Source organism: Euphorbia lathyris, chromosome 2 (assembly GCF_963576675.1).
Source record: "Euphorbia lathyris chromosome 2, ddEupLath1.1, whole genome shotgun sequence".
In the NCBI taxonomy this organism is placed as follows: domain Eukaryota; kingdom Viridiplantae; phylum Streptophyta; class Magnoliopsida; order Malpighiales; family Euphorbiaceae; genus Euphorbia; species Euphorbia lathyris.
Genome location: NC_088911.1, coordinates 99,260,872 through 99,332,960, shown reverse-complemented (window position 1 = coordinate 99,332,960; position 72,089 = coordinate 99,260,872). Strand labels below are relative to the sequence as shown.

The 72,089-nt window shown below is 36.3% G+C and overlaps 3 protein-coding genes and 2 long non-coding RNA genes across 6 annotated transcripts; 4 read left to right on the top strand and 1 right to left on the bottom strand.

Annotated features, from left to right (window-relative positions):
• The first annotated feature begins 19,861 nt into the window (after nucleotides 1-19,861).
• On the top strand, nucleotides 19,862-21,919 carry LOC136219114 (uncharacterized). Its single transcript, XR_010684050.1, has 3 exons — nucleotides 19,862-20,118; nucleotides 20,225-20,368; nucleotides 21,317-21,919. It is a non-coding gene; the product is annotated as an uncharacterized lncRNA (long non-coding RNA).
• A 9,523-nt stretch (nucleotides 21,920-31,442) lies between these two features.
• On the top strand, nucleotides 31,443-37,743 carry LOC136219113 (uncharacterized). 2 transcript variants are annotated; one of them, XR_010684049.1, is made up of 6 exons: nucleotides 31,443-31,792; nucleotides 32,595-32,751; nucleotides 33,210-33,260; nucleotides 36,418-36,510; nucleotides 37,062-37,232; nucleotides 37,565-37,743. XR_010684049.1 is itself a non-coding variant. In XM_066006367.1 (5 exons), exons 1-5 carry the CDS (start codon nucleotides 31,659-31,661, stop codon nucleotides 37,116-37,118), a joined length of 492 nt encoding a protein of 163 aa, XP_065862439.1. In that variant the 5' UTR covers nucleotides 31,443-31,658; the 3' UTR covers nucleotides 37,119-37,439. The 2 variants fall into 2 exon arrangements, 1 of the variants encoding a protein (XP_065862439.1); XM_066006367.1 differs by lacking the exon at nucleotides 37,565-37,743 and having other exon boundaries at nucleotides 37,062-37,439.
• A 7,015-nt stretch (nucleotides 37,744-44,758) lies between these two features.
• On the top strand, nucleotides 44,759-46,666 carry LOC136216581 (uncharacterized). Its single transcript, XR_010683342.1, has 3 exons — nucleotides 44,759-44,940; nucleotides 45,742-45,825; nucleotides 46,507-46,666. It is a non-coding gene; the product is annotated as an uncharacterized lncRNA (long non-coding RNA).
• A 967-nt stretch (nucleotides 46,667-47,633) lies between these two features.
• On the top strand, nucleotides 47,634-55,731 carry LOC136220771 (condensin complex subunit 2-like). Its single transcript, XM_066008554.1, has 14 exons — nucleotides 47,634-47,857; nucleotides 48,018-48,119; nucleotides 48,206-48,323; nucleotides 50,302-50,375; nucleotides 50,447-50,507; nucleotides 50,591-50,791; nucleotides 50,891-51,159; nucleotides 51,295-51,439; nucleotides 51,518-51,774; nucleotides 52,609-52,639; nucleotides 53,243-53,385; nucleotides 53,788-53,898; nucleotides 54,689-54,928; nucleotides 55,335-55,731. The coding sequence occupies exons 1-13, from the start codon at nucleotides 47,747-47,749 to the stop codon at nucleotides 54,914-54,916; spliced, it is 1,851 nt and encodes a 616-aa protein (XP_065864626.1). The 5' UTR covers nucleotides 47,634-47,746; the 3' UTR covers nucleotides 54,917-54,928; nucleotides 55,335-55,731.
• A 7,152-nt stretch (nucleotides 55,732-62,883) lies between these two features.
• Nucleotides 62,884-65,526, bottom strand: LOC136219112 (ribonuclease 3-like protein 2). Its single transcript, XM_066006366.1, has 4 exons — nucleotides 65,108-65,526; nucleotides 64,872-65,024; nucleotides 64,440-64,786; nucleotides 62,884-63,340 (listed from the first exon to the last, which is right to left on the bottom strand). Exons 1-4 carry the CDS (start codon nucleotides 65,417-65,419, stop codon nucleotides 63,175-63,177), a joined length of 978 nt encoding a protein of 325 aa, XP_065862438.1. The 5' UTR covers nucleotides 65,420-65,526; the 3' UTR covers nucleotides 62,884-63,174.
• Between the last annotated feature and the right edge of the window lie 6,563 nt (nucleotides 65,527-72,089).

The following is a 72,089-nucleotide window of genomic DNA, read 5'->3' as shown; positions in this document are numbered from 1 at the left end:
TGCGAGGTGGAGATGGCGGTGTGCGAGGTGGAGGATAGGCGGTGTGCGACGACGTGGTGGCGGCGATAAAGTTGAGTGTGGAGAGATAGAACCCTAGAATAGAAAGGAAGCGAAGAAGAGAAGAATGGAGTGGACTCCCACTTGCGTCTGTGAATCTTATTTTATCAAAAATTCTAATATTTCAATATTATAATATATTTTACATAATTAGTGAATGGTTAACAAAAAGTGAAATGTGTCCGGATGGTAAAGATGTTTGATGGTGATTCAATTGATTAGAGGTTCGATCCCACATATTTACATTTTAAATAAATGTTTTTGTATTTCATTTATAAACGGGGATAATCGGGGATCCCCGGTGGGGCTTCACGGGTACGGGTACGGGGATCCCCACGAGACGGGGATACCATTTTCCGGCCTCGCCCCATTTGTTAACGGGGATGGGGCGGGGCCCCGATGGGTACGGGTATTTCCCGCCCCAGTTACATCCCTAGAATGGGTCATAAGAGCATAAGGGAAGATTGTCATTGTGCAGTTCTACTAGATTGTCGTAGATGAATCTTATTTCGCCACAATGCATTAGAGTGCCAATGAATTTTTTTCGAATGTTCTAGCTTCCGAATGTCTATTGGGAGTTTTACCACTATTTGTGATAATAGAGACTAGCTGTATTTTGTAAGAGTTATAACATTCACAAATAACCATTTAACTACGCAATATATCATAGTTAACAATGAACGTAGTTGTTAGACGAGGTGCCGCGGCCTAATCTCCCGGGCGGACCGGGGGGTGGACAACCTCATGGCGACGTAAGCGGTGATTGGCGCCGAAAGCAACCAATCGTGGAATCAAGCTGCTCGGCAGGACCGGAGCTCGGAGATATGGAAGAGTCGCCACCCACGAATGGGAAAATGAACACCGATCCCTTGCGGGAGACCGGTGTGGGTTCGGGAAACTTAGGTACGAGCCGAGAAGGCTAGCTCCTTTCCGGAGAAAGGCTACTAGGCATCCCGACATCGCCCGGTTATGAACCACCGGCCTCCTACTCAGCATGTTAGGCGATAACGGACTAATCGTATACTTCTTTAAGTTTAAAATTCATTTAAAACCCTTTTCTTTCTCTTTTTTTGAAACCGTTTTGAGCATATATTATTGAAAAGCTATATTAGTAAAGAATCACCCATTTATGTTATACATACACAGAGAGGGGGGGAGAAAGAAGTGGTTTATTTACAACCGTATTTAAAAGTCATGTCGTGTGTTTATTCTACACTAACTTGTTCCCCCAAAACGAGTTTATTTACATGGTTCGCACCTTAATCGCCGTTGGAACGATTTAGGTGCGTTTTAAAACCCCGTTTGATGAAGTTTACCCGAATCGCCGTTGGAACGACTCGAGGGTTTGAAAACATCGAGATAAAAAAACCTTTGATGAGAAAACGTGGTTAAACATACAAGTCAATTTTATTTTATACAAATCATTTAAGAAAACGATTCAAAACTCTATTATTTACAATGAAAACGATTTTAATTACAAGGCTCGCTTAATCCGTCGTTTGGAACGGACTAAGGTTTTAAAGCGTGATGTTTTAAGAAACGATTTGAAATGTCAAGAAAACACTATTTATTTACATTAAGAATTTCTAAAAAAACCTTTAGTTTAAATAATTAAATTGAAAACTCTTTTTGTGATTTATTTTCCCCCTTTTTCTTTAATGGATTCTCTACTTATTATAATTACAATAATAAACCCCTTTAAACTAATATTCACACTCAAATAATACTTATTTGGAACATGGACCCATGAATGGGCCAAAAGAATAAAGAAAATAATTTAGACATATATATATACATTTAAATCAAAAAAGAAGATATGAAAGTAAGAGTTAACACAAAAGAAACTATATGTATATGAAAATAATAGGTACAACACATTTATACAAAAAAAAATGTGAAAATAATAAGTAAATCTTATGAATAAGAAAATAACATTTACCCAAAAATAATTTCATTCAATAATCAACAAAATAACCCAAATATCCCAACACTATATATATATACATAACTAATATAGTTTTAAATACCAAAAATAACATATACTAATGTCTATCAATTATTTCTCAAAATATCAAATAACTATCATTTAAAACATAGCCTAAATTAATAAAAAGGAAATACATATACATAATTATACTTATATTTAGAAAATAGTATAAAAAATGGTATACAAATATTATCAAATAATTATATATGCTAAAGGTCCAAAATAATTTGAAAAACATATATTACATAATTATACATATATATATTAAAGATTAAAAGCTTAAAAGTTAGGAAAAAGGGACTAAAATGATATTTTTTACGTTTTGGCAGATTTACCGACGGAAAATCCGTCGGTAAACAGCCTTTAGTGACAGAATAGGTAAATTATAGCAGCACTCCTAAATGTTTCCAGATTTATTCAAAAGCTTTAAATTAAATCTAATTCAATCGTTTTGGATTTCCGAACTACCTAAGATGGATCATAGTCGAAAACGGAAGTTCCTAAACGACGTTTTTTTTTATTTCAAAACATTATTTAGAAATTTCTTTTAAATTAAAAACTTATAATTACAACGTTTTCGATACCCGAACTACCTTTTTATCGGATCACGGTTCGTATTGGGATATCAAAACGAGGTTTTTTATTTTAAAACAAAACCGAATTTTATTCAACACGAGATGAAAATCAAATAAATACGCTAATTAAATAAAATGTGACAACATAAATAAATAACTAAATAAATAAAAACTATAACATAAAAATAAATAGGAGAGGAAGATAAATAAAATAAAATAAAAGAGAGTCTAGTCCTCGGATAATACCTTAAATTCGGTATCTGACAGTCGAAGCCGATTGATTCCACGAACCACGATCTTCCGTTTTTAATGAAAATTTAGTAAAAATTGAACTTTAGGAAATTTGGAATTTTTTGAGAAAAAAAAATATTTTTCTCAAAAAAATTCACTCTCTCTCTCTAAAAATGTTTAGAGTGAGAAAGGTCTCTCCCCAAAAATCCCTCTCCCTTTTTTGCATGGGAATCCGTGCCTTTTATAGGCAAACGGGTCCCCGGACCAATGGGCGACGTCCAAAGGAAATTGGGCGTCGCCCAACCTTGTCGGGGCGGCCGCCCAACATTTGTTGGGCGATCGCCCAACGGCGTTGGGCGAGCACCCAACGCAAGGTTGGGTGCCCGCGCCCAACCTTCGTCGGGCGTTCGCCCAACGGTCGTTGGACGTTCGCCCGACGTGGTTGGGCGCCCGCCCGACGACCCTCGGGGCGTGCCTCGCGCCGTCGGGCGTGCGCACCCCGCGGCCGCCGAGCGCGCGTTCCGCGCCGTCGGACGCTCACACGTCGCGGCCGCCGAACGCGTGCTTCGCGCTACCGGGCGCGTGCGCTCAGCGGCCCACGAGAGCGCGCACTGTGCCACCGGACCCGGGCATTGCTCGGACGTCGAGAGCGTGCCACTCGCGGTGCGTCCGACGGACGCCGAGCGCACGTCCCGTGCCGCCGATTTTCCTTCGTTTATTATTCTTTATATATTTTTTCAAAACTTCCGGAATCAATCGCTTCAACCGTCTTGTTTTCAGGTTTTCGTCACAGGTCCTCCGACTCGGTGTCTACAGTTGCCCCTACTTTTCTATTTTGACAGTGATGTGTGTGTTTCGAAAACGTTTTTTGCTAACGCAACACATGCAATGTAAAACATATAAAAGTAAAAGACACGTAAAGAGTAGGAGGGAGCATACCTGACCTTTGTGCTGCGCGCTCCGGTGTCGATCTCTGATTCCTTCCATCGTCATCTTCGGAGTGGCCGTCGATGAATGTTCTTTTCTCGGAATCTAGCGTACGTTGACTATGGGTAAGAATGGCTCAAAAGCAACCTCGGTCGTGGACCGTAGGTAAGATGGCTAAAAAGCTACCTCGGTCGTGAACCGTAGGTAAAATGGCTAAAAAGCTACCTCGGTCGTGAACCGTAGGTAAGATGGCTAAAAAGCTACCTCGGTCGTGACCCGTAGGTAAGATGGCTAAAAAGCTACCTCGGTCGTGAACCGTAGGTAAGATGGCTAAAAAGCTACCTCGGTCGTGAACCGTAGGTAAGATGGCTAAAAAGCTACCTCGGTCGTGAACCGTAGGTAAGATGGCTCAAGGGCAGAAGAGTTCTTTCTAACGATTCTGAATTCTTTTAAAACACCATTGTCTGGAGCTAGTGTCTCGGAGGTTTAATGGGAACGTGTTTTGGTCTGGACTGATATAGACTAATGATTGTTTTTCTATTGACTGTCGTCTGTATTTTGACTGGTGTCACTATTATGTAAAAATTGACTATTGTCTAGAGTTCATATCTTGACAATATTGGCTGCTGTCTGGGAGAAATGTAGGCTGAAACGGACTGCGAATCGGAGGTCTGTGCGCCTAGTAATTAATTATTTACTTTTTACCTTTATGTCAAATCGTACCTTTTTCACTATTTATGGAAATGCCATTCCCTCTTACTATATAAGGTGGTGGGGTTTCATTTCAACCCCACACCTTCTCTCCCTTCTTTCTCTCTCTAGACTTTGATTTTGGATTATTCTCGGGATGGATTTGGATGAATGCGATGGCACGAGAGGCATGGACGAGGTTTACGTAAACCTAGATAGAGTGGAGCCCTTCCACGACCCTGCGACGCATCTGTGCCGACCACCTGGTATGTATCCTTGCCTTATTTTAGTGTAGTGGAATGCATGCATGTATGTATGATTTCTGTTCTTGCCTATGCTGCTTCGTTTTTTTTTTCACATCTGTTTTTCTTCTTTTTTTTTCCTTTTTAGAGTGATCTTCACGCCCATGAGCGGAGACGGAGTGAGTCGGTGCGGGAGGCCGATGCCAGGGTTGGCCAGGTGTACCAAGAGCGGAACGACCACTGGTCGGAGGTGATGCGGAGGGAGACTGCTGGACGTCTTGTCGTTGAGGAGAGGGCACGTGATGAGACGATTGGACGCCTCGCTGCCGAGGAGAGGGTGCGGGTCGCCGATGAGAGAGCACGAGTTGCTGATGAGCGAGCGCGAGCTGCCGAGGAGGCACTATCTGCGGAGCGGGCATCACACTTGAGAGATTTTGAGGACTATTGGGATTTCCCTCCGTATTAGGCTCGTTATGTATTGCTTCGTAGCTTTCATTATTGCTTTGTAGCTTTTATTGGAGTTTCCCCGCTGTATAGCTGATGTATAGGGAGTGGGGTGGATAGTAGGTAGGCTTTTTGTGAAAAGTAGGATAGGAAATGTATAACTCGTGATTCATATTACCATGCATTCAGTAGATTATGATGATTCCAATCATTCTCGTCAAATATATTCATGCCTTTATTTATTTACAAACAACAGAAATACTTAGTCTCTTATACATTGTTTTTGTAATTGCTCAAGTCATAACTATTGTTACCAGGACCCGCCTTTCGGTTTTCGGATCCCGGTGATTTTTCTCCTCTCCTTTTACTATCCCGGAATTTTTTAAATGAGTGCCCTTTCGGGTTTTCACCCATTGGGATTTCCCTTATTGTTGCATAGGTCACCCTTTGTGGGTTTTCAACCTATCGGGAATTTTTCTTTCTTTTTTTTTTTTTTTTACGAAAAGTATTTCTTAAGCCTATCCAGGTTGGTAGGTTCGGAGAGTTCCATGCCGTCCATTGTAGTTAACTTCACCGCTCCTTTGCTTAGTATCTTCTTCACGACGAATGGCCCTTCCCAGTTAGGCCTAAACTTCCCCCTCGGGTCGGTGTGCGTCACACGGATCTGTTTCAGCACCAAATCTCCTTCTTTGATAGGACTGGTCTTGACCTTTTTATTGAAAGCCCGAGCCATCCTTCTTTGATATAACTGTACATGGTAAAGCGCTTCCATCCTTTTTTCGTCAACTAGAGCCAACTGCTCACATCGCTTCTTCGCCCATTCCGCCTCGGGAATTTCTGCCTCCACTGCGATTCTCAACGATCGCTTTTCGATCTCAATCGGCAAGACTGCTTCTGTTCCATACACCAAAGAGAATGGCGTTGCCCCAGTTGAGGTTCTGATTGTCGTGCGATAAGCCCACAATGCGAGTGGGAGGTGCTCATGCCAGTTCCGATGTGATTCCACCGTCTTTACGAGAATCCTTTTAAGGTTCTTATTAGCTGCTTCTACTGCCCCATTAGCTTGTGGACGGTACGGAGAAGATCTGTGATGTTCAATGCCATATTCTCGGAACAGATTCCTTACTTCCCCCTGAAACTGGACCCCATTATCCGTAATCATATGATGAGGCACTCCGAACCTGGTGATCAAGTGTTTTTCAATGAACTTTCTCATCTGCTTGGATCCCAGTTTGCTAAACGACTCTGCTTCTACCCACTTGGTGAAATAATCGATGGCGACAGCAATAAACTTATGTCCATTTGAAGCGTTAGGCCTTACTTCGCCGATGATGTCAATGCCCCAGGCAGTGAATGGCCAAATAGGTGCTAACACATGTAATTCCATGGCCGAAAGATGACTGCAATCGCCGTGGATTTGACAATCGTGACATTTCTTCGCATACTCGTTACAATCTCTTTCCATGGTGAGCCAATAGAAGCCTTGCCTTATGATTTTCTTTGCTAACACCGCTCCTCCCATATGGGCCCTGCAAATTCCTGAATGCACCGATTCCATCGCCTCGCGGGCTTCTCCCGCATCTAAGCACCTTAGCTGTAACCCATCGATGTGCCTTTTGTAAAGTAAGTCATCGTGGATGACGAACTGCCGAGCTAACCTTCTAATCACTGCTTGATCCCTCGGTTCTGACTCTGCCGGGTATGTTCCATTTTTTATGAAGTTCACGATATTGAAATACCACGATTTTTCATCTGTCCCTAATAGCATTACGTCCTCGTAGCATGGTTTGTGAGATCTTCTCAATACCAACGGTTTCGAAGCAAGGTTCCGGGGATTGTCCCAAACTGACACCAAAGTGGCCAAGGCATCCGCCGCCTGGTTCTGTGCTCGAGGAATGTGATAGAAACAACATTCCTTGAATCTTTGTGCCAACCCTTCTAGCTGATCGAGGTACGAACGTAGTCTTTCTTCTCTTACCTCCCAATTTCCTTGTGCCTGTTCGATGATCAACTTTGAGTCACCCCAAATTTCGACATATGACGCTCCCAGTGCCGCTAATGACTCTAAACCATAAATGCACGCTTCATACTCGGCCATATTATTGGTGAGAGGGAAGGATAACTTCTTGGCCATCGGGATCCTTTCTCCTTCCGGTGAGGTAAGTAGTACTCCTACTCCGGCTCCATTCGAATTAACTGCTCCGTCGAAGAACATTTTCCACGGTATAACTTCGATTGCGTTCAAGTGCTCATCGGGGAAATCATAGCTTATCTCTTCTTCCTCTGCATTCAGGGGTTGGTTGGCCAGAAACTCTGCCACGACCCTCCCTTTGACAACCTTCTTCATCACATATTCAATGTCAAACTCGGACAAAAGCAACAACCATCTGGCTAACTTCCCCGTCAAGGATGGAGTTCGGTATAGATACTTCACGGGGTCCATCCGAGAAATAATGATCACTTTATACGATTGGAAATAGTGCCGCAGTTTCTTTGTCAACCATACTACTGCCACACATGTCTTTTCGATCATGTTGTACTTGAGCTCGTACTCCAGGAATTTCTTACTCAAATAATACACCGCGTACTCCACACCGGTGTCTCCCTCTTGAGCCAACATTGCCCCAATAGATCGCTCCTCAATTGCTACATAGAGGAGAAGCGGCTTTCCCAGTTTAGGCAGTCTCAGCACTGGCGGATTAGACAAATAGTTCCGGACGCTCTCCAGAGCTTGCTGACACTTATCATTCCAGATGGTGGGTTGGTCTTTCCTTAACAACTTAAAGATTGGCTCGCAGATTGCGGTGAGTCTCGCTATGAACCGACTGATATATTGAACCTGCCCCAGAAACCCTCTCACTTCTTTCTCATTTCTCGGCGCTGGCATCTCCTGTATAGCCTTCACTTTATCAGGATCCACCTCGATTCCCTTATTTCCGATTACATAGCCTAAGATTTTCCCCGATGAAACGCCGAAGAAGCACTTCTTCGGGTTTAACCTTAGCTTGAATTCTGCAATTCGGGCCAAAAACTTCTCGAGCGCGGCAAAATGCCCTTCTCTTGTCTCTGATTTGACCATCATATCGTCCACATAGACTTCTACCTCCTTGTGTATCATATCGTGGAACAGTGCTGTGGCCATTCTCTGATAAGTTGCCCCGGCATTTTTCAACCCAAACGGCATTACTCTGTAACAGTATGTCCCCCACTCAGTCGTGAATGAGGTTTTTGCTTTGTGCTTTTCGGCCATCTGAACTTGTATGTAGCCCATGAAACCATCCACATTCGTGTGTAATACACTTGACGCTGCACTGTCGATCAATACGTCGATATGAGGCAATGCGAACTCATCCTTGGGGCATGCCTTGTTAAGATCTCTGTAATCGACGCACATCCTCACTTTGCCGTCCTTCTTCGCAATTGGTACCACATTTGCAACCCAAGGGGGATAGTCGATCACTTCGATGAATCCTGCTTCTAACTGCTTCTTCACCTCCTCCCTGATCTTATCTGCCCATTCGGGTCTCATACGTCGGAGCTTCTGCTTTACGGGCTTTGCTTCAGGATAAGTTGGAATGCGGTGAGTTACGATAGATTGATCAATTCCAGGCATGTCTTCGTATGTCCAAGCGAATACAATTTCGTATTTTTTTAATTATTCTCTCAAATTCTTTTCTCTCTTCAATAGTTAATGCTTGAGCAATTTGTATAAGTTTAGGATTTTCATCCGTACCAAGATTGAAAGTTGACATTTCTATTGCATTGATTTCAAATGTAGGCATGTTATATGAATGAGAATGCATGGAATGATCATGATCAACATCAAGCAAGTAAGCAAAATCAGAATTCATTTCATTGATAGCATGGGTGATTACATCATCTGATTCAAACAAAGCAGTAATACAATTTTCGTCATCAGGGTTCTCGGGTTTCTCATGAACCTTGGAGGTACTGGGCTCGTCCACCGCTCCCGCAGTTGCTTCAATGGTGATGACTTGCTCCTCGGCATTCAAATCCAGCATCATAATCTCCTCGACAAAGCAGCTCGCCTTTCCTTTGCCCCAGTCGGCAACATCATTGAAGATTTCGAACCCCGGTAGAATCTTTCCTTCGGCGCTAGTCCATGCCTCGGGGGTCCCTGAATATGCCTTTCCATGCCCCTCGTTCATGAAGTACTTCCTTAGGCCCACTTTTCCTTCACCACTCACGTTGGACGGACCTCCCTGCTCATATCCTAAACCCCTTCGGGTTTTCTGACTCTTAAAGTCCGGAAATTCTGGCAACCCCTGATGGTGTGCTCCTAAACCCATTCCTGGGATGAAACCTCCCTTCATCATCTTCACCACATCGGTGGTCATGCTTGACTCGTAAATCCCGGACACTTGGAACCTGGAGAAAAGTTGAGGCTCAATTCCCAATGCTGCCACCGAGCTCAATTTCTCAGCTCTGATTGTCACTATCTCCTCCCCGAAGGGGAATTTAATCATTTGGTGGAGCGTGGAGGGCACACCTCCCAGCTTATGGAACCAAGGGCGTCCCAACAGTACAGCAAAGGTTACCGGTATATCCAGCACGGTGAACTCAGTTTCTTCTTCATGCGGCCCCACTTTCAACTTGGCCTTAAAGACTCCTTCAATATGCCTACGGCTATCATCATATGCTCTAATCACAGTTTCAGAGGCTGTCAAGTCTCCCCTCTCCACTCCCAACTTCGACAAGAGTTTCAACGGACAAACATTAATAGCCGATCCATCATCGACCATCACACAGCTAGTCTTCTTTCCGTTGATTTCCGCTCGGATATACAAAGGCTTATTGTGAGCCTTCCCCTCTTCTGGGAGATCCTCATCAGTAAATGTGATCTCAGTCTTCTTTCGGACCATAATTGCCCCTACTAGCGCTGCCGGCTCAGTATCGGTGGAAATAACCAGATTCTGCAATTCTTTCATCAAGTTCTCACGATGGTACTTAGAATGGCATAGAACTTCCCAGACTGTAGACTTAGCTTGTGTCTTCTTCAACTGCTCCAGAACTTGGTCATCGGGCTTAGGAGCCGACCCTTCTCCTATCTCAGTCTCAACCATAGGTGCCTTTCCCTCGGCCACACGACCTGATCTCGTCATTATCGCAATTTCCGGCTCATCATCCGATTCGTCCCAAATGTTAATAGGAACCCTCCGATTGGCATCTTCCTCGTCCGAAGAACTCTCCCAAATGTCCACAACCATTAAATCCATGACGTGAGGAACATTCGGATTCAAGTAAAAGGGATCCGCCGATCCATACAAGGCCCAACCTATCAACTCATCATAATCCCGGAGGGACACTCTGCTCATCCTTCTGGCGGCCAACGGAATAGCACCTCGTTGTATGCACATAAGCTGCACCTTATCGCTCATTGTTTCATGACACTGCTCATAACGGTGCCTCCACCTCCTAGCATAGTCCACAAATGGTTCCTCGGGGAACTGCCTGATCCTATCCAGATCCTCCAGGGATCCCGTCCATGGAACATACATCTCATTTCCTCCTCTAATAGGCCTTGATGCCACAATAAGGCTTCACCCATCAAGTTTCCGGAAAATGTTCATGCAACTCACATTGCGGAAATCCGGCGTCATACATATGATTGCGGAATAACCTCGCGTGCTCCACAGGATCCTGGTATCCACCATACCTAGGCATTGCTAACACCGCATCAGGTGTTTGGTAAGACGGAGAATCAGGGGTTTGCTCTACTAGCATCCATACTGTATACTCCTTGATAAATCTCTTCGTCATTGCTGCCCAATCGGTCTTGACATACATTGGCAACGACATGTACCACATTAACGGTTCACCCATCAACGAATTGCAAAACAAGCTAGTGATCTCTTCCTCTTTAAAACCCAAAGGCGCCATAGCCGACAAGTAGAAGTGAAGGTGCTCCATAGGGTCCTTGTTGCCATTATATTTGCTAACCCTCGGTAGCGGACGCTTGATAGGTCCAATCTGCATTGCGAAGCGCTCCGCAGTTCTGTCTTCAGCTCTTTGGTACTTTTCTAAAAACAAATCCGACAACTGATCCCAATCGTGCTTGCAAGAATCGGGTAATGAGTGGAACCATTCCAGAGGCTCGCCTACCAGCGAATGGTGAAACCACTGAGCAATCTCATCCACCCCGAAGGATTCGATAAACATATCGCGCATATATTCACGCAAGTGCACCTCGGGGTTTTCTCCACCACTAAACAGACCCAATTCTGGCACAATAGTCCGAGACGACCCTTCCCCGGTCTCTTCGGCATTATCTTCATCATATGGTGCTCCACCGTCCGACCCTTCATCCATTAGTTCATTCTCCTGTTCTTCGCCAAGGAAGGACACATATAGACCATTTCCCACATTGTTCTTTTCGTCGGAGTCCAACAACTCCTCTACATTCTCCTCGAAGGATTCCATCACTACACGTTCTGTCAGACCCATTCCGATCATGCTTACCCTATGATTAGGCAATGGATTACGCCTAGTGGAAGGGTTCGCTGAGGAAGGATCAGCTATCTTTTTCTCCTCGATTAAATCCTGGATTTCGTGTTTCAGCCTCTCACAATTCTCAATTGTATGCCCATAATTGCTGTGGAACTTGCAATATCCCCTAGCTTGTATCTGTAGAGGAGGCGGTGTCTTGTTATAATGAGTAAGAGCTTTCAGCAGCCCCTTTTTCTGCAATCGTTCGAAAACTTTTGCGTAGGTCTGATCAAATTTGGCGAACTGCCTCTTTTCGATAGCATTAAGATCAAGCACTTTCACTGCTGCGGATTCCGTACTCGCACTAGGCCCTCCGGCACTATATCCAGACTTCGTCCACTTGGTATAAGCTTTCTTTGGCTCCCCATCCCCTTCAACAGTCAAGGCACAACTATACATCTGATTGAAATCAGTAAATGGCATATACCGCAACTCATTCTTGATATATGGCAAAGTGTTGCCAACCACCATTCGGATCTGATCCTGCTCGAGCGGCTTTTGTTTCATCACTGCGACCTTAGCCCTCCATCTTTTCACAAAATCGGAAAAGGATTCCCCAGCCTGTTGCTTAGTGCTCTCTAACTCTTTCAAAGTGACCTCTAGCATGGTGTTAAAGCTATACTGAGCGATGAATGACTTCGCTAATTCCTTCCAATCCCTCTTTGTCACCACCGGCAATGCATGGAACCATGTGAGGGCAGCCCCCTCTAGGTAGGTGTTAAACAGCCCCAGGACTTGATCCTTAGTCAGGATCGTGTGCTTCGTCACAGCAACATATTGATTCATGTGAGCAGTGGGATCCCCAGTTCCATCGAACTTTTTCATGTCAGGGAGCCGGAATTTCAAAGGCAAAGCTGTTACCGACAAACAATTCTTCAAGTTATAGAAGTCCTGACTTCCGGAACTTCCTCCACGCAAGTCCTGCACTTCCTGTGCGATGTGTTGCTTCCACTCCTCTTCCTTAGCTTTCTCTTTTTCCAGCTGTTTTCGGATATAATCCTGATAATCCTCCTCATTCCCAAAGCGAGGGCCATCGTTCACCTTATTCTCAACACGCTTACTACCACTCTTGTTGTCCTTCAGTGCTAACTCAGCTAGCTGGGCCAAGATTGCGGCCAACTGATCATTGATATTGTTGACAGAATTCTCCAATTCAGCCACTTTCTCGTCGGTCGCAGACATACTGGCGGAAGACTGAGTATACCTGGATGAAGATGATTCAGAAGCCACAACTACCGATTCGGAACTGTCTACTCGTAGCTGATCAAACTGTCTGACAAGCCGATTACTCTTGCGAAACCACAACCGCTTAATGATGACGTCTGCGCGAACGGTATCTATTAGTATGTATGCATGATTGTATATGCATGATTCGTGGTGTGTGCGTTTATTTATTTACAATTATAAGATAAGAAGAACAAACGTTAGTCTAATTACACGTATCACAACATCTCTCTTCCACCCTTATTCCTCCACACACTCGTTGGTCCAGGTCTCTTTCCTAGGATTTTGGTTTTTGGCTCACATTGCGGTCCAAGGGACGCGTGACGCCGTCGATTATTGAGGGAAATTAAATCACCCATCAGACAATACAGTTCGTTTTGACGTATCAACGTTCAGTGACTAAGAAATCGACCAAGTTGGATTGTCCTTTCGGAATAACTCGTCTTTCGTCCTTTCGTGAGACGCATTAGTTCGGGTTTTGACTCCCTTTGAGCGCATCTCAGTTTTTAGACGTGGTACGAGTTATTCTTCTAGTCCAATCGTTCGTTATTGTCAATGATTCGTTCCCTTTTGTTCGCGCGGGTTCGTGTCTCGATTTTTGGATTACCACGGGATCTTTTGGATCTATCGAGAGACGTAAACACATGTTTATTTAGTGATGGAATCACTTTGGATTTTTTTTAGGGAACAGACTTATCGCGTAACGCGTTTGTTCTTAGCGTCGAGGATCCGTTTGCTCCTTTTAGCTACGTGAAAAGACGGCGAGTCTTATTTTGAGCGCACGGTAACCTTTCGGCTAGCAACAGTTCGTTGTTCTTCCCAATTCACGGGATATATCACCTTAGTGTGGTTATATAAAATCAATGTTTCGTTGAATTGCATGTTTATTCGAGGCGAGGATATCACCGTTCTCTTTCCTTTAGGCGCGAATTTAAGCAAACACGTATATCGGGCCATATTTCTTGCAGTTTTGGTAACGGTCGAAATGATCGAGTCGTTAGTCAAAACCCGCAGTCTCGTACATATGGCGCAATTATATGGTTTGGCTTAATTCGGCTTCGAGATTTTAAACGGGGTATACACTCGTCCGAGGCACGTATTCAACGACATTGGTTTATTTTCTTTAACTACCCTCGGGATTGATATATATCGTAGTCTCGGAATGATTTTGGTCGATTAGTTTATTTTTCTTTTCTTTTATTTTCTTAGTCACCTTTACGGACACATCCATTTCTCTTAAGAACGACACGAGGCATAACGTAAAAGCTCGTCTTTCATTCGGAAGGGACGGGCTACTCGTGCGAAACTTTTCACGTTACGACAGGGTCGTTCGAAACAGAAATGTTCTTCGTTTTCGTTTCGTCATGATCTCGTTTTATCCTAACTTATTTAAAGAATGTGAATAACGGCTACTGTTAATATAGTCTTTTGTATCGAGATGTAACTATCCTTAACACCGAACCGATTCATACTAATACGTGCTTACATCATAACGTATTTCCTGAACACGTGCCTTCGTCGGGACACCGAAAGGGACAAGGCGGGTCGCATATGTTCATTCATACGAGATAACTAAGTCGTCTTTAGTTCAAATCGTTTCGATGTTTTAGGGTAATTAGTATGTCGATTCATGAGTATATATTAACGCATCGTCTCATTTTCTTTACATACTTTAGGATTAGACACGTATCATGGCGGTTTGAAAACACGAACTGATTCATTTATCACATCAAAAATAGTAACGGGTAATCCTATGGAAACTTCTAAGGCTACTATATGCTGACACGGCTGACCGCGGGACCTCACAGGACCGCACAGATTCGCCCATAACGAATGGATGGGGACCCTCTGGTGCCTTACTGTAAGGGGGAACTTACGCTAGCCTCTTTCGAGCGACGAATGGACTCTCACTAGAGGTTTCGTGGAAATTACCCAAAGGGTTTGCAATAATGCACATGAATGCATACGAAAAGAAGTAAAACGATCCGTCCCCGTTAAGGGCTTAATACACGCCTTCCGGAATCAAATTTCTCGCTTCCCCAGCAGAGTCGCCACTTGTTAGACGAGGTGCCGCGGCCTAATCTCCCGGGCGGACCGGGGGGTGGACAACCTCATGGCGACGTAAGCGGTGATTGGCGCCGAAAGCAACCAATCGTGGAATCAAGCTGCTCGGTAGGATCGGAGCTCGGAGATATGGAAGAGTCGCCACCCACGAATGGGAAAATGAACACCGATCCCTTGCGGGAGACAGGTGTGGGTTCGGGAAACTTAGGTACGAGCCGAGAAGGCTAGCTCCTTTCCGGAGAAAGGCTACTAGGCACCCCGACATCGCTCGGTTATGAACCACCGGCCTCCTACTCAGCTTGTTAGGCGATAACGGACTAATCGTATACTTCTTTAAGTTTAAAATTCATTTGAAACCCTTTTCTTTCTCTTTTTTTGAAACCGTTTTGAGCATATATTATTGAAAAGCCATATTAGTAAAGAATCACCCATTTATGTTATACATACACAGAGAGGGGGGAGAAAGAAGTGGTTTATTTACAACCGTATTTAAAAGTCATGTCGTGTGTTTATTCTACACTAACTTGTTCCCCCAAAACGAGTTTATTTACATGGTTCGCACCTTAATCGCCGTGGGAACGATTTAGGTGCGTTTTAAAACCCCGTTTGATGAAATTTACCCGAATCGCCGTTGGAACGACTCGAGGGTTTGACAACATCGAGATAAAAAAACCTTTGATGAGAAAACGTGGTTAAACATACAAGTCAATTTTATTTTGTACAAATTATTTAAGAAAACGATTCAAAACTCTATTATTTACAATGAAAACGATTTTAATTACAATGAAAACACTATTTATTTACATTAAGAATTTCTAAAAAAACCTTTAGTTTAAATAATTAAATTGAAAACTCTTTTTGTGATTTATTTTCCCCCTTTTTCCTTAATGGATTCTCTACTTATTATAATTATAATAATAAACCCCTTTAAACTAATATTCACACTCAAATAATACTCATTTGGAACATGGACCCATGAATGGGCCAAAAGAATAAAGAAAATAATTTAGACATATATATATATACATTTAAATCAAAAAAGAAGATATGAAAGTAAGAGTTAACACAAAAGAAACTATATGTATATGAAAATAATAGGTACAACACATTTATACAAAAAAAAAATGTGAAAATAATAAGTAAATCTTATGAATAAGAAAATAACATTTACCCAAAAATAATTTCATTCAATAATCAACAAAATAACCCAAATATCCCAACACTATATATATACATAACTAATATAGTTTTAAATACCAAAAATAACATATACTAATGTCTATCAATTATTTCTCAAAATATCAAATAACTATCATTTAAAACATAGCCTAAATTAATAAAAAGGAAATACATATACATAATTATACTTATATTTAGAAAATAGTATAAAAAATGGTATACAAATATTATCAAATAATTATATATGCTAAAGGTCCAAAATAATTTGAAAAACATATATTACATAATTATACATATATATATTAAAGATTAAAAGCTTAAAAGTTAGGAAAAAGGGACTAAAATGGCATTTTTTACGTTTTGGCAGATTTACCGACGGAAAATCCGTCGGTAAACAGCCTTTAGTGACAGAATAGGTAAATTACAGCAGCACTCCTAAATGTTTCCAGATTTATTCAAAAGCTTTAAATTAAATCTAATTCAATCGTTTTGGATTTCCGAACTACCCAAGATGGATCATAGTCGAAAACGGAAGTTCCTAAACGACGTTTTTTTTATTTCAAAACATTATTTAGAAATTTCTTTTAAACTAAAAACTTATAATTACAACGTTTTCGATACCCGAACTACCTTTTTATCGGATCACGGTTCGTATTGGGATATCAAAATGAGGTTTTTTATTTTAAAACAAAACCGAATTTTATTCCACACGAGATGAAAATCAAATAAATACGCTAATTAAATAAAATGTGACAACATAAATAAATAACTAAATAAATAAAAAACTATAACATAAAAATAAATAGGAGAGGAAGATAAATAAAATAAAATAAAAGAGAGTCTAGTCCTCGGATAATACCTTAAATTCGGTATCTAACAGTCGAAGCCGATTGATTCCACGAACCACGATCTTCCGTTTTTAATGAAAATTTAGTAAAAATTGAACTTTAGGAAATTTGGAATTTTTTGAGAAAAAAAATATTTTTCTCAAAAAAATTCACTCTCTCTCTAAAAATGTTTAGAGTGAGAAAGGTCTCTCCCCAAAAATCCCTCTCCCTTTTTTGCATGAGGATCCATGCCTTTTATAGGCAAACGGGTCCCCGGACCAATGGGCGACGCCCAAAGGAAATTGGGCGTCGCCCATTGGGGTTGGGCGGCCGCCCAACATTTGTTGGGCGAGCGCCCAACGCAAGGTTGGGCGCCCGCGCCCAACCTTCGTCGGGCGTTCGCCCAACGGTCGTTGGGCGTTCGCCCGACGTGGTTGGGCGCCCGCCCGACGACCCTCGGGGCGTGCCTCGCGCCGTCGGGCGTGCGCACCCCGCGGCCGCCGAGCGCGCGTTCCGCGCCGTCGGACGCTCACACATCGCGGCCGCCGAACGCGCGCTTCGCGCTACCGGGCGCGTGCGCTCAGCGGCCCACGAGAGCGCGCACCGTGCCACCGGACCCGGGCATTGTTCGGACGTCGAGAGCGTGCCACTCGCGGTGCGTCCGACGGACGCCGAGCGCACGTCCCGTGCCGCCGATTTTCCTTCGCTTATTATTCTTTATATATTTTTTCAAAACTTCCGGAATCAATCGCTTCAACCGTCTTGTTTTCAGGTTTTCGTCACAGGTCCTCCGACTCGGTGTCTAGAGTAGTACTTATTTTATTGTTGTTAGAAAATGTAGAGGAACATGAGTTCATATTCCATCATTATGGCATTTACTCTAATTAAGATAAAGGAAAAACTCGAGTTATTATCTAGTGCTTGCTCATATGTCATATTCTTTTAAGAGCTCCGTGTCATTCAATTCATCCCGGGACCCGTTTGGCGCCTCAACTGTTGCCCTTGTTTGTAGGAAAGCCATATGTCTTTCTACGCGATTTGTAGGTTCCCATTGACCTCTATCATCCCCAACTTAGTGGGAATATGGAAAGCCCGACTTATCAATCAATGAACCGATCCAACTTTCCAACTTATCACCCTTCTTGATGAACCGATCCAACTTTCCTCTTTCAATTAACCTCTCTATTTCTTTTCTTAGCTCGGAAAAATTGCACGTGTCGTGGGTATAAATCCTATGGAATCAATAATATGCATCTTGGTCCTTTTCATATCTTTTGTCCGTGTTAAATATTGGATACCAGACGTCCTTCTGGTTTGAGTTCCTTTCTATTCACATTAGTAATTTTTTTACGTATAGATGTATAAATAGGTGAAGGAGGTTTGAGTTTCCTTTTTCTTTGTTTTCTTTCATATGTATGTTAGTGCATGAATTGCATCCCTTCCTAGAATTCTTAAAGTTTTCATTTTTGGTTAATTGTTATATCTCATCTAGCTCTATGAACTTATTGGTTTTATCCATCACCTTAGTTAAGACTAATGAATTCTAGAGTTAAATTAATTTATGAAAACTTTATGGTAAATAATCTATTAGTCCCTCCATTTTTATCTAATACACTGTTTAGTCCATTTATTTTGAAAAACACATTATAAGATCCCTATCTTTTGTCAATATTAACCATTTAGTCTTTTTGACTATTTTTTTAGATTTTTAACCATTATATTTGATATAAACAGCTAGATAGAAAATAACAGAGTAATATGATCATTTGATATGAACTTATTGGTTTTATCCATCACCTTAGTTAGGACTAATGAATTCTAGAGCTAAATTAATTCTTAAAGTTTTCATTTTTGGTTAATTGTTATATCTCTCATTTCACTATTGGTTGATAATATTTATAATTAAATAAATTATATATTGAGTAATGATTTATGGGGTTATTGTGTCGCGCCCGGGCCCGCGGATCGCGAACTGTTATCTCTGATATGGCTCCCGCTCTACTGGTTTTCAACGGTGCTGGATAGTCCTTTTAGGGAGACTATTCAAGGGGTTTTCGAGTCGCCACCAATCAGTTTGACGGTCTGATTGGACACCGATTTGATTCCGAATTGACCCATTCGGGTAAGTTCAGATAAGGTAGTGGTCTGCGATAATTCTGCGTTCGGTTTCCGGTTACGTGTAGGGAAGAGACATAATCTCACCCTACCCCGCCCGATAAATCGGTACTGTTGTACTTCTGCGTGCTTGTTTTACGTGCTTATGTCTATGATTGCTTCGAAATGTTGTTAATTGTATCAATTCAAACCTTTGACGATACTCGTAAGGTTGTGGTCATACGACCGTAATAGAATCGTTATCCAACGATCAAAATTGATAGAGGAACCCGTAAAATTATTTTTATTTGTTGATTAAACATAGTTTAAAATATTAACACATTATTTATTGTTTATTTATTTGAATCACTATTCAATGATCAAGATAAATCGCTATCCAGCGGTTAAAGTCCGATATATAAAAAGGAAATTATATATCATTATATTTCATAGAAAATGAATATAGAAAGATTATTGTACGATATACAATCTTATTAGTTAATTATCATTTATCCGGATCATTATTCAATGATCGAGATAAACTTATCGCATTATAATTGCTATACAACAATTTAAATACAATGAATGAGATTAAATCATAAATTGTATTATTAATTGAATAAACCTGATCATTAAAAAAATAAATTAAAGATTTATTAATCTAACATTAACGTATGACAATATAAAGTAGATTAGATTAAACCACAACTTAATAAAAACAAAACCCTTTTTTTGAAAAGAAACCAAGGCCCATTTTAATTTATAAGCAGATACAAGATTTATTTAAGTGATATGGGGTATATATCCATAAGATTGGGATTATTGTAGTCTTAAATTTGGATTTTAGGGTTCGTCTGCACCTATCATATGCAGCCGCACTCACCCTCTCCTCCTCTTCTTCTCCTTCAGAAACGCAGCCATGGTCGGGCCTCCTGTCACCGTCGACGGCCGTAGCTCCTCCGTTCGCCATCTATTTTTCGTCCGTCCGCCGTCGTGACTCATCTACCGATCTCGTCTACTCGTTTGCGGTGGTTCTCCTCCGATTGGCGGCCTGATTCTCATCAAACACGGTGGGTCTACAGTGAGTTCTCTCTTTCTTCGGTTCTACATTCCCTTTTCTTTGATTTCTGCCGTTTTACTCATTTTCTTTGGTTATTCTTTTCTCATTCTCTTCAGATTTTCTTCCATAAAAGCAAAGAGCAGCAGCCATCCGGCCAGCCGCCTGCTCCTCCATTGTGTCTGTCTTCGCCGTCACTGCTCTTTCGCTGCTGTTCGTCTGTCCTGGCATCATCGGCTGTAGCCGCTCCGACCTGCGTTGAGGTAAGACCTGTTTATTTCTATTTAGTCTTTTTCGTTTTTTTTAGTTTTCCTTTTTGCCGTGGATCTATGAATTGATATGGAATGAAGTTTTGTTTGTTCTGACTTTGAGGGCGCTGAGATAGAAGGCAAACTATGGGTTCTGGGTTTTTTTTACATTTTTGGTGAACTAGATCCTTTAGGGGCGAAACTGTGGATGCAATAAAACAGGTTAATTTGTTAGATATTTGGTTAGATTAGTTGATAATTTGTGTAATCTGTACAAATGGTTATTTTCGAAAACAGCGGATTTGAGTTGACTGTAAACATCAAAAGAATACAAAAATTAGCATGCATGATAGGTTATTATTCGAATATATAAAGTTAATGTTAACAGGATGATGAATTGTTAATAACAGATATTCAAAGGAAACTAAATAAACATGCATTTGAAGTTAGTAGAGTTAATAAATGGTTAGTACAGATTGAAAAAAAGGGATCAGTAGTAGAAATCTCAAATGGAATAATAAGCAAATAATATGTGTTTAATGTTAGTAAGATTAGTGAATAACTAGTAGCACATATTTAAATTGCAGTATCTAAAAAGCATTTAGATGAGCTAGGAACTAATGGATTTTTATTTTTAGTTTACAAAAAATTAGATCATTTTAAAAGCAATGTGAATGCTTTTAATCAATATTTTTATAAACTAGAAATAAAAACCTTAGCTCAAAGCTTTTGAGATCAAAATGAGGAGAATTTGATTGTATTGAATTTGTGGAGAATACAGAACTTTCTTCCTCTGGAAAGAAAAAGAACCTATTACAAAAAGCACCCTCCTAAACTTTGGCTCAAAACTCTCTTTCTCAAAATTGGCCTTTTTCTCTTGCTGTTTTTTTTATTGACCTTTTTTTTCCTTGCTAATTTTCGGCCTCTTTTTTTGCTCTAATCTTCTTCTCCCCCCTTTTTCAGGTGCTCAACCCCTCTATTTATAGATGCTCAAAGACACTGCTGAGATTGAGAAGACTCAAGCTGTACTTTGTCCACTTTTGCTGCATTTGTCCATTGTAACAGTAGCTGCAGGGACTTGTCTTCTTCTCAGATTTGTCCTTCCCTTCTTTCAGGATGCAGGAACTATCTTCAAGATGGAGTGGCTGGTTTTCGAGATACAGCACCTTTGTCTATTGTGGCAATGGTTTTTCAAGATGCAGTGGCTGTCCTTATTAGTGGTGTATTTGTTTTTTCTGCTTTTGGATTCATATTAAATGTTGCATCTGTGTTTGTCTCTTGCAGTCTTCAGGAAAGTATTTTGTCTTTTAGTCTTCAGGAGAGTGGTTTTTTTCTTTGAATTGAGAACCCACAATGCTGTCCATTTTAACTTGAAAGTTGAAATTTTGATTTTGGATTCTTGTCCACATCTTATTTGAGTCGAAGCTTGATTAGGAGTTAGATTAGGAATATTGAGAGGCTTAAATTTATGTTTACCTACAAAACAAATAGAGCTAATAGATTAGCTTTGTAAAAATACAAATTTTATTTCTTAATAAAAGCATCCTATTTTTATTTTTTGTTTTATTATGTTTATAATTTATTTTCTAAATATTAATCCATTCATCACTAAATGGTTCCAAGAATAAATTATATTCTAAATATGACTTTATGTAAAAAATTATCTTCAATAGTTAATCTCTTAACAATAAATCATATCTAAAACTATATCCATTTCTTGAATATGATTATAAAATGAAAGAGTTAATTTTACTATTAAACAAAAATTGATTTTAACTAACAATCACATTATATCTCAAATATAATTCATAGCAAGATAAAAACACCATTGTTTCAATAAATTATACCTTCAATGTAATTGGTAATTATATTGGGATGTAACAAATTGGCACACAAAAGCTCCATTTTTGATAAATCGTATGTGAGAATTAAGTGTTTTATTTCCGATATAATATATGAATTTGTTGAAATTTCAAATATTGTCAGTTAAAACATAAAAATGTCCCGGACAAAAATGAGTATCTACATATTGTAACAACTTTTAAAATTGCTTACTATTGGAGCATTTTTAAGTAAAAATTACCAAAAGTGATATGTATTATTAAATTAATAAAATATTATATTTTAGTATGATATGTTAATTTTTGGCACTCTTTAAAGCAACCTCTATTGGAGATGTTCTAAAAGATTAGTCTTTTTTCACCTTAAAAATATAGTATTTAGTATTTACCTAAAACCCATGTGGGTATTTTTTGTGTGTGTGTGTGTGGATAAAGACTAAATTTGGCCCTAATATTTTGACGGATCGTAACATATAAAATAATTCAAATTTAACCATAATATTTTCAAGATAAATTTTAGTTATATTTTATCGAAAATTTAAAAATGTTTGTTTGAGTGTTTTTTTTTTTTTGATAGAAATTGGGACGAGACAGAACTTGGGCGGGATGAGGACCCATGACCCAAGTACTGACAAACCCTCAATATATAAATAAAAGAAAAAAATTGAGTGTTTGAACAAGAGAAGAGGAAGAAGAACAAACAAAAGAAGGGGGGAGGAGAAAAGAAAGGAAAAGTTAACAAAAACGCAATTGTGAAATACTACAAATGTCATCATTGATAAACATGTGGCAAAAAGCAGGAGCTGAAGGCCACCAATTGATCAAGAAAGAAGAGACCCTAAACTTTGCCAATGCATCAGCAACTCTATTTCCTTCCCTAAAGATGTGTGAAAAGATAATATTCATTCTAGAGCAAATGCTGAGACAATGTAACCACTCTTGACGAATACTCCAAGGAACATCCATGGAGTGGTGTCTGAGCAGATTAACTACGTACAATGAATCTGACTCAACCCAAAGTTGATGCCAATTTTTCTCCCAAGCAAGTTCAATTGCAAAAATAGCGGCTCTCAATTCAGCCATATAAGCAAAAGATGGCGGAGTAGAAAAAGCAAAACAACCTTTGGGAAATCCTCGATGGGTGCGAAAAATTCCTCCCGCTCCAGCCTCGCCCGGAGTGCCAAAAGCAGAGCTGTCCACATTGACTTTAACCCAGCCCAGAGGAGGTTTAAGCCAATGGATAGAAATAATGTTGGGAGCAGGAGGTGGCCTAGGAGAAGCCAAAAAACGGGATAAGATAGCAATATCTCTCCGAGAAGAGCAAGAACCTTTAGAAGTGGCCAAGGACTCTCGAATCATTCGAAAAAGGGTGATCTTCGATTGCAGAATAGGAGGGGAAACTTCCTTAAAGATTGCTTCATTCCTGCAATGCCAGATTAACCAGATTGAAGAGACAATAGCAACACGCCAGATCAACGACACCTGTGAGCCAAAATGAATGCTACAAAGATTGCAAAAGAAGTGGATGAATTGGGAATGTCGAGGCAAAGTGCAATCAAAATGGACCTCAAGGGCCCTCCAAAGAGAATCTGCGAAAGAGCAGCTAATGAATAAATGGTTAATGGACTCAGCATCCCTACCACAAAGAGCACAACGAGAGGCAATGGAGAATCCAATACGCTGAAGGAGGTCATGAGTCGGAATCCGACCATGCAAAACTCTCCAGAAAGTGAAGGAGCGAGAAGGGGGAGTGTGAGCATTCCAAACAAATTTATACCAGTCCACCGAGGAGGAATTAGGACTGAGAACGGAATAGAACTCTTTGGCAGAGAAAATTCCTTTCGTAGAGGGCTGCCAAGCACAGAAATCAATATCATCTCTACCCATGTGAATAGAACGAATACTGTTTTGAACAACCAAAGGAAGATTACCTAAGCCAAGCCACTCCGAATTAACCAAAAGGTCATCACCAGAAATACAGCGTGAACGCTTTTCCTGAGGATCGAGATCCAATCTGTCCGCCACCGAAGGAATGATCCATCGATCAGTCCAGAAATCGAGCTTAGAAGACTGGCCAATCCACCAAAAGGTCTGGTCCCAAATGGAAGAATAAACAACTTTACAGGAAGACCAAATCGAGGAAGGAGAAATGGTAGCTTTAGGTAAACTAGAGACAACTAAAAATCTAGATTTCAACAGAGTAATAGCTAGACTGTTGCCTTGAATTAAATCCCAACACATCTTACCCAAGAGAGCCTGGTTGAAGATCCTAAAGTCCTTAATGCCCAAACCTCCACCCTCCAAACTTTTGCAACAAGTTTGCTATGGAACTGTGATTAGCTTCCTCTGATCAATACAACCCGTCCAAAGAAAGTTTCTAACACTTCGATTGACTTTTTTCAACAATCCCACTGGCCACTTATAGATCAAGAAAGAGTGCACAAGAGAGCCAGTAATAGCAGACTTAATTAGAGTTAAGCGCCCAGCAAAGGAAAGGGAGCTACCTTTCCACTTGCTAAATTGAGAGAGAAATTTATCTACAAGGCTGCTGAGATGACGAGCCCTTGGAGCTCCAATAAATAGAGGGACTCCTAAATAGTTGAAAGGGAGAGACTCCAAACGGATGCCAAGGCAGTGAGCGAGACGAACCCTCCTCGGAGGACTCACTTGAGAACCAAAAAAGACAGCAGATTTGTCCTAACTCACCTGCTGACCGGAGATCTGACCATAGAGTAGGAAGAAATCCTTGAGAGCATGTAAGTTGCTCAAGGAAGCCATTCCAAAAATGAGTATGTCATCAGCAAAAAGAATATGAGAGAGAAAGGGATTTCCACCAGAATAATACATAGGAGAATAACTACCCTCCCTCACCATTTTAGCAAGCCAACGAGAGAAACAATCCTCAGCAATGTCAAACAGAAGAGGAGAGAGGGGGTCCCCTTGTCTAACCCCTCTAGAACAAGAGAAATAACCCTTAGGAGAACCATTAATCATCACAGAAATACGAGCAGATGCCAGAATGTTAAGGATCCAATCTCTGAAAGTGAGAGAAACCCAAAAGAGTCCAGCACAGCCAAGAGGAAGTTCCAATCTAAAGTATCAAAAGCTTTATGAATATCGATTTTTAAAGCCATGTGACCACCAAAACGTTTCCTGTCAAGCATATTAACTCCCTCAGAAGCTAAGGCAATACATTGATGAATGCTTCTACCTTTAAGGAAACCATATTGGTTGGGAGAGACAATCCTTGCAGCAATTACTGCAAGATGATCAGCAAGAATTTTTGAGATAATTTTGAAACCAAAATTACTCATCACAATTGGACGAAAATTCTCAATTCTGTCAGCTTCAGCAACTTTAGGAATTATAGCCATAATGCTAGAGTTTAAACCAGGCAGAATGCAACCATGATCAAAGAAAGCTTGAACCATATTGCAAACATCCTTCCCCACAATATCCCAAAAGGAATGATAAAAAGTTCCCCCAAAACCATCAGGACCAGGGGCACTGTCAGGATCCATGGAAAAAACCGTGTCTTTAATAGCTTCAAAGGAGGGTTTAGAAATTAATTCCTCATTTTCCAAAGAAGTTACTAAGTTGGGAATTACCTCAGAAATTGGAGAAAGATCAACATGCTCTCTAGAACTACGAAAGAGATTATAGAAATACTCAATTACATGATCAGACAATCTTACTGTGTCAGTGGTGGGACCCCCATCGTCGATCCTTAAATGATTAATGTCGGCCCAAGTCTTTCTAACTCTAGCTGACCTTTGGAAAAAACTAGTGTTCCTATCTCCCTCTTTAAGCCACTTAACACGGATTTTCTCTCTGTACATCATCTCCTGCCGAAGAAGTTGTAAATCAAGGTTGGAGCAGGAAGCAGAAGCAGCACTACTCAACTCCGGAGAATCACCGTGCTCAGAAATTTGCTTTTGTATATCTTCCAGATGAACTTCTGCCAGGTGGATATTAGAATCAATTCTGCCAAACACATTTTTATTCCAATCCCTGAGAATAGGTCTCAGAGTGCGAAGTTTATGACATAAAAGTTGAGCAGGAGGGAGAGAGATGTGGGATGCAGTCCAGTGATTAGCAATTACTCCCTTTAAAGAATCATTAGTGGTCCACATTGCATGGAATCTGAACCTAGCAATCCTAGGCTCCCCAATTCTGCATTGAAGGAGCATCGGGCAATGATCAGAACTATATCTTGTCAAAGCCGTGCAAGAGATAGAGTCCCAAGAATCCAAAAAGCCCTCAAACACTAAAGCTCTATCCAGGCGACATTCAACATGAGCCGCCCCATGCCGACCGTTGGACCAAGTAAACCTCTGACCCAAAGTATCAATATCAATAAGATCACAATCATCAATAAAATTCCTGAATTCCCTGCAGGATCCAGCAGCAGGAGGGGAACCAAGCTTCTCATGAGAGCCTTTAATAGCATTGAAATCCCCAAACACCAACCAATTATTAATTGGGAATGCACAACTATAAAGGGAAGACCACAACTCCCTTCTTTCCGATGCCAGATTACTACCATAGACAAAAGAAAGCAGAAAAGACTTATCACCCATCTGGTGTTGAACAGTAACATGTTGGCCATGAGAAGAATGAAGAGAAAGAGAAGAAGCATCCCTAGACAGAAGCCAAAGAGACGGCGAATCTTTATCATTCCAGGCAAAGAGAGAAAGACCCAGAGATCTCCAAAATCGATCCGCAGTGTCACTAAAACAAACAAGAGGTTCAGCAAGACACAAAATATCAGGACGATGTTGTTGGCACAGAAGTTTCAGGGCACGTTGAGTGCGATCATTACCGATGCCCCTATAATTCCAAAATAACACAATCATTGAAACCGCACAGGCGGCTTGCTATGCCGTTTACCACTGACCTCAAGGGGAATGCTGTTATCTTTGTGTTTCTTCCTTTTCTGGACTTTAGACCAAGTCTTTTCCTCTAAATCATTAACCACCTGCAAGCTGTCATAGTTTCCTGAATGCTCAATGATTTGCAAATTAGGAATTTCAAAAACCTGAGGGTTGGAGTGAGAGGTTTGCAAACCCAAGACTCCCAACTCATTATCAAGTTGATAAGATGGAAAGCTAAGAGAAGAAGATGCGGGGGCTATGCCAGAATCAGAATCAAGAACCGACTCACCAATCTTGACTGAACTATGTAGTACCATCTGCAAATCACAGTTATTAGGTTTGTCAGACTCACCAATTGCAGGAGCCCCTTTAGACGATTCACCAATGTGAACTCCTGGCTTCTGTTTCCAGATCCGAGTAACAGACCTACCACGGGGTTCGGGAGATCCCATCTTTTGCTTCCCATTTCTTTGCTTTATATCAACATGTTCTTCACGACGATGGTTCCTCCTACAAGCTCCAGCAGAATGACCAACAGAATGGCAAATGGAGCACAGATCAGGAAGTCTTTCATATTCAAGAGAAATCCAATGCATGGAGGTGTCAGTATCCACTCGAAGTTTGTATTGGATTTCGTTAGAAAGCTCCACATCAATCAAGATACGCGCATAATGACCCATTTCACCCTCCACAGTATTCTTGTCAAAACGAAGGGGCACCCCAATCGCCCTTGCAATGCTTGCCATGATCCGCTTATCCCAGAATTCCCAAGGAAGATTGTAAAAACGGACCCAGACTTGAGCAAAAGTGGATTTGTGAGAGTCTGGATTAAATCCCGGGCTCCAAGGAATGAAACGCATAATCCCATGCCTAAGAGCAATGACACCATGACTCCAAACAGATTGGAGAGCTTCTGCGGATAAAAGAATGATGTGGTAAAAGCCTCTACCCAAATAAATCAATTTCCAATTAGAAGAGCAACCCCAAATAGATGAAAGTTTAGCCTTCAAGTCCGACTGCTTCCAAGGGGATTCCCCCTTAGCAAGAGTGATACGCCCGATAATAGAGTGCTTACAAAGATTGATCCTTTCGTTGTAAATATCCTGCTGAATTTTGACGGCTTTAAAGCCGCCTTCTTCAGATATAAGTGATCGATCCACTGAGGGAGGAACATCCGGAAGAAAAAGCCGCAGAAGAAGTAGCACCAATAAGTGTAGCCGCATAGGACCTAGGTCCAGCAGAGGGCACATTAGTCGATGGAGGACAAATCGCTGCATTATTAGATCCAGACAAGGCATTTTTCAAGTAAGATGATCTAGAAAAAAGATGGGCTATAGAGCAATCCATCTCCATTAGATCAGCGAGGGACAGTCTCACAAACCCAAATAACTAGACCAATCCGTTCAATCCAAAAAAAATTAGACAAATTATGAAAAACCGAAAGTACGTCCGCGGCAGTGAGCGAACAGCCACGTGTAAGTGTAATTTAAATATTATAATGTACATTTCAAACATCAATTATAGTTAATATATTACTAACATAGTTAAAAAAAATATGTTAAAATACTAACAATTAAGTATGCTACATATAAGGTAATTACATTTTTTTTGGGTAAATTCAAAAAAAAACCCCTGTGGTTTCATGTTATTCCAAAAAAACCCTTGTGGTTTGTTAATACAAAAAAAGGACTGTGGTTTGCGCCGTTACCCGAAAAACGGAAAATGACTTAACACCGTTAATTTGATGACGTGGCAGAGGGGTAAAACTGGAAAAATCAATTTTTTTTATTTTTCTTTCTCTCTCTCCCTCCATTCTTCTTCTTCTTCTTCTCATCAAAAGCAAAGCCTCGTATCAGAGCCAAACAACTCTATCACGCCAAGAAAAGAAAAATCTCAGATCTCCGAACAAATGAAGTTTTACAGTTTAAAATCAGATGAAAATAGGAGGCAGAGCAGTTCAGAAGAAGAACGAATTTATACCTCTGTATCCCCTAGGAGAGCAAAAGCACGAACAAAGAATTCCAAAATTACAAGCTTCTGCTCATCAATTTTTCCAGTTATTTCACGCATAACAGATACTAATTCAGATCTGGTGAACTCTGTCAGGCTCGATTACACTTCCATCAATGACTCCACATCTTTGCATACCAAAATCGATTCAAGAAGTCGCAGAGTTTCATTGCCGAATCTGTAAGAAATTACTAATTGTAATGATTTTGATGATCAGATCGACAGATTTTGAGCGACAAATTGAAGTGAATAAACATAAATTGAAGAATAAGAGAATGAACCTTCGGTTTCTGATTTGAGAGCAAAAGAGGGAAATTGGCTGAGCAGCTTTCGAAATTGACATCTTTAGAAATAATTGGCGGGTAAGCATTTGGGCTGGATCTTCGGAAATCTGGAAATTTCCAGATTTCTAGGAATTTCTAGAATCTGGAAATTTCCAGTTTTCTGAAGTATTCATTTGGGCTGGATCTTCGGAAATCTGGAAATTTCCAGTTTTCTGAAGTATCTGAATTTTAAGAAGAAGAAGAAGAAGAAGAAGAGGAGGAGGAGGAGGAGGAGGAGGAGGAGGAGGAGGAGGAGGAAGGAAGAAGAAGGAGGAGAGAGAGAGGGAAAAAAAATAAAAAAAATCGAATTTCCAACCTTACCCCTGTGCCACATCAGCAAATTAACGGTGTTAAGCCATTTTCCGTTTTTTGGGTAACGGCGCAAACCACAGTCCTTTTTTTTGTATTAACAAACCACAAGGGTTTTTTTAGAATAACATGAAACCACAGAGGTTTTTTTTGGAATTTACCCTTTTTTTGTTAAAGTGTTTAAAATGTTTACCATGTTGTTAAAATGGTTACCCATATCGCCAAAAAAAAATATATGAAACTGTTTTATTTTATTGAGAAACTTGTTTGGACGTCTGATATGCTAGTGAAATAACGGTCAAAAAGATTTTTTCAAATTTTCAATATAGTAACACCATTTTATACCTTAGAGTCGAATTTAATTCTTATCATTTTTTTATGGTAAATAATTTATTAGTCCCTCCATTTTTATTTAATACACAAACAGTAGTGTTCACATGGAACTTGATGACCAAATGAATTGTGGTCATTCACCGTTAGATCTAGGCTAATAAAAAATATGGGATGGAGATTCAAAGCATCATAAAACTTATATTTACTCAGCCTAGATCTAACGTTGAATGACCACAATTCATTTGGTCATCAGGGTCCATGTGAACACTACTGTATACTGTTTAGTCTCCTTATTTTGAAAAACACATTATGAGATCCCTATATTTTGTCAATATTAACCATTTAGTCATTCTGACTATTTTTTTTTAGATTTTTAACCGTTATATTTGATATAAACAGACAGATAGAAAATAACAGAGTAACATGATCATTTTATATCTACAATGGTGGTTTTGAAAGCTAAGATATGTTCGGTTAAAAATCTAAAAAAACTAAACAAAAGAACCAAAAGATTAATATTGATAAAAGATAGAAATCTTATTATATAATTTTCAAAATAAAGGGACTAAACGGTGTATTAAGTAAAAAAACACGGATTAGTTCTAAAAAACCTGCCGAAAACTGCTTTCTTCTTCATCATAACTGCTTTCTTCCTCTTCTCTTCCATTTTGCAGCGTGGCCTTGTTTCTTCACCAAATTCATCAATCGATTGTTGTTGTTAATTGAGTATTCTTCTCTTTCGAGTTGTAGTTTTTATTTGAGGAGGAAGAAGGAAGTTGTCTTCCTTTTTCCTCCTTACACCGTTATGTCTTTTTTTTCTTTGTTGTATAATTTCTTTGTTTTTGGATTTCATATATTTTACCGGATCTTTTAATCCGTTTGAATTGCAACTGTTGTTTATTATCTTTTTCATTTGTAATGTTTTCTGATTTAACAAGGGCAGAAATGATAAATCTTATATGTAGATCACTGCATCTACGTGGTTGCAAAAGAAAGGACTTCGATCCGAAAATTCGGAAGAGTTTAAATGATGAAGATTGGATTCCAGATGTTTCTCTGCGAATTTGGAGTTTCAAGAAGTATATGTATCTGTTTGTGTTATTAGTACCTGTAATGGTTTGTTTTGCTCTCTGTAGTCATTTTCTTACCTACATGGATTTTGTATTAGACATAGCCTTGTGTAAGATTTTATTCCTTACCTTCCTTGTTGTATTTGCAATTTTCTTATCAATAAAATGATATACTCATTTTCATTAAAAAAAAAAAAAAAACAAACAAACAAAAAAACACGGATTAATAAATTATTTACTTTATCTTAAGGGAAATGTATGCGGGATTTTAGAAAAAAAAAAAAGTGATTTTTTTTAGTATTTTCCTTTAAAAATAACAATAATAAAAATGGAGTTCGAAAGAGGGTGGATTGCCGATTGATTGTGGAAGTGGGTTTGGTTTGGAGATGAAGGGAAGAAAGCAGCACAGAATCCGAAGTTCTCCGCAGACCCAATTCCCTGGCCGTGACGCTATTCCCTTCCACTAGCATTTCCTTTCATCATCTTCTTCTTCTTGCAAACCCCAATTTCTTGTTCCTTGCGGATCGTATTTGCTTCAAGTTTCAATGGGCTCTGATGCGTCATCAAGTTTTCGATCATCTTCATTATCCGACGCCTCCATTTTACCCTCCAATACTCCTCTCCTCTCCGCTTTCCTCGCCTTCTCTCTCGCTCAGTTCCTTAAGCTTTTCACCACTTGGTAATTTGTTTTTCCTTTTGTCTCTGTCGATCTGTACACTAATCTTCTTTAGTTCTTCCTGGGTTATTGAAATTTGAATTAATTAAATGTAATCTGTTTTACTTTTAGTCGATTTCAATTCACGTTGCTGCTTATTATGTATGCAATGAGGCCTTGTAGAACTGCATTGTTGTTTAGGACGGAAAAAGAACTTTCAGTTTGAGAGCTTTTCATACTATCCTTTTAAGATGTAAATGTATTTCAACTATTTGTTATATGTTATTGTCATGCTTCGTTGCAACTAACCAGGCAATTCTTTTTCACTTGTGCATAATTCATTGGAGTCGAGAGGATGAGTTAAAAATCTAGATCAAATGATATGAAGTGAAGTTGTGAGAGTGGGTTTTGCATCTTAATCTTTCATGAAGAATATGGCTCTAGAGAGAGAAAAAGGGAGATGACTTCTTATTGCTGTATAATGGTTAGGAAGTCGAGGTCAGGTTTTTCTTGAAAAAGATGCGAACTTTATTCATTGTTGATGCCAAGAGTTTCATCTCTTATGGGAAAGGTTTAGTTTCAGGAAAGTAGAATTGTATACTTTTTGGATCCCTTTGCATTAAGGAAATCGTGGATTGATATTATATGCATTTTGTAGATTTTACGATTATTTATTTAAAAAGATAGCTAGTATAGTTGATTTAAAGTAAGATCTGGTTTGTATGTTAACTTGCTTGACGGATGAGCGTAGAATGGAATTTGGAGAATTATCATTTTTTCCCCGATTCCTTCAGTTCTTGTTCCATATACCATCCTAAATGTGCAGGTTCAAGGAGAAGAGATGGGATTCTAGAAGGATGCTTTCATCAGGTGGGATGCCTTCATCACATACTGCAACTGTGAGTGCTCTTGCTATGGCTATTGGTCTACAAGAAGGAGCTGGAGCCTCTACATTTGCTATCGCGGTGGTTTTGGCATGCGTTGTATGTATTTTACAACCAGGTGTTCTTCATGCTTTTGTGTTGGCATGCTAAATTGTGAAAAAATTCATTGTCTTTGATCTGCAACTTTTCTTTTGCTCTGTTGTTATCTCTAAGTGCTTGTATTGTATTTCTGAGGTATGCTTCAAGTCAATAGTCTGGTTGCTAAGCTGCAGCTCAGTCAAGTGATGAATAACCTGCACAATAAGGATGTGTCAATATTATTTCTAGACTGTTGGTATCTTCTGGAAATGTTACCTGAGCAAACTTTTCCTAAGCTTCCATGTATATGTACCTTCCACATAATCTTGCCTCAAAAGGAGAGGCCTTTCTGCCTTAATAAATTACCATCTTGTTGTTTATGGTGGTTTATTTGTGCATGCTCATGCTCATTTCGTAATCAGTAGCGTCCATATGTCATTTATACTGAAGCTTCCTGGTTGATTTATAATTTTCTGTAGGTTATGTATGATGCTACTGGAGTTCGACTTCATGCTGGTCGACAAGCTGAAGTAAGATCATACTGCAACTAATAATTTTTTATTATATGCATATACGTTTTACTTGATCATTCAATTTAGTGAGAAATCTAGTGATGTCTGATAAAGCATGAATTCTCTTGCCTCTGAGAATAAATAACACGAACAAGTCTTGCAACTCAGTAGAACTCATCAGCAATATGCAATGATCTTCATTTTCTAAACTAGATTTTGTGTCATGAATAGGATACCCATGTATTTTAATGGATTGCCTTGATTTTATTCATGTTTCCATTCTCAAGTTTGGATTGCTTTGATGTTATTCATGTTTCCATTCTTAAGTTGTGGTCACTTGGCATTCCCCCTCTCATTCTTTCTATGTTAACTGGGGGCTGTGCAGTCTTGGTGAAAGATAGCTACAATATTGCTACTGGAAATCATTATATGATGGATGTGTTTTGAGGAACAAGATTTTTTGGAGGCGACTTTGCTAGTGACATTCTTATTTTACTGATAATTGTGAAGCATCTACTATTAAAATAAATCAAATAAATTGGCATAGTTCTGAACAAAATTTGCCAATTCAATGATTGGTTTTGATCGTTTATTAGCCTAACTAGTTTGTAAATTGTCATGCTTATGGTTCAACATACACTGGACCATAGTTGTGAAAGTCGAAAGGCGAGCCGAGGCGATAAGGGTAAAATATCGCCTTGAGGCGAGGCGAAAAACAAATTAGAAAAACACAAAAAATAAACCCATAACTCAAATTGACTAGTTTAACTTCTGAGATCATTTGAATTCCCTGCCTTTACCTCTTGCACATACTTCCAACAAGGATCCGTTCTTGTTGTCGCTTTCAATGTATTAGAATCATAGTTGCCAAATCGAGATTCGACTCGTGAATCGAAATCCTATTTTGTGAATCGTGACTCGTGAATCGAACCGAATCGCTTCAAATTCATAATATTATAAAAATAGAATATTTACCATGTTGAAGTCAAAATATTATAAAATATTAGTCTAGAAATGCAATTTTAGTGTCAAAAAAAAAAAAAAAAATCATATCAACCAAGTAGTTAAAATTCAAATCCAATGCAAATGCAATCCCAATTCTGTTTAATAACTTAGTAGAGACGAAGAGTTTGAATTTCTGACTCTATTTTTTTGCCTTGTTGTCTATGTTGCACGGAAACGGATACGGAAACTGAAACGGAAACGGATACGAAACGTAATTTCTGAAAAACATAGGAAACGGAAACGTGGGGAAACGTGTAAATATTAAAAATATAAGGCATATTTATAAATATTAAAAACATAATAGTACATTAAAAAGAACAAGATTGAAGAACAAGATGAAGAAAGTCTAAGCTCAATTGGGATTCAAGAGACAAAGATTATAGGAGAAACAAATATGGGTAAATCCTTTAAATTGAAGGATACAGGGAAGGAATAATCTCTCAAATATGAAGTTTCAATTTTTCTAATCTTAGATTGAATATAAATTGCAAAATAGAAAGTTTAAATTTCCATAATTTTAATCGAAATAGGTAGAGAAAACCGTTTAAAAATTGAGAGACGCGTTTCATATTTTGGGTAATTACAGAAACGTGCCCGGAAACGTTTCGTATCAGTTTCCGAGAGTTTCCGTTTCCCACATCTGCCGGAAACGGGGAAACGCATGTCACGAAGAGTTTCCGTGCTTCATAGCTTGTTGTCGACTTGATAACGCTGGAATGAAGCTAGTTTTAGTTGATAACTTAATAAACAACAATCGGACTAGAGAAGAGTGAGTTTAGTAGTTAGTGTTGTTTTAGTTTTTGATGAATGGAGATGAAGATCCGACTCGAAATAGGGCTGAATCGAATCAAATCGTATATAAGATTCTGTTATAATTTAGATTCGCCTATAGATTTGGCTCGAAATAAAGCTGAATTGAATCGAATTGTAAGATTCGAATCGAGAATCGTATGATTCTAACAACTATGATTAGAATTACTAATACTCATGTCCAAAAGCCTGCAAAATTTGGAAAATTTGACACTTATAAGCTACTGTTTCATACACTTTCATACATTTTAACAAACTTTCATACAGTTTCAGACACTTCCACACATTTTCACTTCACACACTTTCATAAACTTTCATTAACTTGCATAAACTTTCATAACAGTAGCATAAACTTTCATAACAGTAGCATCAACTTGCATAAACTTTCACACTTTCATAACAGTAGCATAAACTTTCATAACAGTAGCATTAGCATAAACTTTCACACACACTTTCATAAACTTCCATAACTTAGTAATAATAACAGAAATCACAAAATTTGGGCAGCATAACAGTAGGATGAAGACGAAGAAAAGAAAAATAGAAGAAAGGAGAAAAGTATAGAAAGAAAAATAAAATAAAAAGGAGGACAGAGAAGAGTATAGTATAGAAAGAAAAATAAAAGAAACGAGAAAAGACAGTACCTGTAATCGGTGGTGGGTGGTTGCCGGCCTTCTGTCGATCGATGATGTTGGGTGGAGAGGAAGTTTCTGTCTCGATCGGTGCTGTTGTGGCTTTTGCTTTTATTTTTTTTTCTACTTTCAATAGTAAAGTTTCTGTTGTCTTAACTGTAGCATACCACTTGAAGTGCAGAAGGCGACCGCCTGGCCACCGCAGGCGAGAGCCTTCCAGTGCAGAAAGCGGGGGAAGCAATGCCTGGGTCGCCTCTCGCCTCAGGCGACCCAGGCGATCACCTTTCACAACTGTGCACTGGACATGCTTTGTTCCCCAGGAAAAATAAATAAAAATAAAGGTGATGATGCCTAGACTACATAAAACACTCAGTGACACAATACTATTAAATAGCTTGAGCTGTTGGCAATATCTTTGATTTATGAAAATGTAGTCTTACATATACATATAGTCTTATTATGATACTCGGAGAAAGATAAACCAACATAGCGTAGCTACCTTGAACTGCCATGCATCAACCCTGCTCAGAAATTTTGGGTGGTATTTGAGTGCATAAAATCTTATGGAATTCATGCCAACCAGTGATTACTTGAATACTGTTTTCTTCTTGATTGTGTTCTTTTTTCATTTTTTTTGGTAAAGAACATCAAGATTGCTGCTGAGGTGGTATAAACTGTTTTACCCACATTTTTACATTTAAAACTCATATGCATTACGCTTATTGCAGTTACTAAATCAAATTGTGTGTGAGCTGCCTCCTGAACATCCTGTCTCCAATGTGAGACCTCTTCGAGATTCACTAGGTCACACTCCACTGCAGGTAACATATATTCTTATTCTGTACCTAGACATTTATGTGGGATAATGAATCCTTCATGGCCAGGACCACTTTTAATGATCATCAAGATTGCAACCCTTGCGCCTAACGTATGGATAAAAAAGACACCTAAGCTGTTGTCATTTTGCTTTGCTGGTTTTAAATCCTAGGCCATTCGACAATGATAATTTCTCTTCAAATGATGCACTATTACATGTTTTTTCTATCTATAACAGCTTAACTTAGTGATTCAGTTTTGGATCTGCTGTCTTCGTGCAGTTATCCAATAGGCTAGTTTTTATAAATTTTAAATTTGTTCAATGAGAATGCACTTCTATTAGTAACACCAGTATGAAGAGAAACCTTTGGAACTTTTCTTTCTTTCTAAAACAATTTGACGAGGGATTGTTTTTGGAAGTTTAACTAAAACTAATACAACTTGTACTGCTTTTCTGAATCAATGAAGAACTCTATTGTCATGATTCTGTTTTTGTTCCACGAAAATTCCTCTACCTCATTGTGTTTATTATGTATATTATGGCATTCTGGTTCAGGTTGCTGCTGGTGCTGGGCTGGGATTTATTGTAGCGTTCATCATGAGAACTCCATGATGATTGTCAGTTTAATGAACACTAACAGGTTCTTCAAATTCGGTGGAGGATTCGAACTTTGCGCATATTGTTGTTGTACTCTTTGTAATTGCCAGAGCTAGAGTTGTGCAATAGGTTGGTAGCAAAACATAGTTGAATGATGTGTATAAAGTTAGTTAGTTGCACACCATTGTCTGATTTAAGTTATTTACTTTATGTGGTGTGAGCTTCTTACTTCCAATGTTATATATAAACACTTTGAACTCGTTAAAGGTTCCTATATGCTTTGTGAAATTGTAAAGATAAATATTGTTTGATACTGAAATATCTGTTGGAGTATCAGGTTCTTGAAATATTTGAAAATGGACAGAGGAGACTGGGGAGTAACAATTTCTATTGCAGCCTGTTCGTTTTTTCTTTTGAAAATGAGATCAATCATTAATATTTTTATTTATTTTCTTTTGCAGAAGGTGCTAATAAATCTGGGTTTTAGTAACAAACTTGGGATTTGTGATCCCGGGTAAGATCGGTTCAGGATCATGGGATCCTTTTCTATCAGATAGGAAGGGCTGTTGCACAAAATGTATGTATTTCTACGTAATTGTCCCATAGATCCTATATCTATCTATATGAAAAAGAAATGAGAACGGAATGAGAACGGAAACAAGTGATTTTAGTTGTACTTGCCGTTACTTAATATCTGTTACTTTTGGTGTTTAATCGTTCTTTAGTGTCTCTTACTTTTGGTATTTCATTAGGATTGACAAGTTTAATTAGTCTTAAATTTAAGATAAAATTAATTAATTAGTACTAAAATATTCTTATTTTGAGATTTGAGAATTCTCATTATATTAATAATTATAAAATGAAAAGATGAGAGTAAAATTGAAAAATAATAAAAATTTGGATTTTTTTAAAAGCCACAAATAAAAAAGAAACAGATATAAATGAAATTTGATTTGAATATAAAAAATGAATGAAATGCTTATAATTTAAGCATGAATTTCTTAATAATTCTTTTTTTTATATGAGCTAGAAAATTTGGAATTTTATGAGTGTATATAGAAAGAATTATTTCCCGAACAATTTTTGCTAGCTAAGGAAACTTTGACACAACAATTTTTTTTAGGAGTTCTTCGCAAAGTCTTGGACGAGCATAATCAAGAACTGCTCATTCCGTTTTCAGTAGAGGAAGTTAAGGCAACCTATTTAGCTATACATCCGGATAAGAGTCTGGGTTTTGATGACCTGAACCCGATCTTTTACCAGCGTTTTTGGAACATAGTTGGCTCTGATGTGATTTTTTGTGTGTTTGTCTATTCTTAATCATGGTCAGCTTCCTCTCAATCTCAACGATACTTTTGTTGTTTTGATTCCGAAAAAGAAAAATGTGGACCGTGTGTTTGACTTTATACCAATTGCTTTCGATAATGTCTTATTCAACATTATTGTGAAAATGCTAGCAAACATATTAAAGCAAAATTTCCCTTCACATATTTTTGTAATTCAAAGTCCTTTTCTTTCGGAAAAATTGATTAGTGATAAAATTATTGTGGCTTATGAGGTACTACTATCTTCAAACTGGATATGAACAAGGTGTATACTCGTATTGAATGGGGCTTTCTGCAGAATATGCTCATCAAATTGGGGTTTAATGCTACTTGGATCCCTTGGTTAATTATGTATGTTACCTCTATGTCTTACAAAATTTCCCAAGACGGCCAAGAACTCGATCCTATTACTCCTACGAGGGGACTTCGACATGTCGATTCTTTATCTCCATTTCTTTTCCTCATTTGTGTTGAGAGTTTATTCTATTTTATTAGCCAGACTCATTTACGGGTTCGAAATGGCTAATTCACCTCCGAGGATCTCCCACCGAGATGATAGCTTTTTTTTCTTCGAGCCCTCAGTTGAGGAATCTAAAGTAGTGCAAAGATGTCTAAAATCCTATGTAGGGCTTTCAGTCAATGTGTTAATTTTTAAAAATCTTATCTATTCCTTAGCAAGAATGTCAATCCTACTATTCACAATAGTGTTAGTCAAGAGCTTCAGGTTAAAGAAGTTTCCAATTTGGGGTATTATTTGGGAGCTCCCATTGCTATATGTAGAAGCAGAACTCACATGTTCAATTTCATTAAGGATAGAACATGGCAGAGGGTTAATAATTGGTAGGAAAAGATCATTTTCCGAGCGGGTAAGAAAGTTTTTATCAAATCAGTTCTTCAATCCATTCCCATTTATGTGATGACCAATTTTCTTTTACTCAAGTAGCTGTGCAAAGAGATTCACAAACTTCTTAATAGGTCCATAGGTTCTGGTGGAGTTCTTCTAGAAGCTCGAACTCTAGGGGTTTACACTAGAATGATTGGACGAAATTGTTCTCTCCCAATATTAAGAGTGGTATTGGTTTCATGAGTCTGAGAGTCACTTCAACTTAGTTCTCCTAGCAAAACAATGCTCGAGGATTTTACAAGACCCATTCTTCAGGATTTTATGTTTAAGAAGGAGGTTGTGTCCTTGGATCGGTGTTCTGCTGTCAGCAGTTCGATCTGAGTTGATAAATGGAGGAAACCAATTCAAGGGTCCCTCATTTGCAATGTCGATGATGGGGTATTTTCTTTGGCAGGCTACTGCTCTTTTGGTGCTTCTCATTTGTGACCATTTTGTTGGCTATTGCTCAACTGCAAAAATGGGTGCTTTTAAGGCAATTTTGATGAAGGGTTTGTTATTAAGGAGGCACTTAACTAGATTAAAGTAAGTGGTAGGAGACTCCCCATTCAAATCAAATCAGATTTTCTAACTGTGGTTCAACCTATTCATCTTTTCACCCGCGACTCTTCTTATTTATCTGATGTTATCTCGGATTGTGTTGGTCTTTTTAGAGATTTAGATTTCATTTTTATCTCGTTTGTTAGATGTTCATGGAATTTGGGAGAACATGCTCTTGCAAAGGTTGTCACTTCTGTATTTGTTTGCAATGAATGAGCTTGTTCGCTATATTTTCTTATCGATGTTCTTATTTTAGATTTGTCTTAATAAAGTTGTTTATAAAAAAAAGACCTTTTATAGTGGATTGAATGTAATAGATCCGATTAATAAAAAATAGAAATATATCACTTCATTGGAAAATGATTGGAAAAAAAACAAAGTATACGATTATTATATGTTTTATTAGTAAGGTACAATGGATCAAAAACATAATAAAATTTCTATTTAGAATCGAAGTGAAACTTCGATATCATTTAATTTTGATAAATTTAACAAAATGTCCTTAAACTTTAATTCTTGACAAAAAATTTATTATAACTGTTAGTCCAATAAATAAATTTTATTTACTTATGTAAATAATAACTTATAGTTAATTTTAGAGAAAAGTTTCAATTAGAATAAAATTATGTAGAAGAAAAAGAAATAAAAGCATAAAAAATAAAGCATCAATAGGCAAGCGGCATGTCGTGTGGCCTAATCGACACGACATGTGACCGACTCCCTATCCCAAGAGAAAAATCAACTTTCATGACGTTCGAGTTTATTTTCAACATAAGGCAAGCGGCACATCGTGTGACATAAGTCCGCACACCGTATGGCTTACATTTTCAGAACACATTGTTTAGTTTCGATCAATCGGGCTTCTCCAACGCACACCAAACGTCACCATGAGTTAACCCATGAAACCTAACTCCTCCTCCTCACACCTATGCCTAGCCTTAAAACTCTCTCTAACCATAAATTAGTTGGGTGATGTGAGATGGTGAAAATCTGAGAGAAAAATAGAAATATATCACTTCATTGGAAAATGATTGGAAAAAAAATATATGATTATTATATGTTTTATTAGTAAGGTACAATGGATAAAAAACATAATAAAATTTCTAAAGTGAAACGTTGGTATCATTTAACTTTGATAAATCTAACAAAATTTCCTTAAACTTTAATTCATTGGCAAATTTTTTTATTATATCTGTTGGTCCAATAAATAAATTTTATTTATTTATGTAAATAATAACTTATAGTTAATTTTAGAGTAAAGTTTCAATTAGAATAAAATTATGCAAAAGAAAAAAAAATAAAAGCATAAAAAATAAAGTATCGCCAGGCAAGCGCCACGTCGTGTGGATGACTCCCTTTTCCAAGAGAAAAATCAACCTCCACGACGTGCAAGTTTATTTTCAACACAAGGCAAGTGGCACGTTGTGTGACATAAGTCCGCACACCGTGTGGCTTACATTTTCAGTACACATTGTTTCGTTTCGATCAATCTGGCTTCTCGAACGCACACCAATCGTCACCACGAGTTAACCCACGAAGCCTAACTCCTCCTCACACCTATGCCTAGCCTTAGAATTCTCTCTAACCATAAAGTAGCTGGTGATGTGACATAGAAGCTAGGGAAGTTGAGGGAAGTTAGGAAGAAGTTAATGAGGTGTCAAATTGTGGTGAAAATCTGTGAAAAAAATAAGAGGTAGTGAGTTGATTAAATACCACAAATGTCACTACAAAATGTTATAAATAGACCTTCAATCATTCATTAATAATCACTCATTCAACACATCAAACCACCTCCCAAAAGCTCCAATGCTTAGTTCTTAATTCTTTGTTCTTCAAGTTCTTAGTTCTAATTTTCTTTTTTTTTGGCTCTTTTAGCTTTAATTTAAGTTTTTAATAGCTTATTTTCAAGTTCTTTCCATTTGATTTAGCAATCACTTTCCAAATTTATTTTTCCAGCTTTTGTTATAATTCGTCCAGTTATTTTTCAAGTCCGTTTTCATCTATTTAAAAGTTTGTTTTTGCATTCGATCCCCTCTAAACATTTGTTCCTGACTTCCTGAAGTTAAATTTAGCCTTTTACTTTGCCCAATTTTATATCTAGAAACTCCGTTTACAAGCTGATCTTTGCACCCTAAATCGTTTTAGACATTCTGTTTCCAGCTTTTAGCATAATTCGTCCAGTTATTTTTCAAGCCCGTTTTTATCTATTTAAAATTTGTTTTGGCCTTCAATCCCTTCTAAACATTTGTTCTTGACTTCCCGAAGTTCAATTTAGCCTTTTACTTTGCTCGATTCCATGTTCGTAAATATTTATACGGTCTCTCCAAAGTTGAAGGTCAAATCTGCCTCATACTTGTGCTCTAAAGCTGTCTTTTTGAGGAAAACTTGAGATAACCTTTTCTGACATTCTTTCATATAAAGCAGTCGGTGAAGCTTAAGGTAAGGTTATGCCGTTGAAGATCGGTATCCCTTCCCCACCAGGAAACTATGGTCTTGCCAACTACAAGTCAGAAATTTTCTAGATCAATTCTGCAATTGCCAACCGACCGCGGTGCTTCAAGGACTTCAAGCCGACACCAAATTTAACATTTAGCCGAGATAGCTATTGTGGCTCCGAGTTTGTCGTTGAATTTCAATTTTTATTGTTATTTCATTTCAATTATGTATTGTTTTGTTTTTCTAATTCAATTGATTTATACCTTTATTATAGAAATATTTCAATTGTAATCAATTTCATTCTTTTACTTCTAACAGATGTATTCAAACTTACATTTATATCAATAAATGCCATTTCCCCCTAAATCTTGTGTCAATCTCAAACTTTCATTTCATTTACTTTACCCATCTTTAATTTATTCGTATTAGGTTAAATAAAAATAATTTATCTAGCAAAGTTTCTATAACGACGCTAGAGACCGAAGATAGACTTTTTCAATCCTTGCGTCCCTCACCAGTCGCTTCATTAGATTTCAAGTTTTGATACGCAATTTCATAAACTTAACCGTTCATTTTAATTGAAAAAATAATTTCTATAGCATGCATGCACTCTAACCACACGTGATAAGGTTGAAAAGTAACATATTCACAAAATATCGTTAACAATAACAATAAAAGGAATAAGAGTCAAATTTGATCAGGAAGTATATATTTGACCATAATATACGAAATGGTACAAATTTAATCATAATAATTTTTTGGGTAAATAATTATAAAGTCCTTATGTTTTTGCTTAACATACTAGTAGGTCCATCATATTATTATAAGGTCCTTAAGTTTTATTTTAATCAACTCTTTAGTCCTTCCATGTATTTTTATAGATGAAAGTCCAAATTGCCCCTAGTTATTTACATAAAAAAAACTTATTTTTTAGTTTCAAATTTAATCTAAATAGTTTTAATAAAGTTTATGAAGTATATATATACCGAAACTTATAATTGTATATACAAATCATTAAAAATGTATTTTTATTGTCTTAAATTTTTATTTTTTTTAATATAATATCTTTAAACTAGCATTAAATATTAATTAAAAAATTTCAAAAATCATATTTTTTTTCTTCATTTATAAAATTTATTACAGATAAATAAAGATTACGTTTTACAATTTATATGGTTTTGCTCTTATTTTGATAATTTTTGAAATATTGTTGATTCATTTTTTTAGTCAATAAAATTTAGGCTACTAAATTAAATTTCTATAATTATATAAAATTTAATAAATTAATTACTCAATATTGTAGAGATTATGTAATATTATAGAGATTATGTAGAAAAAAAATATTGTAGAGATTATACAGGAAAAAAGAGAAAAAAACATAAAATAGAAAAAATAGATGTTTTATTATTAAAATATAGAGTAAAGGGTAATTTTGGTATTTTGAAATTTATTTAGTATAGTTTGACCATTGACTCAAACATAAGAACTAAGAAGTTGATGAAACTAAAAACTGAAGGACTATATAATTATTTCTAAAAATAGAGGGACTGACTAGTGTATTACGTAGAAATTTAGGGACTTTATAATTATTTACCCTAATTTTTTTTTATGTAAGATCAATTTTATTTCTATATTTTTTTTGGGTAGGAATTTTATTTCTATATTAGTTACACATTAAACATTTCAGATATTTTAAATTTTCTATTTTCTGTGATTATATTATAATGGCAAAAAGCATCATTAGGTCCCTGATATTTCGTTTTTTGGTTCATTTAGCCCTTGATCTTTTATTTGGATACATTAAGCCCCTGATCATTTATTTTTGGTCTCATTAAGCCATTTATGACCAAATTAGTAATTTTGAAAATAAATTCGGTTAACTGACTGTTATTCATTACACCTGCATTCAAAATTTGTAAATTTTCACTGTTTGAAAGCAGTTTTGGATGTGTAATGTGGTTGTAGGAAAACTGTTAAAACCTTAATTCAAACTGTAAAAAATATTTTTTTTAATAATTTCAAATATAGATGAAGTTAATAACGTATTTTTAACAGAATTAGATATTCATAACTTACTAATTTGGTCATAAAGAGCTTAATAAGATAAAAAAATAAATGATCGGGGGACTTAATGTATCCAAATAAAAGATTAAAGGCTTAATTGTCACGTCCGTTTCCAAATTTCTAGAATTTTATTAATATATATTATAATTATGGAGTATGTGATTTTTATGTGGTATTATAGGAAAAATTTGGAGTTAATTCGATGGGTTTAGGTGTAAATTAAAAGTTTCGGATAATTATTAAAAGATTATATAAAGATGGAGGACCAAAAGAGATATTTGCCAAATTTGGCCAAATGTTCCAGAGGATACGACGACCACCATTATCTTTTCTTTTTCCTTTTCTTCTTCTTCTGCAAATTCACCGTTCTTCGCCCGTTTCTCCACCGTTTCTTTGATTTACGGAGATTCGACCGTCCAAATCACTTGAAACTTAAACTATAGCATCTTTAGGCATAGATCTAAATCCTAATCGAAGAGTTTCTGAATTTCGGAAGTGTTTGGAGGGGAAACGTCTTAGACTGATTTAGCAGAGAATTGAACGAGTGTATTTTCTTCAATTCATAGCTAAGGTAAGTAACTATCAACTATATTTTGAGTTTTATATATATAGATATATATATATATAAGCAAAGAATTTCCAGAAATTGATATTTTAGGGTTATGCCGGAATTTTGTAAAATTGAGGTTTTTCACAATCTTACGTTTTATTGTGAAATTATAGTTCAAATGAACTATTGACTATGTTTATATATGAATTACAGATTTTACTTGGTTATGTTGATCTGAGGTTTTCGTTGATTGATTAACTTTGGAATTTTATTTGATTAAAGATTGATATTTTGAAGAATTGAACACTTGTGAGCTTGATTATGATCAAGTGAAGTATATACATATACACATATATGTTTTTGGTTTCAATCTATATATATATATATATGGAATTAAATGTTTGGTATCCATTGAGAGTAGTCCGGTATGGTGAATTTAATTTTCAAAGACCATATTTAGTGAGAAATATGGTCTGTGTACACAGTCTGAAGACCTATTGGGTATGGCAGAGAAGTGTTGGGTAAGACCATATGGGATAGGCAATGTTAAGAGACGTCTTGTATATGTTGTGAATTGTGATTTGAATTATAAGGGGATGAACTCAAGAATGGATACAAGATTATATATTTTTGGTTTTTGGTTTAATACCTTGATCCTATTACGAACTTTAGTTTTGAGTATATTTTACAAGGTTTTGATTAAATCCTTTATAAATGTATATATATGTAGTTATATTAAGTAAAGTTGATTTTTATAGCTGATAGTTTCTTATTGAGATTTTTATCTCATGTTTTCCAAATGTTTTTATTGTTTTGTTTTAGGCGAGGAAGTGCAAGGTACCGAGAGGGGTACTCGATCCTAGGGCGAGGTTCGGTTACAGCTACGAGGTGCAAGTCGTCTCTAGGGTATTGTATCCATTTTGTTCATGTACATATATGTGGATAGTATACGGACACTTGTATAACTTGTTTTTGGCAGTGTCATTTTGTTTGGTTTGTATTATCTACTGGTATATCTATAATTAGCTGGAGTCGAGAACTTATGGGATAGTGTGATATCGGTTATGATTAAGTCATAACTTTGAGCTAGTGATATAGAGAATGGTCTATATAGGTGCTGCTGGAAGATCAGATTCATACCTGAATCTTGTGATGCATTTTTTCGACCAGATATAGGCCGAATCTGTCATGGAGTCCTAAATGAAAGTTCTTTATTTTTATCTTATGTTTCCAGGGGTTTTTGAATCGCCTTAATCGGACTCCGTATGAAAAAGTTAAGCTGGAAACGATATATGTTATTCATTTTAGCTTTAAACCAGAATTTGGTTTTTGATTTGATTTTTCTCCTTAATTGAGAGATATTGCTACTGGTTTATATAATAAGTCAGTGGTAATGTCTCACCGTCTTATCTGATCTTATTTTGGGTCGGGTTTGACATTTTGGTATCAGAGCATAGGTTTAATCTATATCCATAAGTGGATATATAGGTAATATAATGTGATTCTTTGTATTTCTTGTGTTGCACACATGACATTCATGCATATCATATATCTACATATAATTATAATGGTGTCTTTATCATATAGATGCATTCGAGACGACCGCGTGGCCGACCGCCTCTAAATAGAGGTAGAGGTAGAGGTAGAGATGAGGAAAGAAGAGAGTTAGGATGGGGTCTTGAGGGCATAGGGGATAGTGAAGCCTCTAATGCAAGAGTTCCACCCATTAACCAATCTCAAAGACAACAACGACCATCACCTCCACGTCGACCTGTTAATCTTCAAGCTGAACAACCTGCACCATATGTGGCTCCACAAGCTGCAATGCCACAAGTAGTACAACTTGAGCCCCGAGCTTTAGTTGAAGCTTTTGTTACCATGATGGAAACACGGGAAGCACATAGAAGGCCCAGTGAGCTGATTGAGGATGCCAAAAATTGTGGGGCATTTGATTTCAAAGGTATAATTGACTCTGGGGAAGCAGATAATTGGTTAAAAGCTACAGAAAAGGCCTTTAGTACTATGCAGTTACGGGATGAGGATAAAGTCAGGGTTGTGTTTGGTTTATTACATGGACCAGCAGATGCATGGTTAACTCGAGTCAGGGGTTTGTATCCTGAAGGTTTGAATTGGGGAGTTTTCAAACGTGAGTTTATGAGAGAATATCTGACTGAAACATTCCAGAAAGCGAAGAGAAATGAGTTCTTTAATTTGAAACAGGGGACTATGGCTGTGAAAGAGTATGTGGACAAGTTTGATGATTTATACCGTTATGCTAGTCAGTGGTTTCCTACTGAGGAAGTGAAATGTGAGAGATTTAAAGACGGATTGAGCGCATTTTATCAGAATGAGCTGAGTTTATACGAGGGTGTACATTATTTTATGTATATTTTTATGTATTAAAAAAAGAAATGCCCTTATTCGTCTTTTTGCACAACCCGCTATTATCAATCAGCTAATTTTTACTAAACAGATCTACAAACAGCTAGTCAAATCAGCTAATCAAATCAACTAATGTAATCAGCTAACAGCTAATTCCCAAACAGCGGGCAGTAGTAAATTTGACGCTTAACCCAACATAAGATAAAAGGGATAAATGAAGGCTTCAGATGTAACTCGACGTCGTTTCAACATCCCATTTGCTTGTCCAGTACGCAAAACTCATCATTCGCCAACCACCTCCATTTCCCTCCCACAGAAATACCCAAATTCAAATAACCATTCGATCCAAATAGCTCATTCCAAGGCTCACCATCTCCGGTCGCCGACTATTTCCTTCTTCCTTCGCCCAAATAACGACTAGCATGAGCGTTCACATGCCGCCACTATGAGCCGAAAAGACACCAACGCTGCTGCTTCTCCTCCTCCTGAACCTTGTCTTAGCAAGGAACAGATAAACGAGTTGTTTCACAACTGCATCAAGCTTGCTTTTAAAAATGTCAGTATATACATACTACTCTTTATCTCTTTCCGTGGCAATTTTTCATCGTAAAAAATGCTTAATTTTTTAAGAGGAGGAAGTTACATATTAGTTGAAATTATAGTTTCCATTTTAGCCTGTAACCATTAAAAAAATCAGCACTTTTCACACAATGTAGAAAATAAATCAGAAGAACACATGGGAGCTGAAGCTTATAGACCACCTTAGCGAGATCATTAAGGTTGAAATAGAAGGTGATACTGAGACTAATTTCCAAAAGGTTCGTATGATTTAACAGTCTCTTAAAGAGATTCCATATTTATGTGTTGATTAGTATGCTAATTTCTCTGATTATCGATGGGGCAGGCAAGTTACACACTGGAAGTAGGAATGAGAATATACTCTGCAAGGGTGGATGCTGTGCTCTCTAAGGCTTATGAGGTTCTTGGGGCGATCAATCGAGGTGGGGTAGAAGATGAACAAGGTAGAAGCATTGCTTAATCTTATAATCCAAAATAAGTAAATAAATATAAATTAATGGAAGGGGAGGGAAGGAGAGGTGAGGTAGACTGAAATTTTGGAAGGAGAAATAATCAATTTTGCTTGATGGAGGTGAAGGATTCATAAGGTTAAATAAGTTTATTTTGAAGGTTTTGTAAAACATCATCTTCAAATTCCACTAATTTGATGGGACTAATAATGGAGGGTTTAAAACCTTCAATTAACCTCTATTTGATCTCCAAATTTCCTTCCCTCCTAATAAGTTCCTTCCCAAGCAAGATTAGTTATCTAACTTCTATTTTTTAACCTCCTCTAACCTCAATACAAGCAAACCCTAAATGCTACACTACTTTCAGCTTTATAAGTAGTATAAAAACAATTTTATGCACTTAAGTTTCATAACCTACCTTTATTTAACTTACTAATACGAGTGAATAAATATTAGATGATTAATTACAATTTTCAATGAAGTTTGTGTTGGGTTTGTTAGAATATTTATAACGTCAAGTTAATTTGATGTACTTTGTGGATTCTTATACATGATAAATAAGGGGTATTAGGAAGATAAAAAAATCTAATTTTTATAAAAGGAAAATTGTCTATAATTTGGATTGATCAAAATAGTAAAATGGTCTATCAATTTGGTAGGGGAGTCACATGGTAACATTGATTACAACACTTAATTTAACCGTGTTTGATTTCTCTTGAGATTTCTTTAATTTTTTCTGGGTAGGCGGTATTTATGTTTTAGGAAAATTTCTAAAATGGTCCAGGACCAAACTGGTCGTAGACCATTCTGATGATGACACAACAACGTAAGTGCTGATGTGTCACCATCTAAGTGGTCTAGGAGCAGGTGGTCCCGGACCACTGTTTCCGTACCATTATAACATAGTGATTAGTATTACTGAAGGGACTTCTGTTTCAAGAATATACAAGTCTGAGTAATTTCAAGTGTACCCTCCCATCTGTTGGTTCACTAGGTCTCTTTTCCTTTATTTATAGTGAATGGCTTCCTATAGAGTAGATTTGCTTATGGTTAATACGATATGAATATGTAGGTGGACCACCTTTGTGCCTGTAGGTAGTTGGTCATAGAATTTTACTAAATTATTTAATGGAGATTTTCCTGGGTCACATATCTTAAGTGGTGAACTTATATTTCTTCATGATGTCCTACCAAAAGTGAATGGATAAATGATCAATGATGAGTTCGCATGTCAAAACTGGAAACTTAGTATTTTCTTGTTTCTGTGATAGTTGATGCTGGTTTATGCTCATGTTTATGATTTTGAAACACAGAAATATTCCAAAACAATTCCTTGTTTAGCCTTTTATTTTTGAACTAATATCTGTTTGTACTTTTACTATTTGTTTCTTTTATTTGAAGTTTTATTGAACTCTCTCTCTCCCTTGCATTATATGAACCATAGTTGTGTTTTTCTTCCTCTTCTCTCTCTCTCTCTCTCGTCTTGCACACATAAACACAGACAAAGACAAACATATAAACACCCATCTCTCTCTCTCTCTCGCAGATTATCATAGAAAATATTTACTGCATGACATAATAACCCCAGGCAAACATTTACTTCTATGTTATAAATTATATGGGAATCATGCAGGTAAACTACGTTGTCTTTATTTGTTACCTTTCAAATTGGAAATTTGCAATAGAAGGCTAGCCAATGGCTATGCTGGAAAAACTGACAATATATGCCAATGTACTTCCTGAAGATTTTTTTGCTCCTTCTCAATTACTTATTTTGATTCAGATCGTGCTTTAAAATAGCTCTGGCATTCATACATTATAATCAATTGTGTTTCTTTTCCTTGAGTCATCTTTTTTAATTACATGTGTTCATTGTTATGGATGTAAATATCATCCATTAACATATAATATTTTCTTCTTGCACAGAAGAACCATATTTCTTCACTTCCCTAATGTGGTGCTTTGGTGACAGTGGCTATTCCAGGGGATGACAATGTCAGGAGACAGCATGATGGAAATCATTTTAAGAACAACCTTGAGAAGAAGGTAAACATTGTTACATTCTATTTCCTTGGTGAAATATTCCTGCATATGCATTGAACATTCGTGTGATGCAGATGTTATCATTGTCAACGTTGGAATCCTCATTGGAAGCACCAAATACGAAGAGGCATGGTGGTAAATGCCTATGCTGCTTGTCCATTCTATATTTTATTTTCCATTCAAGTCTTGCTCGTGACATGCTTTCTTGGTTTTTCCAGTTGCTTTTGCAGTGGATCCTCTTTATTATCATATATCTGCACAATTTGATGAAGGTGGAGCTAAGGGTCTCCTGCTAAATAATCTTGGAGTATATGGAGAATGCCGGGTTCTCTTCGATGCTTTTGAAGTGGCAGGGAAGTTCAAATCATGGTCACACCACAATGGTAATCAAGATAAGATTGATATCTCATTTGCCAAAGGTGTGCAACTAATACAAGCCTTTGTTAAATTTCTATTATTATGAAGGAAAGCCATAATTCTTTTCTCACAAATAACTCCTTTGGCTCATCATTTTTCAGAATCTATTGACAAGATGCTGGAGAACATACTGGCGACCAATGAAATTTCTCCAACTCTCAGGGAAATTATCCGCCTTTTTGATGAATCTGAGATAATTATTCCAGGCAGGAATTTTGATGTGAGAGCTGATGGCTTTGACACTAGTGAAGTTGAAAAGGACAATACTTCGTTTGTGAACTTCAAAGCATGGACCTCTAATCCTGATAACGAGACAAATGATTTCCATGAGACCTGTGCATGTGATTCTTTCCTTCAAAGTCACCAAAAGGTGTTTGTTTCATGCTATATATGCAGTCGTTGAAGTCCTAGTATTAGTTCGTATAAATATAATGCATGTTATCTTTTGTGGTGAGGAAAATAGGTAAACATTGGTTACTTATACAAGCTTGGTGTGTGTTTTTAGGAGAATAAATCAAGTACAACGTCTGAATCAAGTGTAGATGAAGGTCTAGAGAGTTGCACAACTTTTTTGTTTCAAGGATTGGGATTTACTTCACAGACAAATATGTGGGCAGGTCCTGATCACTGGAAATTTCAGAAGCACAAGTGTAAGTATAATCAAAGGCAAAGGATATGTTATTTTGGTTAATTCTTTTGGTTACTTATTTCTGGTATCCTATTTGTAGGTCCAGAAAGTATTCCAGTTCCAGAAAGTGGATCAGCATTCAGTACCAAGAGACAGAAAAGAAAGAATCCTGTAGAAACAGACATCAATTTCTTGATATCATTGGACACGGAAAGGATTGATATATTTGCTCTCCCCAAAAGTCCTGATTCTTTACTGTTATCTTCCAGTCCAGCACCGTTTAGCAACATGCTTCCAGAAGATTATCATTATCAACCAGAGAATCTTGTGAAGTTGTTTCTTCTTCCTAATTTTCTGGTAATGTAAGTTTTTTTTTTCCCCCATTCTATGTTCTGAAAATTGTTTCTATCTACGTCATGCCAATTATGTGAAGTTGAAAATTTGTTCAGGTAGTGTCTTAATGTTATTCTCAATCTATGAGTTCTGGTCGCCTGGGTCAAGCTGTTTATGCATGAATATTGTGCTCATTTGGTGGAAAATGAAAGATTAATCAACTAAAGATATTTAGTAGTAAATCTGATCTAAAAATGACCTGAAGTATGCAAAACTGCGACACCAGAGTATTACTTTTTAATAACTAGATTGATCTTATTGTATTACTCCGATAATTTGTTAGGTGCATATGCAGCTTTTCCATGATTTTAGCAACTTGTTGCAAAATTCGTTTTTCTTGTTCTCCTGTCTTGGTGCAAGTCTGTAAGATTTGATAGGCATAAGGCCATCATATTTCACGTGCTAACAGTAATGCTTATTCAGTTTTAACTTTGAACCAACTTGTTCCTCTAGCTGCGCAATAGTGGTCGTGTCAATGTCCAATAATGTATTATTACACACTCATCGGATGTAGCTCTTAAGCCATAATAGATTGCCACAGTTTTGGCAATATGACAATGATTTTTTCACAACGTTTCAACTGAAAAAGACAATCACATTGCTTGCTGGCATTCCTGATTATGCAATCTGCACAGGCAGTCACATGGCAGTTTATGCCGAGGTTCTGTTACTAGTTGGGTTCAGGTTAAATGAGTTTGCTCTTCACAACTTAGTTATTGTGTCGCCCTATATATTCAAATTTCTTTTTCAATAGTTTTTTTTGCTGGTGTTATTTAATAATTTTTTTTTTTTCTGTAGTGTATGGAAAAGAAAAAGAGAGAACTTATAGGTAAGAACTTCCCCTGAAGACTCATGCCTATTATATGTTTTCAAGATTTATTTGATGCTGCAATGAGTTTATTCTTAAGCACAACAAATGATATAGGGAATATTGTCATATTGATTTTGCATGGATTTGATACATAGAATATGGATATGCTTAGGTAATAAGTTCATAGTAGGAGATATAGAGACTTTAACAATGTCATGATGTTTATAGCTAAAGTAACTAATAAATAACAAATCTAACTTTGATTTTCCAATTTGATTCATATTTCTTTTGTAATAATGTATGTTGTAACAATATAAAATTTTCCCTTTCAGAAGTGAAAAGAAAAGTAACTCCTAAGTTTCCTTCATAACTAGATCAAGCATTAATGTTCTCTTTGAAATGATAAAGGTTTTATTAAGTTATGTACACCTGTTACTGAACTCATCTCTTCTCAACCCAACCAATTCTTAATCCTAGAAGCTAATTGGACCAACTATGTGAAAATATGAATACTTACAGCCATACATTCAGTCTGGTGCCTTATAGATACTGTATTTGACGTGAGCTGTCTAATTCCTTTTTGTATTGTTGTGCTAATTATCTTAGCATTTAATTTTTCAGATGACAAATTTTGGCAACAAAGGGATGATTCTGATGAAGCATTGCCTTCATGGGACAATGAGAGAGTTCTTAGTGGCCAAAGTGATGATGGATGTTTTCAAGGTGGGGAAGATGCTGAAGAACTTGTTTCACAGCCTCCCAAGGTTTGTTACTTTTCAGCTTACTTTTCTTCATTGGAATTTAATACAAAAGTAAGTTATCCAATGTTGTTAGTTATATCAATGTGTTCCTGTGAGTGTTTTATACGAGTGAGAAACGAGATGCCCTCTCTGTTTCTAGCATTACAAAAAGAGATCACTCTTCTAATGGTTCAAAGAAACTGTAAACAAAGGTGTTCTTTTTATTGAGCTATGAAATCTGAAAAAGTTATTACTTTCTTTCTTCTTCTATTTTAAATTCTGATATTACCCGTGGAAGAGATTATCCACTTATTTGTTCCATTTTCATATAGTTAACTTCATTAGAATTGCAATTAGGTTGATAAGTTTCATTAAAGATTGTTCAGAAACTCTTGCTGACTAAATATGTTAATGTTTAACATTCAGGCAAATAAAATTGAAGTTCAGTATGATAGAACTTCTAAACAAGTGGACATGCAGGCTTTGAAAGAAATGCTTTGGGATCACATACAAGAATCTATTGAAGTGCCTGAAACAGTGAGCATTTTGTTTTACTTTGTCAGATTGCATACTATAACATGCATGACAATATCATATGTATAGGTACGCTTGCATTTTCTATCTGGCAACTTTACTTTAGGAACATGGCAATTTTGCATGCCGTATAGATTTCTAAATTTAAATGAACGCTTTATGCTCAAGGATAATTGATTTTGAAACTTAGTATACTAGAGCTTCACAAGATGTTCATCTGCTGGGGAATGGTCGAGTTACATTTTCAATTTTCACAGAAAACTCTAACAAGATAAAGAAAAACAGTTGCTATCTATTTGTCAGAAATTGCAAATCATTTAACGGCGGACTCTTTGCTCCCTTGTCTTTCCTCCAAAAAATCTAATTGCTGAATGATCGTAGACTCCTTTTATTTATGATTTCAAAAGTCAGACTATTTTTATGAGGAACATAGACTATGGGATCAAAGTCGATATCTATATGATGTTGCAAAGAGGTACCTACAATCGGTTCTGATTGAAGCCTATGCTTTCTGTTTTTATGCATGAGCTGTATAATAGAATATATTAATATAATGCAGATCATGCATACAGGCCTCATTTTTAGTCACTTCTTAATTGAAAGTACAAGTTAGTTTATCAAAATTATGATGCTGCTTCTTTTATAATAAATTTATTGCTGTAGATTGGACCTTTCGTAATTTTATTCCTCTTGTTGGACATCACAAATTTGCCTTCAATTTCTTTTTATTTAATCAAAATTTCATACTCCATTTGATATTATTTTGAGAAAATTTTTTTTTTCTTCTTTATAGAAGATTTGCGAAGACAAGGTATCTTTCAAGCGTGTCTTGGCCACGTTTCATTTTGAATCTCGAGCTTCAGCTACAAAGAACATTTCACCTCATGTGAGCTTCATCTGCCTTTTGCATCTGGCCAATGAGCATGGATTAAGCATTCATGACTGCCCCAGTTTGGATGACCTCATTGTACAGCTTCCTCCATGTCGGAACATGGATGGCATGGCACAGTTTTCATCATAGTAAAGAATTTCCGTAAGTATGAAAACATAAAATTAAAAGATCATATTTTTTGTTTTTGTGAAATTTTCTGCCAATGAGGACTTATATATAAAAAAAACTCCACACGTGAGTGTCACTTGGTGGCATTTACAGCTGGTCCTAAGCCCATATAAAGGAGGAAGGTTGTGGTAGGTTTGTGGCAGCCAGCTTAAAACTTAGCCACATCTTATGGACATGAATTCTTGTAGCCGACCCCGAATCATTTCGGGACGGCTTTGTTGTTGTTGTTATTGAGAATTTATAAAAAAACATGATTGTTTCTTTTGGTATATATGGATCCAATTAATCGGTTTAAGGTTGATCAAATACCATTTAGGTAAAATCTCACCCAACTAAGATAATATATGCTAACATAAGTGTTTTTTTCTTCTTATTGCAGGGAGGTGAGAAATGTGTTCCCCTGTTGTATATACACAAGAATGTCTAGCTACTTCGAATTTAGTATCATCTGAATTCCATTTTAGAATTTATTTTGATCTAGATGATGTAAAGACTTGAATGAACTTAGACCCTTTTTGAAAGATGACTTGCAGTATCTAGTAGACCCAACCCAACATTATAGGTAAACACTTACAATCTTATCAAGAAGTGTACTCCATTTTGTTAACACAAGTAATGAAATGAGACATGATGAATGATAAAGTTTGCCATTTAAAAGTTCCTGTGGAATTACCAGCAACCTTCCTAGTTTGTCTCGTTCCCTGTTGTGTTGTTTGGCAAGAATTACCGTGTGGAATACTAGCAAGAGTAGGTTTACCTTTCAATTAGTTGATCAAAATGAAAATGACCCAAAACTGAAAGAGGGTACACATATCAAATTGGGGGATTAATTGGTATTTAGTTACATCACTGGATAAGGATACATTGCATCTTACCGCTGGTTATTTTGGTCATGATTATGTAATTGGTTATCTGTTTTGAAGGAGAAATTGCCATTTGAAGCCCAAAGGATAAAAGGGAATCATTTAGACTTCTAAAGAGGTAAAGGTGTCCAACTTGGATTAATTGGTTGAGGTTTTTGTTAGGGCAAAAAGAGATTATAAGAATCTCCAGTTCCATCTTGGTTGATGTTGCCACCATTTTATCCAATAAAAAAGAAAATGTGGCCCCTCGGTCAATTGACTAAATCTTCACCAATGGTTGTGATTATCTAAACTAAAAGTGACAAAATGGATAAACTAAAATTTGCTAAAAAGACTGCCATTATCACTGAGAAAGTAGAGAAAAGAAAAGCATGCTTGCCCTTTTCAATTTTATTGAATTGACCCACTTTTATTGGGTGACGGATAACAAAGAAAACTACTAGGTGAATAGAAGCAAATATAAAATTGAAGACCTCTGGGAGAGAGATTGGGCTTTATTCTGATGGGTCATGGCCTATAGACACAGACATGATATGATAATGTGACTTTGTTTCAATGTCATTAGAAATTTCAAAAGATCAAATAGAGGTAGCTGAAAAGGGGTGAAAGAAAGCCATTGAAATGGACCACTCGAACACACTAGTAGGGCAAGTGGAGGGCACAAATATTCTTCAAGGGAACCACATTTGACGTCCAATTCCAAATTTTTTTTAGTCATTGCTCAAATTACAAAAAAATTTATATTCATTTTTTATTATTGAAGAGTCTATCTCTACTCTTAATCCACTGTTAGTAAATATAACAATACTTAATAATTTTTAATGATTAAATAATAAATAAAAAGTGAATATGAGAAGTATTGTTGATAATGATGATACGATATTAAAAGTTAATTTTTTATATTATTTTTAAAAAAAATAACTAATAGATATCGTAATGAAACATTAAAGAGGTGAATCCGTGAGTGATCCAAAATGCAAAAGAAGCTTTGGAACCATGATGAGCGCACAGTTCTAATCGACTATTTTTAACTTGAACTTAAAAACATTTCTGGACCATTAATCCTCTTAAAATACTTTTTGATATAACCCTTAATATAGGTACTCTAGAAAGCTAAAACAAGAATGAAAATGTATTTTACTTTATTTAATTTGGTTTGTAAGTGGGATGATAGAGTAGTAGAGTACAGTTGTGTTGGTGGTGTTGATAGGTTAAAGAAAATAGAAAAGATGAAATCAAATGAAAAGAAAAGAGAATATTCTTACTTTAACCGACCTTATCACCCATCATCCATTTGCATATTCTCTTGTCCTTATATTCACAAAACTGTTTACAACTAATTCAACTTGGATTCCTTATCCTTCTTCCTCCATTTCTCTTATTTTATTTTTATTACTATCTCTTTCTTTTTATACGATAATATAATACGATCTGTTTGATATAATTATTATTTTTATACCATTTATATCATATTTATTCACATGAAATATATATTTACGAGATTGATTATAGGAGTTTTAACTACTTCAAAAAAATCTCAATGATATATAGAACAAATAATCTGTTTATATAAATTTTAAACGATTTTACCTTATAAATTTGGACATCAAGAAAGAGTACCATTTAAAGTTTCTTTGTTTTTAATCAAATAGAGATAGATATGTATTGAGTTTTCAACATTCAAAACCTGGATCGGCCAATATGCTTATGATATATCTCATTTGAGCATTGATATCTTATATTCTTTAAAGTAAAGGACCATATGTTGAAAGATCACTTTAACAAATGGGCACCTAGACTCTGCCGACTATTATCATTAGATATTAAAAAAAAAACATAAAAAAATCTACGCCATGCATTTTCCTAACTTACCAGAAAAATTAGCATTTTGGTTAATTATTTATTTCTGGACATCTTATATTACCAAAAAAAATAAAAATAAAAGTTAGGGTGAATAATTTAAATTTCTGGTCAAATATATTATATATCAGTCGGCAAAAAGCATCATTAGATTCCTAAGGTTCATTAAGCCCTTAATCTTTCATTTGGATATATTAGACCCCTGATCATTTATTTTTTTGTCTCATCAAACCCTTGATGACCAAATTAATAAGTTTTGAACATGTGAGTCGGTTAACAGATTGTTATTCATTGCACTTGCATTCGAAATTTTTATTTTTTCACTATTTCAAACCAGTTTTGGATGTGTAATGTGGTTATATAAAAACTGTAAAAACCCTAATTCAAATTGTAAAAAATATTTTTTTAATAATTTCAAATATAAATGAAGTTAATAACGTTTTTAATTACATGTTCACGATTTACTAATTTGATCATCGATGGCTTAATAAGACAAATAATAAATGATCAGAGGTTTTATTTTTTTTGATCTTATGATCAGAGGTTTTATGTATCCAAATAAAAGATCAATCGCTTAATGAACCAAAAAATGAAAGATCAGAGGCCTAATAATGTTTTTTTCCTATATCAATACTCATTATATAAGATTAACACATCAGGGTCTCCCTTTATTTATCCATAATATCAAATTGACTCCTTAAACTTTAAGGGTGTCTTGTTAACTTTCTAAACTTGCTTAAAATATTTCAATAATTAAATTTGTTAAGAGAACTTCTACTATAAATTAAGTGTAATATATCCGACCAATTAAAAAAGGGATGAATACCAATTCATGAAAGATGATTGGTGTATTGCATGACCAATCAAAAGAAATAAAGATGTACAAGTCGTATTATTGGATTGGAAGAGTGTATTGCACCAGGAATATACCAGAATTTCTAGTGCATATGGCAAAATAATGAAAGACTTGAACAAATCAGAACGCTTAAGTTAAGCAAGTTCAGTTAGATATAATAGATCATTGTAACCATTCTAATGACTAAATATATCACTTTAATAAAGTTTAGAAGATGAGTTCACTATGTAAGCAAGTTCAGAAGTTAATTAAGGAGCATTAGAGAGGTTTATTGAACCATGTTACACATGATGTATTAAGGTTAATTTTAAATATTTTAATTACATTTAGCTTCTTGTTTCAGTTAGAGAGGTTTTATCCAATAAACATATTGGGAATTTTTTTTTTTTTTTTTTTGAAATTATTGAGTAAAAATGGTTTAAAAAAGAAAAGAAAAACACCATATAAAGAAATTAAAAAAGGTAATACAAGTGTTTGAATGGTTCATAGAATTAGGTTATAATAGGACAAAGTTAAAAGTATAGAAAAGATTATTCTTCAACCTCTTACCAACACTATATATATGTGATAATAAGTCCTTATGCCCCCTACTCAACTACCACAACCTCTTCCTCCTTCATCTTCTTATTCTTCAAAAAGAAAGCAAGAATGAACAATTTCAAGAAATCCCAAATCCTAATTCTACTGATATTAGCAGCACTTCTCCTTATAACACCACTTTTATCATCTTCAATAAGGCCAAAGTACATCTATTTCATCATTAATCTCCTCATTATAACTCTTGGAGCTGAAGCTGGCCTTCTCTCTTCTCTCTTCTACACCCCTGCTCCTGTTTTAGACTCCAAAAAAACCCCTCTTTCAACAACTCATCATTCTGATCACCATCATCATGTTCATCCTCCTGAAAACAAGATTCTGATTAGGGTTATGGAAAAATCTGCATCCGAGAAAATTCCTGGTCCTGTTCATAAAGTTGTGCAGAAGAAGGTGAAGAAATGTCCTTCTACACCCAGCCTTTTCTTCATTGGAGGAGCAGCAGAAGCAGAAGCAGATGAAGAACATGATGTTGAAATATTAGAAGAAAGTGGAGAAATTAGTGGCCAAGAATTATTTACTAAAGCAGAAACATTTATTGGCAATTTCTACAAGCAGTTGAAGATGCAAAGAGAAGACTCTTGGAAAAGGATCCATGACTTTTATCACAAGGCCTTTTAAATTTTACTACACTTAATTTCTTAGATTATAGAAAAGCAAATTAAGTAGCTGGTTTGGTTAAGGTTAACCATAGTATTTTATTCATGGTTCATCCTTATATTTATATATTTTTCTTGTTGGTGTTTGTGTATATTTAGTTAATTTCTACTTTATTTATTACTTTCTATTGGATTGTTCTTAATTTATTCATATATATTACAATAAAGAGTTCTGATTTATATGTGATGAATTAATTACAGCCTTAGTGTCATATGGAATTTAATTGAATATTGTGATAATTAGCACATAGAGCACATATTGATATTGTTTAATAGAATATTAATGTAATTTAGGAGATATTTGAAGGGTATTTTAGTTTTTATGTATTGTAATTAGTTAGCTAACCGTTGTATAAATAGTTAGGAACTAGCCGTTGTATAAATAGTTAGGAATTGTTAGTTTTAGGTAATTTTGCTTTTCTTCAATTATGTAACTTCTTCTTTTTCATCAATACAGAATTCTCTCATAAACTTTTCTTCAATCTATTGATTCTTCAAACTTATCATGGTATCAGAACTGTATATCATCTTTTTAGATCTATAAGCAATTTGGGAACGTTGTAAAACAATGGTCTTCTCATTTCTTATGCTATAGTATCGTTTTGATCATTGGAACCTCATCCCGCCATGTGTTTTAATTCCACAAATTAATGAGGTTGCCGGGACTCGAACCCTCGACCGTTTGGTCCTACAGGCTCTGATACCATGTCATGGAACCGATTGAACTAAAAGCTCGAACTAATAGTTAAGGCCCAATCATATATCATATATTAATCTCTGACAATTAATTATGAATTAAAGGGACTTGATCTTAATTAATTCCGTGAGCCTAGTAGGGTAAAAGGCTTACAAGAAGGTTCTTGTTTTGCAGTTGTTGTTTTCAAAAGGATATCAACTTTTTCTTTCTTTTGTTATAAAGTTTATAATGTATGTATTTTCCTTAATTAAATTATAATATATTTCCCCCTATACTATACTATATATAATTAACCTTTTTCTCTTTTTAAATAAATATAATGTGATGTCCATTATTGTCACATTTCATATAGATATTCATTCTGGAAGCCAGCAGTTAGATTCCCTTTGTATAGAAATCATAAGTTTAGGTCACTCTCCTCCGGGGCATGCTATCATCTTTTGCAAACTTTTGTTTTTCTTTATGCATATAGATCAGGATTCTGAAAATTGGCCCCTAAAATCCTACATCAACAAACATTCTCTTTGAGTGCGAATAAAGTGATTCTCCTTATCATGCACTTTTCTTTCTATTCAAAATAGTTTAATTAGACGATTTTAGGAGAGTTTTAAGCAGTCTAGGCAATTTTAGAAAGAAGAAACCTGACAGGAAAACATTTACTTGAAGTACTTATATAAATCTCTGACAAAGACCCACAGCGTGTATAACACAGATCCATTCCACCATGCATGGATGTTATGGAATCGATTGAACTATTTTAAGCTGACTGATAGGTAATACCAAATCATATATCTTATATTGATATCTGATACTATATACTAGATGCTTTTAGTTTTCTAGCACCCCCTACTCTTTCTCTCATTTCGTTTTGTTATTATAGTTTAGGGTTCCAAACCTCTATTTACTTAATATTTAGTTAAGAGTTTGACATTTATTTATTGAGCTACAAACAAACATTGTTTTTATAATTTCATTCAGTTACAGTTAGTTTTAGTGACTTTGCAGATTCATTTTTCTCCTACTCATCTCTTATTCTAACCATGCTTTACTCATTTTTCATCTATTTTGATTTTAACTCTACACACATACTAACTCCTCCATACATAGGACTATGAAGTTAATAATTATAGCTTATAGTATGAATCCAAGTTCATAGGTACAAATTAGAAGAATTAGAATATGGAGCTTATTTACTAGTATGATATATAGGCCAATATTTAGCTAGTTTTAATTAGTAATTTTGGCTGACTGACACTAGAATAATTAACGAAATGATATAGTTTAGATTCATGTTATGCGGTGCAGTTTTCTGAGTTTTAGGACTTGAATTTTGTGGTTATTTCACAAGAACTTGACGATTTCTTTATATCTTTATTCTTTATTGACCAAAACTATGATAATTATGTGCTTTAAACTTGACGATTGAACAAATGATTCAAGGATTGAATAAATTCCATTCCTAACTCTACTATAAAAAAAATTAACTAGCTCAGCTAACGTAACTACGAAAAAATAAATCAGTACAGGTACATGCGGTTTTCCATGTCATTGCAGAAAAAATTATTCATATGGTGCTCCGTCAAAAATAAGACTTACAGGATGGAAAATAAAAACTGGTTTTTTCTGCTGTAACCTCCACTTACCCACAACTCAGATTTGGAACAAAAAATGTGGGTTAAGAGTGGAAAAAGTGGCTGCAAAAATGCCATAAAAATAGCAGCAATTTGGGTTGCTACTTTTAGTGATTTTTGTTATTTTCAAAAAAATTATCTCTCACTCAATTCGATACCGTTTTGGCTCCACAAATAATCTTTAGTTTTGTTTTGATCAGTACATGCAGTATTCCACGTCGTAGCAAAAAAAATTATTTATATGGTGCTCCAAAAAAATAAGATTTGAAGGGTGGTGTAATGTTGAAAAATAAAAAATGGCTTTTTCTGTTGTAACTTCCACTTATCTACAACTCAGATTCGGAACAAAAAAAACGTGGCTTAAAAGTGGAAAAAAGGCTGCAAAAATGCCATAAAATAGCAGCAATTTGGGTTGCTAATTTTAGTGATTTTTTTGTCATTTTCGAAAAATCATCTCACTTAATTTGGCTCTACAGATAATTTTTGGTTTAGTTTTGATCAGTACATGCAATATTTCATGTCGTTGCAGGAAAATTTATTCATATGATACTCCGAAAAAATAGGACTTGAGAGGTGGTGTAATGATGAAAAATAAAAACTGGTTTTTTTTTTCTATTCTATACAATCATTTTTTACTGATCATAAAATTCATTTAATATGATTCCATTTGGAATCCACAAATATTCCTTGAGTGGATACATGATTCCAATTAGTTACACAAACATATCTCCATTTTGTGCCCAAGAAAAATAGATTTTTGACAGCAACTTGAAATCCACCCTCCATTTCTTCAACCGGGTCCAAATAGAATGCAAATTTAAACACACTTTAGATACATAATATATATTGATATACTGGGAAGTCATGTTAAACAGTGAAATTGTACAAGGAATTGAAAGTAAAAGGTGTAAAATTGGGGTTGTGGTCATGTGGTTAAAAATCTACCAAAATCTCTAAAGATCATTCCCTTTAGAAAGTCTTTAAAAGTTTTTTAAAATCCTAATTCAATATATCCCTCAGATAGCTTTTGAGGCAAGAGACATTTTAGTCTTTGATAGCTCACTTTGACTGTTGTAGAGCTTGTAAAATTACTGAAGCTGCAGAACTTTTTGCAGCTTTGACTTTTGTTTCCTCTTCTCCCACCTTGTACAACACACATTCTCTAGTTTCAATTTGAACTGAGCATACATATTTTCTTTCATGAGGAGGACCCAATTCTTGGATACTGCAACAAGGTAAATAAGTAAATAAATAATCATGGAGCTAATCCAACCTAGTCTAGAACCAAACCTATGCTCAATTTCAGTTTGTAACCAGTAAGATTTTCTAAATAACATACAGCAAAAGTAAAACTAAATTACTTGCAAGCTCCATGTTGGCTTGTTATTTATAGGAGAGGGCAAAATACATTTCATGACATAAAAGTCTTATACTTCATTTGATGACATAAAAGTTCTTGGACTCTAAGTTATACTAACTTAAAGTCCAAATCAAAGAAAATTTGTTTAAGAAAACTAATGAAATAATCAAATTTTCAGACTTCAATGTTAGTATAATGTAAAAGTTCAATAACTGTTATATAAATTAAGTTTACTGAACATAATATTAGCAACTATGTAGTTGAAGGTGCCATAGATGTATTTTAATTTAAGGATTGCTTAATTAGAGCCAACTATGATTCCATACAAGGAGAATACTCAGCTGTAGAAATAAACCTTATAGAACAGATGGAGAAAAGAGAGAAGAGCTAATCCTTTAAATGCTTCCCCGAAAATCCCATGGAGAATTCAGAGAAGATTCATGTGTATTTCTCACTTGTCTACTATCATTCAATCGCATACTCTAAATCCTAACATTTTCTACTTCTATTTCTTCCTTCATACCTCACTGTCTCATCCTAACACAGAGCTTCAAAATTGATTCCTTAGTAACTCTATGGCTTCCTTTATCATAATTCTTTGAAGATTATATGTGGTTTCTTTCTTTTACTCAATTCCTTTCAGATTATTTCACTTAGGTTTCTCTCTTTTCAAGCTTCCAATATCTCAAGGGCCATTAGCCTTTAGCTTTACCATATAGGATTAGGGATGATTTGCAAAATGGGGATACAGAATTAGGGGAACAATCTATATGGAATCACAATTGGCTCTAATTAAGCAATCTTTTAAACATCCATTATTCACATTAGCATCAATTTCTCAAAGCTATTTTCCAGAGGCTAGAACATGTTTCTCAAAGTCTTGACTACATTCGTCCCCTAATCCTCGATCTCTACTTATTGAATGCTGAAAACAAACCTACAAGTTATAAGAAGAAATACATACCTATAACTTGGTTTTGGCCATTTCTTGTTAACACACAGAGAATCTAACTTCTGTTTTGGATTTTGAATGTGCAATTGCTCATCGATGACATCAGATTCCATCATATGCGATATGGGCAATGCCTCATCAGCAGCATTAAGCTTTGGGATTTCTTTTTGTTGACACGAACTGGAGACAACAAAAGCACCATCAACACATACACTAGCAACATCCTCCGTTTCTTTCTTACAGTTTACAATATCAATTTCCTTTCCCTTCTTTTCGCACAGCTCATACAGCATGGAAACTGGTAGATTTTTCTCTAACTCTTCAAGTGTAACAATCGGCTCTAAAAGATGTCTAAATACCTATCAACGTATCAAATTACCATAAACATAGAAATAATCATAATCTCCGCATAAAATTAAATAAAAAGACAAGTTAGTTACTCACCACCCAAAATGATTGAAGATCAAAATTGAGATCAAGATAGACAGCACCGGCCAAAGACTCCAAAAGATCAGCGAGTACTTTCGGCGCTTTAATTGATCCGCGGTGTGCTACAGAAGTATTTTCTTGTCTAACAGCATCTGTAAACTCCCTAACCTGTGGTAGAATTAGAACAGAATGAGCGCAATTTCACTAATTAATAGAGATCAATGCATTGAAATCTGTGATTTAAGTTTTACCAAATCATCGAGGTAATCAAGATTATGCCTGAAGAACTGATAAAGATGATTCAAAGCGGCGACGCGGGCGAGTTTCTCGTTGCTGAGATTAGCGGCACGTAAGAGAGTCAACCAGTGAGGATCTAGGTGAGGATAAACAAGGAAGATATGATTAGTCAAGGCGAGTCCTAGAGCAGCATCGCCGATGAACTCGAGTCGCTGATAAGAAGATGAACCATCAGAGGTAGGGTGTGTTAAAGCTTCGTGGAGAAGCCTCTTGTTTTTGAAAGTATAGTTCAGGAGTCTTTCAATGGCGAAAAACGATACTTCCATTTTCAGCAAAAGGAAGGAACATGAGGTGAAGGTGGAGCCGAAGCAAACTTGTACGGGAAAAATCAAACAGAAATGGAGGGAAACGGAAACAGAGTAACGAGGGTTTCGGATTGTTCGTGGGGTACTAGATAAAAAAATAAAAAAAACATTACATCCATTAATTGGTGGTTTTTTCATGGGTAAATTACACCCATGGCCACTAAACTTTACCTATTTTCACATTATGGTCACTAAACTTTATTTTTTCGCGGTGGCCACTCAACGCCTCAAAACGATCGTTGGTGGCTAAAAATAAAAAATCCAAAGCGTTAAGAATATTCTAAAGAACTTTAATTCTTGAAATTTTTTGTTTTGAGGTCATTTAGGTGTTGTTTTGTTAGGAGAGAAAGTAAATTTTTAGAGAGAGAAAGCTCAAAAAAATATGATTTTTGAAAATAAAAAATGTGGATTCATGGTAAATTTCGTTCTGAACAACTTTAATTCTTGAATATTTTCATTTTGAGATCGTTAAAGATCATTAACGGTCATTTTGAGAAGTTAGTTAAAATTGAGTGACCACCGATGTTAAAAAGTATAAAATTCAGTGGCCATACTAGGAAGAAATGAAATTTAGTGGCTATAATGTGAAAATGGGTAATGTTCAGTGGCCATTGGTGTTATTTACCCTGGTTTTCATTTGGAAGATTTTTTTTTTTGGGAAAATTACAAAATTAAGTCAAATGGGAGCCAATTTATATATTTAACTCATTTACTCAACATACTACATATCTAGATTATGTTTGTGCGACTTTCCCAAAATACTCTTACCATTTCATCCTCTCCCTTCCCCTTCATGGTTACGCGAACGGTTGATCTTCCCCAGACCTTTGATCCTCCTTTATATTTCGTGAAATTTGTACAATTTCTCTACATCACCATGTCTTTCTCTTCTTCCTCTCTTTATCTTTTGATTCTTCATCTTCTTATTGCTAGAAAACGACGTCATGGTTCTTCATCTTCCTGGTTCTGCTCGTCTCTTGCTTTCTTTCTTCTTGTGCGGATCGAAGAAATCGTTATTCTACGTTATTTTCATCGCTTTTCCCAGTTTATCATATGGTTATTGACGATTTTAATGGTGAAATGCGGAAAAAATATAAGTATATACTATTTTCTCTGTGTGTTTTTTTTTCCAGAAAATCACTTAGCGTAATCCGTTTTCGTGAAGGTCTGCAAGGAGAAAGAGCCTGAAATGTGATGATTTGACTTCGCGAAAACAGATTATGCGAAGAGAAAAGTTCATGATTTTTCCCTCGTAGACTTCGCGTAATCATCGTTTCGCGAAGTCAAAGCGTCACATTTCTCCTCGCGGACTTCGTGAAATCATTGTTTCACGAAGTAAAATCATCCTCATCCTTGCACATTTATATTCGCATACTTCGCGAATCCTCATTTCGTGAAGCCAAATCTTCATTTTTTTCTGTCTAACACGATTAAATTTTTCTGAAGGTGGTTGAATACATAACATCCTGCATGAAGACGGTGTACTGGGATGCAGAGGGGATGCCTTTCTTTCTGATACAGGAGTTTATTTACTTTGAAATGGTTTGTTGGGAGTTTATTGTGGCAATCTTGTTGTGGAACCTGTGAAACATCCATCCCAAAAGGTCTGAACTTCCAATACATAGAGAAATTTTCATCCAGATTCGTCATGTTGACTTTGAAATGATTAGTTAGGAGTTTATTGTGAGAATCTTGTTTAAATTTTGATAATGTTATAATTTTAATGTTCTTATTGTGGCAATCTTGTTATAAATTTTGATAATGTTATGATTTTAATGTTAGAATCTCTTGTTGTTGTGCCTTTTTTTGTTAACCATTTCGCAAATTTTGTTAAAAACACGTTCAGACTTCACATATTGCGAAATATGCGAATTGAAATCATATAATAAACCAAACATTATCTTCGCAGATTTCGCAATATGCGAAATCTGCGAAGTCAGACGGGAGAGCGAAAGACGAAAGGCTAAAAAATTTCTAAGTGATATATATACTAAGGGTATTTTCGAAAAGTCACACAAACATAGCCTAGATATGTAATAGGTTGAGTAAATGGGTAAATATGTAAATGAGTCTCACATTTGATCCAATTTTGTAATTTTTCCTTTGTTTTGGAAGAGTTAATAGTTTAGTTACATTAATTTTACATCCTTAACCTCCAAAATAGGATTAATGGAAGTAGCGGAAACTTTTTAATGTAAACTAGTTTTTTAATTCTCATTTACGTTCCATCAACTCTCAAACCAATATTAACATTCATTTTCATCATTTTCATTATCTCCTCTAACTCTCGCTTCATTAACCTTTCAACTCCCGAACAAAGGTTAAAACTTTAAAGTCAATTAGGATCCTAAACTATCGAAATCATCAATCAAGTAATTGAACTAAGCAAATTTTTTTATCATGTGAGTCACATCTTATCCTAAAATAAGAAATTGTGACTATTTATTTGATATAGACTGCAATAATCTATGTGTTGGTTTAAAATGAGTTTGGAGAACATGGTCTGAAATTCAACCGAATGATTTTTTATGAGGTCTCAATTGATGATTTTTGTTTAAAACGAGACGCAATTGATATGAGTAATAATTTTTATAGTTTATGGTCGTAATTAACTTTGAAACATCAGTTTGGGGAGTCAAATAAATATTACACCATAAATATATATAATATATTTTTATTAATTAATAAATAATTCACATAAAATATTAAAAGATAATACTATTGGCAAATAAGAGTAACTTTACGTTTACGGTCTGCTTGTTTTGAGGTTAGATGATGTTAATTAAATGATGGTTATTTTTCTAACATTGCTTGGAAAGAAGTTTAAATGAAGGTGAGAGTTAAATGAATGTTAGAAAACCTTGAAATAACATCGATTTCAGGTTCATCAAATTGGTGGAATATGGAGGTTCACTAAATAACCTCTCCTCCACCCCTTTAATGAACCTTGTGAAACTTTCATCCAAACCGACAATATTTTTACTTGTAAGTCAATGTTATAAAAAACACTGATTCAAATATGAAAAAAAGTTACTTTTTTTTTAATTATCTCATATTTTACACGATATGATTTTTTGAACTGCTTTTAATTTTTTTTTTCATGTATACGCATGTTTTTAATTTGTTACTTAAATAATAACAATATCGTATAAATGGAATGAAAATATATGCAAAATGTTTTTTTTATTAAAATTCTAAAATTTCATTAGATAATACAAATAGAATGATAATATGAAAACACTAAGAAATAAAACTTTACGTAAAAATAAACTATGCCTAATACATGATCTACGAATGAAGGTAAGAAATAAACTACAAAGAGTAAAAAAAAATCATTAAAATAAGGGTAATTAATTTATTAGTCCCTATATTTTGACAAAACACATTGTTTAGTCCCTGTATTTTTAAAAACACATGATAAATAATATTTTTCTCGATGAACTGTTTAGTCCCTAACGTTTTTCTTGATGAACTGTTTAGTCCATGCCGTTAGACTCTCATGAAGATTTTGTTAGTCAATTTGAATTTGCGTTCTTCTTTTCCTTTCCTTTAAACTCTAATGCATCTGAAATCAACTTTGAGTGTTCTTCTTCTGGATTTTCTTCTTAATCGTTCAAATTCATAAGCATTGAGTCTTTTCTTTTTATTGTTCTCCATACAAATAGCTTCTTTTTCTAAATTGGATTTCCTCTTCTAAAGTTTGAAGGTAAATAGTAAAGGGTAATTTAGTCATTTCCGAAATCATAAACGGTAAAAAAATCTCACAAACAGACGGAATGACTAAACAGTTTATTGAGAAAAAGATTAGGGACCTTACCATGTTTTTTTGAAAATACAGGGACTAAATAATGTGTTTTGTCAAAATATAAAGACTAATAAATTAATTACCCTTAAAATAAACAAGAAGTGGAACATGTATGCAAAATGCTTTTAACTGCCACATTAGAGGGTAACTTATCCGAATATTAAATTACATATAAAATTCAAATGATAAATTACAGTTATATATAAAAATATAGATTAAAATAATCAAATACTCATTTAAATTTCATTTTTGTTTTTTTTATCAAATTTTTTGTTGTTTTTTAAGATGTAAAATTATCTGCTAAAATTCTATACTCAAATTGCAATGCTAATTTTTTTTTTCCGTAGAAATCTATCTACATATATAAATTTGAATTCAATTTTTTTTTGCTAAGCATGTCATGTTATAATAGCTAAATTAAAGTTTAAAACAACAACAACAAAACCTTAGTCCCGAAATGATTCGGGGTCGGCTAACATGAACCATCATATAAAATCGTGAAATCAAGTCGTGTCAGCGACACAAATTCTCTCCCTCAACTCTTTCCTATCCACTACCATATTTTCCTCAATCCTCAATAAACTCATCCCCTCACCACTACATCCCTTTGCCACTCTTCAGTCCTCCTAACTGGCGCATCAAGCGCTCTTCGTCTTACATGGCCAAACCACCTTAGTCAGTTTTCCCTCATTTTATTCTCAATAGATGTAACCCTTACTTTTGTCCTAATTATTTCATTATTTACCCGATCCTTTCTCGTATGACCACACATCCATCTCAACATACGCATCTCCGCCACCGACATCTTATGAGTGTGACAGTGTTTCACTGCCCAGCACTCCGTACCATATAACAGTGCTGGTCTGATTGCCGTGGGATAGAATTTCCCCTTTAATCTATTTGGCATGCTGGGGTCACAAAGGAAACCCGTAGCACTCTTCCACTTCGCCCAACCAGATTTAATTCTATGAGCAACATCTCCATCTACTTCTCCATCCGTTTTGATAATAGATCCTAAATACCGAAAGCCATCCGATGCCTAAACAACTCTCCAATCTAGGGTGATTGTCCCTGCCTCCCTACTCTGATCGCCGCTAAACTTACACTCCAAATATTCTGTCTTACTTCAGCTCAGTTTAAAGCCTCTAGATTCTAAAGTTTGTCTCCATAGTTCCAACTTCCTCTCCACGCCTTCTTTCGTCTCATCAACCAACACAATATCATCTGCAAACAACATGCACCATGGTATACCATCTTGAAGTGAACTCGTTAGTTCATCCATAACGATGGCAAAAAGAAATGGGCTTAGTGCAGAACCTTGGTGCACTCCAATCGTAATAGGGAACTCTTTAGTCTTCCCAACACTGGTGCGTACACTCGTGCATGCTCCCTCATACATGTCCTTTATGATGTCAACATATTTCCGCGAAATGCATTTGCTTATTAGGGCCCACCAAAGTACTTCCCTTTGTACCTTATCATATGCCTTCTCCAAGTCAATGAAACCATATGCAAGTCTTTCTTCTTATTTAGATAGTGCTCCATTAATTGTCTCATTAGGTGGATGGCTTCCATAGTTGATCTTCCCGGCATAAAGCCGAACTGGTTTTCCGAGATCTTCACCGCACTCCTTAGCCTTTGTTCGATCACTCGCTCCCACAGTTTCATAGTGTGACTCATTAATTTGATTCCTCGATAGTTGGCACAATCTTGGACATCGTCTTTGTTCTTATATAACGGGATTAGGATACTTTTCCTCCATTCGGATGGCATCTTATTGTTTCTCCAAATTTTGTTGAAGAACGTCGTCAACCATTCGATTCCTCTCTCTCCCAAACATCTCCAAATCTCAATAGGGATGCCATCAGGTCCTACTGCTTTCTTCAATCTCAATAGGACCTCCATTGTTCCTTGATATCCTTATCTCCAACTAGGACTTTTTGGTCCACATCCTTCACACATTTAACTTTTTCGAGATCTCGCGTCTTCCTATCTCTCATCCGCGCAATTCTATATATGTCTCTTTCCCCTTCCTTTGTATCCAATCTTGTGTACAGATCCCGATTCACCTTTGCTCTAGCATCTCGTATGACCTTCTTTACTTCCCTTTTAGCCTCTTTGTCCTTTTCATAGTTCTCATCACTCCTGCACTTCCCTAATATTTTATAGGATTCTCGCTTACTCTTTACTGCTTGTCATACTTCTTCTGTCCACCAAGATGTGTCCTTACCCGGTGGCATGCTACCTTTAGATTCCCCTAGAACTTCCTTCGCTACTTCCCTTATACTATGCTCCATCTTAGTCCATATCGAATCTATAACTAAATCCATATTACAAGTCCAAATATCTTTTTTGGCCATCTCATCCACAAATTTTTGTTGATTCTCCCCTTGCAGTTTCCACCACTTAATCTTAGTCTCCACTTGTGGTGTTCGTTTTCTCATACATCTCCTACTTCGAAAATCAAGCACCACTACTCTATGTTGGGTTGTCGTACTCTCACCAGGGATCACCTTACAATCAATATAACTCTTTCTCCAAGCACTCCTTACTAGGAAGAAATCAATTTGGCTCACATTACCGCCACTCCGATAAGTCACTAAGTGGGATGTTCTTTTCATAAACCATGTGTTCATGATACTCAAGTCATAGGCTGATGTGAATTCCGAGATATCATTTCCTGCTTCATTTTTTATCTCCAAAACCATACCCTCCATGAACACTCTCAAACCCATCTCGCCTAGAACCTACGTGTCCATTGAGATCACCACCTAGTACCATCTTTTCATCGCTAGGAACCTGTTGCACCACTTCCTCCAAGTCCTT

Coding starts and splice junctions, on each gene's coding strand:
- LOC136219113 (XM_066006367.1), top strand. CDS start 31,659: ATGGGCTCTGATGCGTCATCAAGTTTTCGATCATCTTCATTATCCGAC. Junction 32,752..33,209: donor CGGTGGTTTTGGCATGCGTT/GTATGTATTTTA, acceptor AATTTTCTGTAG/GTTATGTATGATGCTACTGG. Junction 36,511..37,061: donor TAGGTCACACTCCACTGCAG/GTAACATATATT, acceptor ATTCTGGTTCAG/GTTGCTGCTGGTGCTGGGCT.
- LOC136220771 (XM_066008554.1), top strand. CDS start 47,747: ATGAGCCGAAAAGACACCAACGCTGCTGCTTCTCCTCCTCCTGAACCT. Junction 48,120..48,205: donor CTGAGACTAATTTCCAAAAG/GTTCGTATGATT, acceptor TCGATGGGGCAG/GCAAGTTACACACTGGAAGT. Junction 51,160..51,294: donor TCCTTCAAAGTCACCAAAAG/GTGTTTGTTTCA, acceptor GTGTGTTTTTAG/GAGAATAAATCAAGTACAAC.
- LOC136219112 (XM_066006366.1), bottom strand. CDS start 65,419: ATGGAAGTATCGTTTTTCGCCATTGAAAGACTCCTGAACTATACTTTC. Junction 65,025..65,107: donor TTGATTACCTCGATGATTTG/GTAAAACTTAAA, acceptor ATTCTACCACAG/GTTAGGGAGTTTACAGATGC. Junction 64,787..64,871: donor ATCTTCAATCATTTTGGGTG/GTGAGTAACTAA, acceptor ATACGTTGATAG/GTATTTAGACATCTTTTAGA.